Here is a 72,089-nt window from a genome sequence, read left to right on the forward strand (position 1 = left end):
TTGAAAACTCAAACATCACAAAGTTTGACCATGTACGTGGAGAAAAAGAATTACATCTAGTACGGCAAACATATGCCATTAGATTCACCATGAGATGTAGTTTTGTATGATGTATCTTTGGTATTGTAGATATAGATAACATTTGCGTAAACCTGATCAAAGTTTCCAAAGTTTGACTTCTAAAAATTTTACATGCACTGCATTATCGAGAGGATGGAATATCTCTTTCCCCCTCTCAGCTATCTGACGCACCACTCAGCCTTATCGGGGCTCCTCAATCTCTCTCAAACTTTATTGGTTAGTTTGGTTCGTGACCTGACCCTCATGCCTTGATGGCCGGTACTGCCTGGTGTGGACGCGAGATGTAAAATATTTCTGCCTGGCCAGGCTTGTGTGGTGCTGAAGCGTTTGGTTCATGCTTGGGCCAGGCAAAGCATCAACGTCCCATCAATCAATCCATGCATCAATTATTTAATGCTAATATCCATCCATGTTGCTGTTAGCCTCATGGCCACACGACCAGGCATGATCAGGCATTCGAAATCGGTCGCCTGGGCCAGGCTACTTGCAGTGTCTGGAGTTCAGCCAGGCTAATTAAAGTGCAAGGGAACCCAGGCCAGGCGGGCTTTTTTTCACAGGGTAGCAACCAAACAAGCGTGCATGAAATCCAGCCACAACCCCAGGCCAGGCAAAAGATGCTTAGGACGCAAGCCAAGCTTGCCTTATATCTCCCTGGTTCACACATACACATGTCTCGCTCGCGCTATACATATAGACCCATCCAACACTCTCCGCCCTTGTTCTCTCTCCATGTGACACGCACCCCCCTAAGTACCATAATCCCTCAATCCATCATAGGCGCAAGCACCCCCCCTCCTAAGTATGATTATCTCTTACTAGCCAACAGGAACACACGTATTGTCTCCTTCCATCCATACGTCTATCTCGATATCTCTCAGGGCATCTTCTATCGCGCACACACCTTGTCACTCAATCTCCCACCCATGTAGTCCCATCACGATCTCCAGGGGATCTCTCTATGACAAACATACACTCTCTCCTCCCCATGTCTACATTTTCTCCGTACGTCTCTCTCGACCTCTCTCCCTTGTTTGTCAGACCCCTCTTGGCCACGTGCTAGCTTAGGGGTCTTGCTCTCTCGGTTCCAAACAACCACACACTATCTCCTCACCTTGCCTCCGTTGTCGAAGATGCATGTGTGATATGTTTGCATAAGACACACACGATTTTTCTCTACTTTTATCGTGTCTTGTCCATGTCTATTTCACACACGCACACACACTTTTTTCACTCACTCACTCTCTCTCTCTCTCTTGTTAGGGACTCTGTCACGTCCATAAGCATATGGATGTTTTGAAAAGTCAAACCTCAGAAACGTTTGACTAGGTATATGTGGAGAAAAATATTTACATCTGGAATGATCATTAGATTCATCACAACATGTACTTACTTCATACTATCATTTATCTTTGACATTGTAGATATAAGTAATTTCTTTATAAACTTGGTCATAGTTTCAAAAGTTTGAATTAAAAAAATGTTGGAACTACATTATCAAACGGAGGGAGTAGCTCTTTATCTCTGTCTCTCTGCTATCTCTCACGGGCCTCCCCTCTCACTCAAACTCTCTATACCGACGGATTATACGCTCACTGTGTCAGCGTATAGCTCCGTATATTGTTTAGTTGAACGGTCAACCAATCCACATGCTGCCTTCGTGTGCTGGCCCAGGTGGCAGTGGGTGAAAATAAGTAAACTAGAGGCCCATCTGACACGCGGTGAAGTAAACAAAGTTGAAACCACTCGGGGTAGCACCCTACTCACTCACTCTCTCTCTCTCTCTCTCTTGTTAGGGACTCTGTCACGTCCATAAGCATATGGATGTTTTGAAAAGTCAAACCTCAGAAACGTTTGACCAGGTATATGTGGAGAAAAACATTTACATTTGGAACGATCATTAGATTCATCACAACATGTACTTACTTCATACTATCATTTATCTTTGATATCTATATATAAGTAATTTCTTTATAAACTTGGTCAAAGTTTCAAAAGTTTGACTTAAAAAAATGTTGGAACTACATTATCGAACGGAGGGAGTAGCTCTTTCTCTCTCTCTACTATCTCTCACGGGCCTCCCCTCTCACTCGAACTCTCTATATCGACGGATTATACGCTCACTGTGTCAGCGTATAGCTTCGTATATTGTTTAGTTGACTGGTCAACCAATCCACATGCTGCCTTGTCAGCTCATGTTCTGTATCTTCGTGTGCTGGCCCATGTGGCAGTGGGTGAAAAAAAGTAAACTAGAGGCCCATCTGACACGCGGTGAAGTAAACAAAGTTGAAACCACTCGGGGTAGCACCCCGCACGCTAGTAAATTGAGGGCGCATTGAGGACAAACTTCTTGTGCGCGAAGGACGCACTCGCGCACAATTCACCACTGCGCGCCGGCATGCATAGAAGGACGCACTCACGCACACCCAGCACACAACACACACCAGCACATGTGTATACATCTAGGAGTAGAAGGCCGCTGCCGGAGCCGTCCACCCCCAATTTTGGTGTTCCGTGCAATGCACGGGCATCTACGCACGGGAAATTATGTCGAACAGGGCTAGTTGTAAGCAGGCTAGCTCTACAGCCATGATGATAGTGACTGTAGAGGTGAGGCTGACTATGGTATGCCAAACACGGCACCTATACTCAAGTGTCATCTCCGGCGCAGGGTCTTGTCACTTCACTGTGAGGAGCAGCACGTAATAATTTGACCAACGGGTAGTACAGTGCTAGTACTCCTACTACTACATTGGTAGTACTACTACTAGTACTAGTAGCACCACCATCTAGATTTAGGAGTACTACCACGTCCACCGGCACCAAGGAACGTGTCCAGGTAGTATTGCTTGAGGCCGCCAGGGCGAGGGGCCGCTTGGACGACAGCTTCGTCTCCTTGTTCGACGAGGTCCTCGTCGGTTTCCTCGACAAGTTCACCATTGTCAAGAAGCTTGTAGACGAGTTTGACGTAAGCCTCCAGCTGACGCGCCCAAGCTTTGCGATGCCCGCCACCCTCAACGGCCACTATGGTAACAACTTCTTCGACGCACTGGTGGCCCTGCAACTGCCCGCCGTCGTGCCGGAGAATGTCCACCTCGAGGTCGCGCTCGCTGTGCAGCGCCTGGCGCAGCAAGAAACCATCGACATAATCACCCACATATACGCGCAAATCATCCACAAGGACTACTACATGCAAGAGGAGGACGATAGGACGCTGGCCTTCTTGGAGCGCAGGGAAACCTTGGACGACACTGTTCAGAAGCATGTTGAGCTCGCCGCCAACGCCGCTGCTCCTCACACGTCAGTTGGTGACCTGGAGCACTAGGGCGTGAGGATGTCGTTGAACGTTGATGGATCCGTATGTATTTTTATCTTTCTGTCAAATCCATGTAGTAGTATATGATACTACAGTAATTATCTTACCTTTCGCATCAACTTCATAATTTTCGTACGTACTCCATGCATGAACGGCGCCAGAACCAAACTTCTCATTACTCTAGGAAAAATTGTTATTTTCTATCTATCGGTCGCGCCATGGAGGAAATTTTACAAGTTACGAGTTCAAAAGGAAAAGTCTGCCGTGTTCGCGTCGCACCCCCACACGGTTGGTCCGGCACGCCGCTCAAGCGGGAATGCGTGCGGTGTTGCATTTTCACTTACAAGTGGGACTGCAGTTGAGCAAACCGACTATCGGTAAACCCCCACCCCGCCCACCGCGCGATGGCTAAGAAAATAGGAGGGAGAAGAGATGGCTGTAGCACGGACTCCAAGAAAATTGGTGTCGGATGGGACTCGTGTGGGTGGCGTGTGCCGTACTGGTAGACGTGAATGCTACTGAGTCATGGCCCATGCCACCCCACTATATCGAGCCTATATTGAGGTACGTAGAACAAATTTCCTGCAGTCCGTGCTCAGCCCTCCTCTATCTCTCTTCTCAGCCAGCCAGCGGACGCGCGGAGCCCATCGTCTGTTTGCTCACATGCGGCCCCACATGTTAGTGAAAACGCAAGAGGACCCACTGAACCTGCACATCTTTCACCTCGACGTGCTGGTGATGAAAAACAAATCTAATAAAGATCTTCGGTGGCCGCTTTTGGAGTTACACAAGAGTAGTAAGAATCTATTTAAATTTTAACCCAAGATGCACATCTCGTGGCTTCAACTCCACTCTATTTTCTTTCATGACACGACCTGGATGCTGGATGTCCCACATGTCGGCAAAAGGAGGAAGAACCCGACCAAATCTTTGGTTCTGCTCTCGGATTAGACTAGTTGTGCTAACTTAAAATTTTTATTGTGTACTCCCTCCGTTCCAAAATACTTGACTTCCATTTGTCCAAAAATGGATGTACCTATATACTAAGACGTGTCTAGATACATATATTTTGACAAATAGAAGGCATGTATTGTGCAACGGAGGGAGTAGAATGGATGCAAGTTTTTGTATTGGGAAGAAGAGTACATCCATATATTGATAGAGTGCAATTTAGTAGATGTTCTATCACTTTTAGCTAGCACAGACGCAAGATCGAGCCTCCGCAGATCAATAATGAATGCATCGAGAAGGCACTAATCCAACTTATAGGAGTAGTAAAATGTATTCTTGTGGTTCTTGTTTTCTTTGGCCTTGCTTTTCTAGTCAAAATTATCGTTGGAGTCCGTGCAAAACGGAGGTGTGTTTGGGGTCATGCGTTGGAGTTGGCATTACAAGTGGGACCGCAGTTAAGGAAACCGACTATCGGCAAACCCCCACCTCGCCTGCCGCGCGATGGCTGAAGTTAGAGAAACGACGAGGTTGAAGAGATTGCTCTAGCACGGACTCCAAGAAATAATATGGTGTCAGATGGATGTCATGGTGGTGGCGTGTGCCGTACTCCTGGACGTGAATGCTTGTTCTGGCCCATGCCACCCTACTACTCCCTACTACTTACTCCTACTATATAGTACTAGTATCGAGGATTCAAGGTGCTTGTTACATACAGCGAACACATTAACATATGGCTACAGTAAAAACACCGCCCGATGCGCGAAGCATCTGAAGCTAGTACAAATAGTGTACTACTATTGTTGATTGGCCTCATCCGATAACCTGTTGCAATGCACGTACAATTATGTATTCAGAAAATATTTTTTTGCCTCGTCGCACCACTCACTCAGAGAAGCGACTCGAAAGCCATTCATAAATTTTGTAAGTTTATCACACGCGTATCATTTTATTACATACAATAGGTCATCAACCCACATCGACAATGAGGATACATTATAAATACTAAAGTTTTCACCACACAGCAAATAACAAGCAATGAAATGAACTTCAACACAACCATTCCTCGGCGTTGGAAACGCTTGCTTTGAACCACAAGTGATTCTCTGGGACGGGCCATCGATTGTCGATCTGGAAACCAACGCAGGACTGATCATCCAGGCTGAAGCGGCCTACTATATCCCTACCAGGGTAGGGAACCACACAAATGTCCGAGGTATATACACAGTTGCTTCTCATAAATGTGTCAACAACAGTTGGATCGCCTTTCACCATCATCGGATAGTTTTGTCCAAGGAAGAGCGAGTTTTCTCCAAGACTATCAATTCTGTACCAGGTAGAAGGAGTTGGCGCTAGCACACTAGTATCCATCCCGAATACCATGCGACAGGTGTTGGAATAGGTCTGGAGAGTGCGACCATGGGAGACACGTGCTTCCTTACCAGTAACATCATCAGTGGGCTGTATACACACAAGAAGAGGTGATCCATCGGAATTAGTTGCCAGGCGCCACAGAGTATATGGGCGCTGCTCGTCCTCATGCTCGTGATCATCACCATCGTCATCTCCCCCTTGGTTATAAAATTTTTCAAGTATAGGTGGTGGGATGTTTACAGGACCTTGGAAACACAAGAAGAATGTTAATTAGTAAAGGGAAACTTGCTAACCCGCATGCATGTGGATGAAACAATTATAATTATGGTGGAAGACAAACGTACCGAAACTGTGAGGATGCCATGCAAAAACAGTGCCACGAGTGGTGGCGGCAAACACAAGGCGCTCGTATTGAATTGCATCACAGTGCTCATCCGTGTACATAAACTGATTTTTGAGCAATGTCCATTGAGTGAAACCATCAAGGAAGGCAACAAGCTTGTTGAAGATAGCAACAACATCATAGTCGCTGTAATTCCAAGAGCGGTTGGGAACTCGACAAATTGCTATCTTCCGTAGAATACAGTCAACATGATCGTATATGAACATGCGCACATTACCGATGTGCTCAACCTCTGGGCAGTGTGCTAAGATTTTTGGAAGTGGAACCTGGTGACGAGTGTACACATTCACAAGTTCCCACTCGCAGTTGGACCCAATGTAAACAAACCAATCTCCATTTGTGCCCGCCCAAGCCTTGCCCTCAAGCGATGGCATCTTAACATCATAGTATCATTATCAAGCGGCATCAATTTGCACAGGGCGAGGCCTCTGTCGTGCCGGCTCTAGTCATCATCAGGGTCACGGCGAAGAAGATAGGGGATATCAAACCGCTCCTTGACTCTTGGGTTCTTTGTAATGATGTTATTAGTTGAGTCGAGAATGGGCTTGAACGAACCTGCCATGCTAGCCAAGGTGATGACGTCGCACTGATCAATTAGTTCCTCCACCACGTCATCTTTCAAATCGGGGCAAGAATAACGGGGTCGTTTCCGGCCTGTTCCCTCCATGGAGAAGACGATCGAACAATGGCAGAAGAAAGGGTGAAGGGCTGAAGGAAAATGGAGGAGGGAGAGGAAGAGCGTGCGACAACAGTTCCAAATCAAGAGGGAAAGGCGAAGAGTCGGTGGACGGTTGCGAGTTTGCCACGGTTCACGAAGAGGCGCCCCGTCCTACACGTCCGTTCGGAAATACTCCTACTACTCGCCATCGTCTCACTGATATGTTGGAACGGGACCACATCTCAACGAAACATGGTGTGTAATTTCTCGTGCAAAATGAGATCTGGCCGCGTTGGCCTGAGGTGCCGCATTAGTTATCGACCTTTATTTTTTTAATGGCGTGCCGATCAGTTTTGAAGCACGACTAACTAGTACTGTACGCAGAGAAAATATAAACTACTCTACCACTACCCCACCTCCAGTACTAGTAGTATAAAAAGATATATAGGCTGGAGCTTGAGTGCTTTCTTGCTAAGGGCTGCCCACTTGCTTCTCACACTACCACCCTCTCTCCAGATCTAAAAAAGACGGCCCCTCTCTCCCTCCTCATCGGTGGTCACAGATCCTCCGGGGAAGAAAAGGACGTGCACCGTTGACGCACTCGTCGTCGGCGAGCGAGGTCACACACTGACGACAAGGCCGTCCTCTCAGACCTAGCGCCCGCGCGGGATGGCCTCCGTCCCCAAGCTCGCTACCATAGTGTGTGCGGAGGACGACGACCACGAGCGAAGCCACTTCCCACCGACCCTTAGGTATGGTACCTCTTTTCGAACCATAACCTTGTTCTATTGCCCCATCTGCCACGTCGTTGCATGTGGATCTTTTTCCACTCCACCATCTTCCCAATTTCCTATCCTCTGCTCTGCTGGCCACGCAGACGAAAACCATAATTTGCACCATTAAAGGAAACCCTACTTCATGCAGACTAATCCATGTCTGGGTTGAATAAGGAAAGGAAGGGAGACTGTACTGTCCAAGAGAGTAGGCATCGAACCCGCATCTAGGTTGAAAAGGGGAAAATCAGTAGCTAAGGAACGAGTCTCGTGTCTCTTGGTTGAAGAAGGGTAGAAAGGCATGACAACGCAATAGAGAATGACCAGGTCGATCGTTTTGTTGTCCTCGCATAGGAAAAAGGTGGCTAAAGAGAGCAAAAATGGGACGTAATCCACATATGCTGCCTGGATATTCATTGCTCTGGGCAACCATACCTCCCTCACCACTCTGCGTCCGTGGAGGTACATCGTACTGGTGCGCCCACTGTCCGAATGGGCCTCCCATGCTCTTACTGCCACTTTTTTTGCTGTTAGTATAACGCCAGTAGTCAAGTCAAGCAATGCTACTGCTAAAGTGATGCCACATTTAACTAATGCCGCTCTCAGTCTAATGCCACCGATAAACTTAAGCAATGCCAGCAGTCTAAGGCATTCTAATGCTGTTGCGCAGCCAGTATACCAACGATGAAACTTGTTACTACCTTCAGATTTTTGCACTGTTAATGCTTATAGATTACATACCTCACTTTCATGAGATAAGTTAATTTTTTTGTACAGTGTCACCAAAATGCCAAGGCACCGATGTCATTTTATTTTGGTTAAACTGCACAGACAATTATGAAGACAAGAGGAAAGGTCAAGAGTGGGCACCTCCTCCTCCGGCTGTTTTCTTGATTCGTTCGATCAAGTTTTTATGTTTGATCGATTATCAAGATTGGGATAGCAATTTTTAAGGCCCCCCCCCCTCGAGTTCGAAATGATATTTACCTTGGAGGTACATGGTTTGCAATTTTTGTATACTGTCATTAGTTAATAATGCTAGTTACCTTTAGACTTTTGTATTTGGTTTAATGCTCATGCAGAGCTAGTATACCAATGCTGAAACTTGTTACCTTTACATTTTGTATTGTTAATTCTTATAGAAACCTTCCAGTGCTAGAGTTTATTGAAATTTGTTCAGTAAAACCATTGTACTGTACCATGTAATAAACTAACTACTCTACTGTTGCACTAGCCACTAGATTAGTGTATATTTGTAGTATTCGAATGATGTTGCATTAGCGTATGGACATAAATAAAGTGTGGCAAGCTTTCCCAGATATGTGCTCAAGAAAACTACTACCTGTTTTTCTAAATACTATATGTTTGGGTACTTTAAATTGAACCACGAAAACATCTTATATTAAGGAACAAAGGGTGTAGAGTTCACTCAAATTATCCCGGTAAAGCTAGTCACACCTTTGTTAAAATTAATGTCCATTATGTTATCGGAGGAGATATGTATGTTTGTCTCTAATGCCTGTCGACTACATACCTGACATCATGATGTAACGTTAAGTCATTTCCTTTTGTACAGTGTCACTGAATTGTCAAGGCGGTGATGGCATTTTATTTTAGTAGAACTGCACAAAATTTTCTTAAAAGAAGAGGAAAGGTCAGGAATGGCTTAGTTTTTCAGAAAAAACTATGTATGCCTTCTTGACATCAGCCGTTGTTGCTTTATTTATTCCTTCAAACAGGTGGTTAGAAACAGTCTTGCTACCTTTTCCCATTATGAAATTGGAATGCTTATATTTGTGAGTCTATGCTTCAACTAGTGCCACTTTTAGAGTAATCACACTTTCAATACCTATGCAAATAGGGATGCTCGATTTTAGTGGAACTGCACAAAAAGTCCAACTGGTTCAACATTAGGAGCATGTTTTTTCCAAACCTTCATATCCAATTGGTGGCACTATGAGCTGTTCATTACGAAGGTACATGGTTTTCTACTATCTTGCTACTCTTTTTGTACTGTCATTAGATAGTAATACTAGTGGGGTTTGCATGTGAATTTATTGGCAGGGTGGACCTACATTGGAGGTGCAGGACAGGATTCAATGATTGGATGCTCAATTTCGATTGTATTGATTTCACCTCTTCCATCACTGTGAACATGGATATCCTTGGTCTTATGAAGAATAGGCGCTATGTTTCTGCTCTGAACCAGCAAATCAATTCAGTATGAAATTGTCCAGGGCAAAACATAACTGTATCAGATTGTCCAGTGCAGAACATGACAGATGCTAAGCGGAAGAGACATGTTTAAACCGAAAATACAAGGTGTGGTATATGTTTACTAGCTGCTTGATATTTGTGCAGACAGAGTTGTCTGCCCGTTGCTATTTGGCAAACAAACAAAGTGTTCGCAATTTTGGTTGAATTGCACAAGAGAATAGTATAGTCACTACATGTAGTGCCATTTGAAAATAGACACAGAAAGATTGGATAGTCACTTCATGGACTGTAGAAAAGTAGTACTGTACTATTTATTGGACAACACTAGGTGCTTCATTGCTTTGGTCTGATTATACAATGGGCATCATTTTTCCTAAGTTAAAGTTTGTATTTCAAAAATAGTCTTGCGGTGTGATCGAGAGAAGACCAAATCATATTGCAGTGGATGTTCCTCCATCATGTGTGGTTCATTCTCATGGTTCCAGCTGTTGGTGAAACCACTTACATTTGCAAGAGGAATTGTAGACTTCACAAACAAATTTGTCTTTCAGTCTGTACTAAATGTTGGCCAAGAGAAGCATCCATGTTAGTAGGAAGAACGGATGTTTTTTCTAGATCTTTGCTTTTGGAGCTACATATTTGTATATGATCTGTTATCGTATATATTAATATTTTTGTTGTTGATTTGTTATTGTATATCTTAATATTTTTGTATATAAACTTGGTCAAAGTTTGTAAAGCTTGACTTTGACCAAAGCTAATATGCAAACTAAATAAAAACGGAGGGAGTACCTCCTTTCCGGTTTGCAGGCTTAATTCAAACCTCTCACCAACCAAGGTACTCCCTCCGTCCGGGATTTATTAGTCCCGTGAGCAAAGCAACAAGACCAAGGCATGGCAATAATTAACGGCATGCAGAAGTTTAAGCCTAATTAATACCAGCGATTTAAGTGGCTGCATGCGTGCCCTCGGCTGCGACTCATTGCATGCTGCTTCGCGTACTGCCTGCGAGCGATTCTGAGTGCCTGCATGCAGCCGACCGTAATTAAGGCAGCTAACTGATGCGAATAAAGATACGCTTTAAATCTGTGGAATCATTATTGACAAGGAGGGAGATGATTCGAGTGCACTCGTTTGACCGCCATGCCGACGTGCGATCCGGCGGGACGGGACGACACAGTCATAATTTTAGTTTCTCTAGTTTTCCACGGCAAGGTGGCGCGCTAAGCCATTATGCATTTAATTTCGATGACCGTCGCGCTACCTTCCGCCTATAAGTATTGTTTCCCGACCTTCTCAGGTGCCACCGTGACCCAACTCGCCATATCCTCATAAGCCCCGACCGGCCCGACGTCGCTCGCCACGTCCGCCATGCCCCCGCCCGTCCGCGGTAGGCGATGCCGGAGGCGGTCACCGCCGGAACTAGTGTTCGGGTTTTCACCGCAAGGCAGACGGAGGGAGGAGGCATTCTATTTGTCTTTAGATGGCAATGCAGAGATCGAGGAGTTGTTGGAGCGCGACCGCATGGCGGAGGAGCAGGAGTTGTTGGAGCGCGACCGCCTGGCGGAGGAGCAGCGTATCGCCGATTTGCGCCGCCAGCGGGACATGGAGCAGCAGCGCACCGACGCTCTGAGTCGCGAGCAGAGCGCCCGCAACTGGGCCGACTACGTGGAGGCTGGCGCCCGGCAAATAGCCCTAGAGGCTGTCAGGCACACACACGTTCACGACGCCGATTTTTACTACCAGCTCGTCAAGTGGGTTTCCCGCTTGGAAGCCGAAGCTTCGGTGGACCACGCTGGCATGGAAAGGGCCAACACGCGCGAGCAACGCGCCCTATCGCACCTCTGGCAAGTCCGAGGCGAGGCAGAGGACGCCGGTGCCGGCGTTTAGCATGGACAGCAGATGGCGGCCGGCATCGTCTAGTTAGCTAAGAGTAAGTTAGTACTTGTACGTTACTAGAGTGTTAGTGGGAGTAGATAGTTAACTTGGCTATGATGGTTGTCAACGTGGAAGTTCAATACTCTATATGTGGATCAGACCTGTTACTTTGGTCTGAATGTTGAACTTTCCGTTTGAATGTATGGAATGGACTGTTTTATTTTTAATGGGTTGTATTTGTCCTCCACGGTTTAGAGGCTGACTTGTGGGCCTAGCAAGTTGACGCGTACAGAATCAGGAGATGATTGTACATGGAGAGGACGACAGCAGTGACCCACCAAGGTCATGGCAGTACGCAAGCAAGTGCCTCCTTATTTCAAGCCAATAAAAAAATGGCTCCTCCTAGTGGATTTCTGACATCTGGGTCCCATGCCATTGTCAACGTAGTCAATAAACGAGAGAATTGCACAACGAGCGGCTGACACCAGGGACCCAGCAGCTCGCCCAGTTATTTTTGTTTTGGATTAATTTGATAAATGCCACTCCAAATCTGGTGTATCCGAGAAATGCCACTGCAATTTCCAAACTTTGAAAAATGCCATTTCTAGTGGCATTTTTCGAAGTCTGGAGTGGCGTTTTTCAAAGTTTACAAACTGCAGCGGCGTTTTTCAAAGTTTGCAAAAATTGCAGTGGCATTTTTCAAAGTTTGGAAATTGCAGTGACATTTTTATGAATTGCCATAATTGGAGTTGCATTTATCAAATTTGTTTTTGAGATGGAAGCAGGGTGTCAACTGGGCTGTGCGGGACACTCTGGCCTGTCTAGACAGCCTTTTCTTTTATGTTTTCCACAGACCAGCCTAGTAGTTTTTTTTATTTCTGAAAATGGCTAGCTCAGTTCTTTTGTGATTTGTCAAGTAAGTCGCTTTATCAGGCCTGTTGGGCTGCAAATCTTTCAAGATGAGGAGAGCTTCATTCGGCTGGCCGAGAAAATGGCCTATCAGTAATGAGAAATGGGCTGTACATTTTTAAAACACATCAAACCAGCAATTATTTTCAAATATCTTTTTTCATTTCGAGATTTTAAATTGCATTGATTTTTATGCATGGACAATTTATTGGATTTTATATTGATATACATTTATTTTTAAAATCAGTCTGAATGTGACTCGAAATTTCGGGATTAAAAACAGTTCAGACCGCACCGACATATGCAAAATTTCGTATAATTTTTTAACCGTGGCCACAATATGGGCTGTAATGCTAACATAAAGAATATGGGCTCCATAAAACCCGTAAGAATTAGAAAATGGGTTGTAAATTATTTGAAATAATGGCAGATGGGCTGTATGTTGTTTTCCACAGATTTGAGGCTTTCGACAGATGGCCTGTATACTCTTGGATGTCCATCCAACGGCCGTCGTGCTTCTTCAATCTCTGCTCTTCCTGCTCCAGCCGCTCAAACAAGCGCCGGTGGGACTGCCTGCTCCCTCCTCCCCGCGGCCGGCTATGCTGCCGCGCAGGCCTCACCGCCCACCATACTCCCAGCGCTGGCCTAGCCATCCCTCTACTCACCCACAGCTGCTGTTACTCTCCGGCGACGGCAGACGAACCAGTAAACCCTCGTACAGTCGTACTCCCCTCCGCGTGGGAAACAAAAACAATGACCGAGTTTTCCCTGCCTCCATGTCGTTCCCTTCCTAGGCCTCACCGTCGTCCACCGCCATGGTGCTCTCGGCATGGCGTGGTCAGCATGGTCAACGACTGACATGCATCTGAAGTGGACTGTACGTGGAGAGGCTGACAGCTGGGTCCACGGCCGCACACAAGGAAATGCCTCCTTATTACGCGCAAAATAATGATTTCCTCCACCTAACATCTGGGACCCACCGAAACGGCCTCTGTATTTCGCGAAAAAAACGTTACCGCCGCTGACAGCTTGGACCCACCAGCTATATCTTTGCACGCAAGGAAGTGCCTCCTTATTATGCACAAAAAATGAATACTCCCCTGCTAGCTGGGACCCAGTATAGTGGGCCTACTAAGTTGACGGGGACGAAGGGCTTTGTCAACTTAGTCAATATGCACGATTCTAGCTCGACTGACCATACGATGTCCATCCAACGGCCGTAGTGCTTCTTCAACCTCTGGTCTTCTTGCTCCAGCCGCCTAAAGCAGCGCCGGTCGTGCCGCCTGCTCCCGCATCCCGTGGCCGGCTGTGCTGCCACAGAGGCCTCACCGCCCCCATACTACTCCCACCGCTGGCCAGGCCATCCCTCCACTTCACTCACCCACACCACATGTTATTCTGCGGCGACGGCAGCGTAGCCGAACCAGTGAACCCTCGTACTCCTCTCCGCCTGGGCATCCACTGCCGCGTCTTCCCCGGCTCTGCGTCGTCCCCTTCCTAGGCCTCGCCGTCATCCACCGTCGTGGTGCTCTCGGCGCGGCGTGGTCAATGTGGTCAACGACCGAATTCCATCGGAAGAATACTGTACGTGGAGAGGCTGACAGCTGGGTCCACGACAGCCGCAAGGAAGTGCCTCCTTATTACGCGGAAAATAATTATTCCTCCACCTGACAGCAGGGACCCACCGGACGCCCACCAGTATATCGTGAAAAAAACGTTTGCCCCTGACTGCTGGGACCCACCCGACGGGCCACCGTATTTCGCAAAAAAACGTTCTCCCTGCTGTCAGCTCAGACCCACCGGAAGTGCATCCTTATTACGCACAAAAAAATGAATACCCCCTGCTAGCTGGGACCCACCTTGGTGAGAGGCTGACTTGCGGGCCTACTAAGTTGACGAGGACGGAGGGCTTTGTCAACTTAGTCAATATGCACGATTCTAGCTCCAGTGACCGTACGATGTCCATCCAACAGCCGTAGTGCTTCTTCAACCTCTGGTCTTCTTGCTCCAGCCGCCCAAACCAGCGCCGGTCGTGCCTCATGCTCCTGCCTCCCATGGCCGGCTGCGATGCGGCGGAGGCCTCACCGCCCCCTACTACTCCCACCGCTGGCTAGGCCATCCCTCTACTCACCCACACCCCCTGTTATTCTGCGGCGACGGCAGCCTCACACCACAGCGAACCAGTGAACCCTCGTTCTCCTGTATGCGTGGGCATCCACTGCCGCTTCTTCCCCGGCTCCGCGTTGTCCCCTTCCTAGGCCTCACCTTCGTCCACTGCCGTGGTGCTCTCGGTGCGGCGTGGTCAATGTGGTCAACGACCGACTTCCATCGGAAGAGTACTATGCGTGGAGACGCTGGCAGCTGGGTCCACGGCCGCAGCAAGGAAGTGCTCCTTATTACGCGCAAAATAATTATTCCTCCACCTAACAGCGGGGACCCACCGGACGGGCCACCGTATTTCGCGAAAAAAACATTTGCCCCTGACTGCTGGCACCCACCTGCTACATCTTCGCACGCAAGGAAGTGCCTGACAGTCGGGACCCACCTGGTCGAAGCGTATGTAGCGTTGTCATTTTGGTCGCGAACATGTACGTACATATATACTGGTCGATGTAGAGGCGCGCACGTGTCGTAGTAGAGGCGCGCACGTAGCATGTACACGTACGTACAGCGGCCAAGGTGCAAGAAAGAAAATACGGCCACGCATGTGTACATACGGGCGGGGTCTCGAACGCCTACTCGCACATACGTACGGCCAGGGCTCGTGTACATGGCTGGGTTGGAACGGAGAAACAATGTCGTCGTGTTCATGGGGAGGCAACGAAATGCGTCGTGTTCATGGGGAGGCAACGGAATGCGTCATGTTCATGGGGAGGCAACGGAATGCGTCGTGTTCATCGGGAGGGCTTGGACGGAATAGGCGACGGAAACGAGGCCTGGCATACCGCAGAACGGAGGAAACGGCCTTGTGTTTGACCGACCACGTTCGAAACGGGATCCTATTGATCGGGAGGGGTCTAGCGTACCGCAAAACAGAGGAAACGGACCTCCTACGGTCGAAACGGGGTCCTATTGATCGGGAGGGGTGTGGCATACCGCAAAACGGAGGAAACGGACTTGTGTTGGAGTGCTACGGTCGAAATGGGGGTCCTGTTCATCGGGAGGAGTGTGGCGTACCGCAAAACGGGACTCCATGGGATACTGTTCATCTCCACCGTCGACCCCCCTCCAGCCTCCACGAGCTACTGTTCATCCACCGTCGACCTCCTCCAGCCTCCACCTGCGACTGTTCATCCACGGGCTCCTATTCATCCAGCCTCCACCGCGCGCTACTCCACCGGCTACTGTTCGACTAGCCCTCTCCACGGGCACCTGTTCAACCACCCCTCCATGGGCTACTGTTCATCCTGCCCTCCACCGTCTACTGTTCATCCTGCCCTCCACCGTCTACTGTTCATCCAGCCCTCCACGGGGTCCTGTTCATCCAGCCCCAACCGGCTCGATCGATCGGGGTCCTGTTCATCCAGAGGCAATACCACGGGGTCCTGTTCATCCACCCCCACCGGGAACTGTTCATCCAAGCCCCCCCACAACGCTCACTGTTCATCCAGAGGCAGCATCGATCGACTTCAGTTAGCAGCAGTAGCGAAGGAATCGCTCGATCGGGTTCAGTTAACAGCCATCGATCGATCGCTCGGGTTCAGTAACGTGTAGCCTGCAGTGCAATCTCTCGGGTTCAGTTAGAGCCCAACGCCTCGCTCGGGTTCAGTTAGAGCCAACGCCTCGCACACACGCGCGTACGTGTACGAGAGAAACGCGCATCGCTCGGCCCCCGACCTCCCACCGTAACCGGGAATTCCCCGAAATTTTCCTCCCCTCACTTCTACCACGGTTTTTTCCGTCATGGACGGCCCAAAGAATGTCATGCAGCTGCGTCTCCGGCCCGCCCAGGACGAAAAGCCCATTTTCCGTCATAGAAGTAGGAGCCCACCACATCTATGATGATACCGGGTTTTGTCACAATTATTGTCATAGAAGTATCGTCATAGAAGTGTCATATGTATGACAGGAAAAAAATTCGTTCGGCCCAAAATGTCACGGATGTGTCTTTTTTTTGTAGTGTACTCATAACGGCATCTGCATTTGTTATTCTCAATGGAGTGCCTGGTAAGATTAAAAAATGCAAAATAGGAGTCATACATGGAGACCCATTGTCCCCTCTACTATATGTCATTCATGCTGAGCTTCTACAAGTTTATTTAATAAATCATGGCAAGAAGGTCACCTGTCTACTCCTATTAAGAACCATGGTTGTATGAACTACCCCATCATATAGTATGCATATGACACATTGATCATCATGCCAGCTGATCATCAACAACTCAGTCACTTGGTACACATATATAAAATCTCCCGTAAATTCACCGGGCTTAAGGTAAACTATAGTAATTCCTCCCTTGTACCAATCAACATAAAAGATGAAAGAGCTCTGCAACTTGCCAACATACTTGGATGTAAAAAATAAAGCATGCATTTCACATATCTTGGTTTACCAATGGGCTCCACAAGACCAAAAATTGATGATTTGATGCCCATGGTGTCAAGATTAGATGTCAGGCTACCTGGTATAGCACCTATAATGTCATATGCAGGAAGATTAGTCCATCTTAAAGCCATGGTCAATGCATTGCCCATTTTTGCAATGTGCAACATCAGAGTTTCCTTTACCATCCTAGATCATTTTGAAAAATCTGGCAGGTGCTTCTTATGGTATTGGAAGAATATCAACAAACATGGCAAATGTCTGGCCAAATGGGAGAAGGTATGTTTAATCAAAAAGCTGGTGGCCTAGAGTACTAGACCTCAGAACTCAGAATAGAGCATGTCTGACAAAGTTCATACACAAGTTCTTTAATAAGCATGGCATAACATGGGTGCAAATATTATGGAACTCATACTACAACAATGGTGAGCTACGAACTTATCCAACAAAAATTGGATCATGGGTGGAGAGAGTGCTGCTCTGTTCTAAATGATTTCAAAAGCATGTAACTTTGCAAAGTTGGTGATGGATCTACTTTCAGGTTATGGTATGATAAATGGGAGGATGATAATATTGAGAATAAATTCCCCCAACTATTTTCATATGCTAAAAACAAGGATATAACATTTGCTGCTACACATGATATAGCTACGGAAGGTCCATATGAAATGTTTCATCTACCCATGTCAACTATTGCCGTACAACAAAGCATATCTTTGAGGAACATGATCAGTATTGCAAGCAACAACAACAGAGACAATTGGCACTTCTACTGGTCATCTACAAGGTATTCCACCAAAAGGATTTATCTAGAATTTATTGGAAACCCACCAGATACCCCTTAACCATTCCAATGGATTTGGAAATCTAGAAGCTTAGCGAAAAAACTCTTCTGGTTACTGCTACTTGATAGGCTAAATACCAGAGACTTGCTAGCGAGGAAACACTTCTATATTGAATCAAGCAAATGTGTCCTCTGTGATGATGAGCCAAAATAACACCTAAAGCATCTATTTTTCCCATGTGACTTTAGCCACAATTTCTGGATGTTTATTCGGATTGAATGGAACAATGACCATAGCATCAACGAAATGCTAGATAAAGCAAAAAACTGGAACAAACATACAACCATTCAGAGCATGCTTGATTGCTGGATGCTGGTCCATCTGGAAGCACAGAAACATCATTATTTTTACCATAAGACAGAGAGCTTAGAATATTACAATGCATGTTTCAAGGAACACTTTAGCACAGTCATGAGGAAAGCAAAACCAAGCCTGAAGGAAGGGATGCAAACTTAGCTAGATTATTTGTAAATCTATCATAGGCATACACATAGCCATATTCACATTGTACATCGACTTGTAACACCACTCTTATATTAATAAAAAAAGTGTTACAGTAGGGGTTTAATAGCAGATATATTGGTGAAGAGGAAAATGGTACAAGAGAAGTCGACAAGTAGTGAAAGTAGAGATGCAAGTATTGTTGGTGAAGAAGAAAATGGTACAAGAGAAGTCGACAATGGAATATGCATGTGGATCTATCATATTGCACCATATCATTCGCTTCTCGTCGTTAGGAGCTTAAATTTGACCTTCCCATTTGATCTTAAAAATTGAAGTCTGAATCACAGTGGTTGATAAATAGGTGGGATGTGGGAAGTGAAACTTTAGTGCTTGCTATAACGTGCTTGAGGCATTTTTTGAGATCTACGGTAGCAGCGCGTGGGCATTGTCCTAGTATAACAAAACTATATACATGTGTACATGTTCCTTCAAAAAATTACATATATGTGTTTGGAATTTTGAAATTGCATATGTGTCCTAGTTTTTGATATTTAAATAATACACTATCGCCTGTTGCAATGCACGGGCAATTTCCAGTGAAGGACAATTGGCCGGTGATCTGTGTGTACATGGTACTTGTGAATAATGGCCCACAACGCCCTGTCCAGCCGCTCTTGAGCAAAACTGGAGTGAAAGCTTGCTCCGAGATACTATCGTCATTTTCCAAGAGGTGGTTTTCAAGTAATTCAGGTTGCCTCAGTCACCAAGGGATAGGTCTCCGTCTAACTCTGCATTGGTGTCAAGCCCTGTTTCAGGTTGGGACAGACTGTGCCAAGATCATCACCTTTGTAAAAGTTGGGCCGGGTGATCGATCCAAAAATATGCACCAAGTTGCAGAGATAGTGCATCTGCTCAACGAATGCAACACTGAAATCCATAATATTATTAGTCATGGGTAGAATAAAGCTGGGCATGTAATGGCGGCAATTGGTCGCGGATAGCAGCACACAGCTTCTTGGCTTACACATGCTCGCTCCCAAGGAGATTAGCATTATGATTACCGATGACTGTAAAACTTTTATAGCTTGAGTAATGAAATGCGCCACCGCCCCCCCCCCCCCCCCGCCAGCGGGAAAAAAAGCGTGCCACCGCCCCAACTGAAACCTGCATAGTTGACTAGAAAAATCAAAATAACAAATTCAGTCAAATATCAGGTGACTATGCACTAGCCAGACCGTACGTGCAACGCACTGTGTGTTGTTCAGAAATCATAGGTGCCAAATACATAAACTAATACCAAACTATCAAGATGACACATTTTCGTATACACTATGTATCTTGTTACGAAATACTACTAATTAATTTCTCTTGTAATTTTGGAGCGAATAAATGCCATAATCTTGGTATGGAGTATTACTAATTAATTCCGTCTGTAAATAATATTGGGAGCCAATAAAATGTCACAATGTTATTATGAAAAACTAATTAATTTCATATGGTTATTTTTAGGAGGCAATAAATGCCCTAATTGTGTATATGGAATACTAATAAACTCCTTATGGATATATTTGTAGTCTGTCAATCGATACCTACAGGATATTCCATGATGTGCGTATCATCTGAGGATCCTTATTAATTACGGTGAATTGTAAAAAGGAAACAAGCCAAAGCAGGAATGAATAAAACGGCAAGCATTGATACTCCAAGAATCAGCCATGCCTCTATATAAATAGCAGAAGGAACCAGCAAAGTAGTACAAGTCCACAACCAAAAGGACATAGGAGAAGAGAACACTAAACAATTTCGTTATGGCTCTAATCCGGATCAACACTGGTGTTCTGTGCTTGATGGCACTTTTGACGGTTTCAACCACTTTATTGTCGAGTGAAGCGTCAGGAAGGAAGATAGGTACATTTCTATTTACCAGAGCTTATCAATTGTAGTATATATGAATTTGTGGTTTCCTGGAGCTAGATAAAAAAATTGATCCTATTGCATCATTCTCTGTTGCCAATGATATGAATGTTTCTTATGAAGTTTGATCATTCAAGTTAATATATGGAAGTATTTTTGCAAGAGAAAAGTTTTTCAACCATGCCTAATAGAGTGAGGTGTTTAGTTATGATAGGCAAGTATCTTTTCCCTCATACTCGCAAAAATAGATATATAACTATTTTTCCTCGTAGTGCAAACTTGTGCGTCGTGCTCGTCGCCTTATTTGAAAGTTATCACGCCTCATAGTACTTTAAATCTAGTGTTATTTAACAATGGCATGGAATGAAAGAGGTGTTTTCCTTGTGATTTTATGATCACCATTACAGTTATGTCGTGGTACGTATGGTTTCCATAGTACAAAATAATTATATACAAGCCAGTAGATGTTCTTCCTGTGTTTGTATTAGCACTCCACAACTGTCCTACTATTTGCATAGTACATTGATTTCACAGAATCCTAGTTTAAATACAAACAACAAAAGTTTCTGATGGCACCTTTTATTTTTTATTGTTTTAGGAAAGGAAGCTAACATTGGTGTCGAGGGGCACCGTGAACCCTACACTCCATGTACGGATCCTTCATTTTGTAATGATATCTGCAACAAAGATGGTTATGGAGGTGGGACTTGCCGTGGTGGTCACTGCGAATGCATCAGATAATTGTAGCAAGAAAATGACCAAGAATAATGTTTGGAAATAAAGATCCACTTGGGAGCATTATGAATTTTTTTTCCTAGCTGGAATAATTTAAATCCCACTTTTTTATTTTCCTACTCTTTGTACTTGAACCCGTATCATGGCCTTTTTTAACATAGATGCTCACATACACATGCATTACACTCATCGTATTGGGACGATTTTTGGGCAAAATTAAAATTAAATCTACCACTGAAGTATAATTAATACTATGATTTCAACCAGAACGTTTTTTCCTCTAAATCTGGAACTACACACCAGATAGTGTCGAATCTTTTAAACTTAACCATACCTTCTACAGACCTTGATGTATGGACTTGATTAATTCTGTAGAAAAGAATCATCTTTGATACCAAGAGTTAGGACAGCTGGAAAACATATTATGGCTTATAGGCAATTGGGACCAAATAGATTCATTGTTCTTGCACACAAAATAAGCGCATACCAATGGTCCATCAAACATATTCAGCTGGAAACTAACAAGCTGCATCGTATTTTTGTTCCTGGCTATCTACCACAACAATGTTTGCACTTCTCCGACGAAGTATGGGTGATGACGACGACGCGCCTTTTGGCTAGCTCCAGTGCTTGTAGTCGTCGCTAAGTGGTCTATGGACTTGGATGTAAATTTTACTTCTGGTGTTCTTTGAACTACCTAACAGTTGGTGAATACTGCCTCGGTTGCATTTCTTATAATTCCTCATAATTTCATTTTTAGCCCTCTAGAGAAAAGGAAAGTATCTCTCTCATGATTTTATGTATCTCTCTGTAACGCCCCGAGTCCGATGCGCCAGGTGTCTTCCAGTTATTCATTGTTGTTGCCATGACATTTGCTTGCGTGTTGCATTTTGCCATGTCATCATGTGCATTGCATCATCATATTTTTCAAAACTTGCATCCGGTCACTTTCTCCATTGTCCGTTTCGACATCCGACACTCTCACATGCACCCTTTGCACCTTCCAGTTCTCGATTCGTGAGCGGGAGAAAAGCATTCTCGGCATGGGCCGAGACTTGTCGAGTGGCCTTGGTATATCACCGGTAGACCGCCTGTCAAATTTCGTTCCATTTGGAGGTCGTGTGATGCCCCAACGGTTAATCGCGTTAACCGAAACCCCTCCTTCTCTTTGCAGCCCAGCACCCCTTCATAACAGCCCACTAGCCAATCTAAACCCCGTCCATGCTCCGCGTCGTTGGATCACGATCGTGTGGGCGAAAACCGCACCTCATTTGGCCTCTTCTAGCTCCCTCTACCTATATATAGGTCCTCCCCGTCCGAATTCGTAGTCCAAACCCTAGCCTCCATCTTCCCTCCACGCCGCCGGACACGCCCGTCCGCATCAGACGCGTCCAGTGCCGCCGCCCTCGACGAATCGGAAGGCACCATGTCACCCCGCCGCCGTCTCCACCACGTGGGCCCGCGGGGCCCATCGCCGGCCCGCCCCTGGGCCGAACTGGGCCGCGCCTTGTGCCGGTGCCCGAGCCGCCCGCGCCTCCGCCTTGCGCGGCCGCCAGCTCACGCCGCCGCCCCGCAGCTCGCCGCCCACACCGACAGCCCGAGCCATCACCGCGCCTCGCCACCGGAGCCTCGCCACGCCACCGCCGCCCTTCCCGGAGCTCGCCCACGCTCCCCTCGCTGGAGAGCCTCGCCGGCGTCCTCCTCCGTCGCCAGATCTGGAGGTGGACCAGATCCACCGATTCGCCGAACCAAACGTCGCCTCCATGCCCGGATCCCTCCGTCCCGCTTCTCCTCGTCCCGCGTAGACTTTTTCGGAGGGTATAATTTCTGCCAAGTCCCCAGATTCCAACATCATGTGTGCATGTTCATCATGTCGTAACTTCACGCATATTGCTCCGTTTTGCGTGCATGTTATGTCAAATTGTTCGTCTATGAATGCTCTACATGCTAGTGTCATTTGCATGCATGTTAATGTTAATCTTGATGCCTTAATCATTGTTGAAAGAGTGCCATGTGCTGTTAACTGCTGAAAATTGTTATAACTTGCTGATTTGTCTTTTTTATAGTATTTTGTGTGTTCATCTTTTGAGCATCATGTCAACATGGTTCAGGAGCATCTTCATGCCATCTTTACAGAGGGGCAATCTATGTATTTTTATGTGCCTTGTTGTGACTAGCACAAGCTTGTGAAGTGTGCTACTTGATGTTGCTGCTGATAATTGGTGATTTTTTCTAAGTCTGTAATTGTTACATTGTGATGCCATGTTAGTTTGATGCTACCATCTATTCCATGCATAATTTGGAGATGCCTAGTTGACATGTTTTGATGTTCATGTTAGCTCTATCATGCCATGCCATTTGATGCCTCATATATGTCCTGTAGCATATGTTTTCATTGCCATGAATATGCCTAATGATGTTACCGTTTTCTATTAACTTCATGATGCCATGTTGTGAGCTTGTTATTAATTAAACTATGTCTCTTTTGGAGGTGCTCCAATTACATGATTTGAAGTAGGCTAAGAGTACTTTGTCCACATGCCAAGTTTGATAATTTTAGGCTTCATATGACCTCTGTTCCAAGCTTGCAAATATGCTATGCTGAAGTTGCTGTTTTACACTTGCTGAAACTGTTGTAACATTCAAACTTGTCTTGATGGTTCCTACTAGCTCATGCGTCATATTGTTGGGAATATAGATACCAGGTAAGACCCGCCCAGGAGGGGCCGGGTCAGCCCCAATGGCGGGTTACAAAAGAAGCCCAGTAACATTCAAGGCGGTAGTTTATTAAGACTTATAGAAGGCCTAAGCCCAGAGGCGTCTTAAGGCCCAATATTGTAAACTGCCATTGTAAGGAAAAACTTGTAAAGAAAGGCATGTAAAAGAATTCACCGAGCCGGACACGTTTTATAAGCCGGTCGGGACTCTATAGGCCGCCAAGCGTCAACCCGTGTATATAAGGGGATGACCCGACGGCGGCTTAGGTGAGGAGACAACAACTCGAAGCCAGGACAAGCATATTCGTTCCCTGGTCTTCGAAACCACAACAATTCCAAACACAACTAGACGTAGGCTTTTACCTTCATCGTAAGGGGCCGAACTAGTATAAAACCTCTCGTGTCCTTTGTCCTGATTAACCCCTTTAAGCTTCCTAGTTGCGATGGCCCTACGACTAAGTCCTTTCGCTAGGACATCTGCCGTGACAATTCCACGACAGTTGGCGCCCACCGTGGGGCCAGCGCACGGTGGATTCGAGTTCTTGAAGGGCAACTTCGAAGGGCTCAAGGGATACGCCGTGGGCTGGATGACCAAGAGTCGTCACGGCAAACTCTACATCGACGACAAAGGTTGGGGCCCCGTGGCCGGCTCAATTGAGTACGGGTACCGGGTCCCTTCAGTGGAATTCATGTCTTCATCGGCCAGATCGGCGAATTGGGCCCTGAGTCGGATGTCCACACCAACCTCGTCGAGATGGCTCAGCGCACGAGATCCGACCGGGTTCAACCCGCCGTGAGGCATGCCTTCGTGGGTTGCGTCCATGGAGGTGGATACTCTGAAGGATCAACGGATGGCGATGAGACGGCCGTCTGTTCTGACGCTACGTCATAAACAGGCGAGGTAGATTCTTTGTACCAACTGCAAGATGGCATGCTCGGGGGCTGTTCCAATGGCAGCAGTATTTCGGACCCCTTTGAGCCGCTGAATCGAGCCGGAGTCTTCATGGCTGGCACTCAACCTAGGCAGTACTCCATGGCTGCAGCAGCAACAACCACCAGGTCAGCAGCGGCCGGGTCAGGAGATCCCGCGTGCCCCGGCTCAGATGCTAATGGACCACATGAATAAGTTGACGGCTCTATTGACTGCTGTGGTGGAACCGGCGGATAAGGCCCGGCATGACGCGGAGGTGGCACAGATACATGAAGAGATGGCACGGGCCAAGGAAAATTTAGCGGTAGAAGAGGTCGGGATGGCCGCAGAGCGGGCGGCTTTGGACGCCCGTGCTCAGCAACTTCAAGCGGAGACTTTCCGGCTCTCGGTGGATCTAAACACGTCAAACGAGGTCATGAGGAGAAGGCACCAGAAAACTCAGTCACATCTAGCTCTGACATTCGATCCCAGGAACCTTTCCCACACACCTGGGGCTGGCCCAAGTAACCCGCCAGAGGCAAATCAGATCACGACACCCGGAGCACCGGTTCAGCCACGGGCCATGGAGCCGCCTCGTACGAATACCGCTCCGCCAAATTATACACCAATACCACCGGGACACTTTTCCAATCCTTTGGAGAATCTCATTGCTGCGTCGGCTCGTTTGGCAGCTCTCCCGATGGAAGGCGATTCTCTGACAGCAATCGAAACACGAAGGGTGCGAGAACTTCTTCAGACGGCTCTAGCACAGCAAGATGCGTACTCTTACAGTCAAGACAGAATCCACTCGACCCCTCGCCCAAGCCGGAGCCCGAGCTATAGCAGGCATATGGACTCAGCCGAAATGTCAAGCAACGCTCAACGCCGTAACCAACCGCGCAGGCATGAGCCGGCATAGGGCGGAGCCCTTAACTTGTCGGATCAGGAGAGGATCCGTCAAGAGGCTGAATGGGCGATTCAACTAGCAGCTGAACATGCGGCTCATCAGGCTTTTCCAGCTTATCCAGCAAACTCTGTTGACGAAGGAGTAGCCACAAGAATAGGAGGTGTCCCTTGCCTGGTGCCAGCTATACGTAATGAGCGCTTTCCCAAAGACTTCAAGGGGCCTCGTAAGGTGCCTAATTACATGGCTGACTTGTAGCCTGGGGCCTGGATTGAGAGTTATGAGATGGCGATGGGGCTATTGGAAGTCAGCGATGCAACAATGGCTAGGTACTTCCATCGGCTCCTGGGCGGAATTAAAAGCCCAGTTCATTCAGAACTTCAAGGACACATGCAAACAACCGATGTCAATCGTGGACCTGACCAATTGTAAGCAAGAGGAAGGTGAGTCCACAACCCATTGGGTGCGCCGGGTCAAGGAGATAATACATTCATATGATAAGATGAATGCCGGCTCGGCAGTCTTAATGTTGGAGAAAAATTGCCGTTTTGAACCTCTGAAGCCGAAGCTGGGGCGGATCAAGCGTGACTGCAATGACATGGGCCAGTTGATGGCGGCTCTGGTCAAGTATGCTGATTCTGACAGTACCAAGGATCCTGTGTCTGATGAAGAAAAAACAGGGAAGGGAAAGAAGAACGGCAACGACAAGGGTCACCAGCATAACCCGATAAACCAAGGAGGTAATAAACGTAAGGCTGACGAATTTGTGGCTAACACCAATGCACAGGGCAACAACCAACGACGCAAGGGTAGGGAACCCCTAGGATAGGCGGGTCAGGTCCCACCCTCGAGCAACTATTGAGTGAACCTTGTCCAAGACAAGACACCCGGAAGAAGCCAGCCACCCATCTGTGGAAGGACTGTACAATCATGAAGGCATTTAAAAATTCCAACACATTTGATGGAAGTCACGGGCCTGGCGGCGGTTCAGGCGGAGGCGGCTTTCATGGCCCGGGCGCCGGTTCAGGTGGAGGCAGTTTTCACGATCAGGGCCATCCGGGTAACCAGGGAGGTTATAATCCACAACCCGGCCAAGGTAATGAGCAGCAACAGTCCGGATATCAGAGCAACCCAAAATAGTTGAATAGTGGCAGTACCATGTATTTACCACTAGTTTTGCAAGAGGGACCATAAGCTTCATAAGAGGGCTGTCAATGCCGTTGAGCCGACGATTCCACGTTATTTGAGGTGGTCAGAACAACCTATTGTGTGTAGCAAAGAAGATTGTCCTCCCTGGGTTGATAATCCGGGTCACTTAGCCTTGGTAGTAGCACCTCAGGTTGGTGGATATAAATTCACTAAAGTGCGCATGGATGGAGGCAGTAGCATCAACATCCTCTACTATGAGACATTCCGTCGGATGGGATTGACTGATAAGAGTCTTAAGCAATCCAACACTGTTTTTCATGGTGTTGTGCCTAGCAAGTCGGCGTACCAGTTGGTAAGATTGAACTGGAAGTAGCCTTTGGGGATGAATATGATTCCAGGGCTGAGAAGTTAACTCTTGAGGTGGTTAAGATCAAAAGCCCATATCATGCTCTGTTTGGACGGCCGGCTTACGCCAAGTTCATGGCTCGGCCATGTTATGTATATCTGCAGCTCAAGATGCCGGGTTATAAAGGCACCATTACAGTACATGGAAGCTGGAAAATAGCCCTGGAGTGTAAAGAAGGAGATGCCGCTTATGCTGGGTCTGTTTGTGCAACAGAGGAGTTAAAGTTTTATAAAGATAATGTTGACCCGACAGACATGACGTCTTTAAAGAAGCCAACTACGGAGCATGAACCGGTGTTAAAATTCAAGTCAGCTGATGACACCAAAACGGTCGATTTTGTGCCTAGCGACTCATCCAAGCAGTTCATCATCAGTGCCAACTTGGATCCAAAATAGGAAAGCACGCTCATCGAGTTCATCCGAGAGAACCGGGACATCTTTGCATGGAAACCTTCTGACATGCCGGGTGTCCCAAGATAACTCGCTGAGCACACTCTTAATATTGATCCCAAGTTTAAGCCGGTCAGGCAGTTTCTCTGACGATTTAACAAGGAAAGGCGCAAGGCCATTGGAGAAGAGGTTGCCCGGCTCTTGGCGGCCGGGTTCATCATTGAAGTTTTTCACCCGGAGTGGTTGGCTAACCCAGTGCTTGTACTCAAGAAGAACGACACCTGGCGTATGTGTGTGGATTACACCGATTTGAATAAAGCTTGTCCGGCTGACCCTTTTGCTCTCCCTCGTATTGATCAGATCATTGATGCTACGGCGGGTTGCGAGCGTTTGAGTTTTTTGGATGCATACTTAGGTTATCATCAGATCAAGATGGCAGTTAAGGACCAGGAGAAAACAACTTTCATCACTTCGATTGGAGCCTTCTGCTATGTGTCTATGCCTTTTGGGCTTAAAAGTGCCCAGGCGACTTATCAATAGTGTGTACAGAATTGCCTTCGCAATCAGATTGGGCGTAATGTTCATGCTTATGTGGATGATATAGTGGTGAAATCCAGAGAAGAGGAAACCTTGGTAACAGATCTGAAGAGACCTTTGATAACCTTCAGGTCTACAAAATCACGCTTAACCCGGCCAGGTGTGTTTTTGGAGTCCCAGCTGGCAAGCTCTTGGGTTTTTTGGTGTCTAACAGAGGTATTGAAGCTAACCCGGAGAAAATTAAGGCAATAACCTCCCTGGCCAAATCGGTGTGCATCAATGACGTTCAACAGCTGGCGGGTCGCGTTGCTGCTTTAAGCCGGTTCATAAGCCGGTTAGGGGAGAAGGCGATGCCTTTGTATCAGATGATGAAAAAGACGGATGACTTTGTTTGGAGTGATGCTGCAAACTCGGCTTTTGAGGATATGAAGAAACAGCTTGCTGAGCCGCCGGTTCTTGTTGCTCCAGTTGAGAAAGAGACGCTATTATTATATGTAGCTGCTAACTCACGAGGTGTTAGTGTGGCCATTTTGGTGGAGTGCAAGGAGGCTGGCAAGGAACATCCGGTTCAACGGCCGGTTTACTACGTCAGTGAGGTGCTGATTGAATCTAAACAAAGATATCCACATTGGCAGAAGCTCGTGTATGGGGTGTTCATGGCAAGCCGGAAGCTCAAACATTACTTTCAGGGTCACCCAATCACTGTGGTTAGCTCCGCTCCCTTGGGAGACATAATTCAAAATAGAGAAGCTACTGGACGAGACGCCAAGTGGGCCATTGAACTTGGGTCTCATGGGTTGAAGTATGTGCCACATACTGCGATCAAATCTCAAGCGATGGTTGACTTTATTAATGATTGGACAGATATGCAGATGCCAGAGGAGAAACCAGACAACACATATTGGACGATTCACTTTGATGGGTCCAGACAGTTGGAAGGCTCGGGGGCTGGAGTTGTTTTACCTTCCCCTCGAGGTGACAAGTTTTGTGATGTGCTGCGATTGATGTTTCCTTGTACTAACAATGCAGCAGAATATGAAGCCTTGCTCCATGGTCTTCGAATGGCTAAAGAAATGAGTCTGAGCTGGGTCCGGTGCCTTGGCGATACAGATTTGGTGGCTCAACAGGTGTCAGGCAAGTGGGATTCCAAGGATCCTCTCATGGCGGCTTATCATCGTGAAGTCGACGCTGTTGTAGGACATTTTAAGGGTTATCAAGTGGAACACATTAACCATAGAAAGAATGAAGCGACCGATGCCTTAAGCCGGTTGGGATCTCAGCGTAAGTCGGTGCTACCTAACACCTTTTTGGATGTTTTGCATAACCCATCTGTTAAGTTACGTACAGAGGAAGATTTGGCCGTTCCTGACCCGAAGGCACAATTGGTGGTGGCTCTTCACGTCATCCCAGATTGGACAGTACCGTTCTTGGCTTACATGACCCAGGGCGAGTTGCCAGAGGATGAGACCCTGGCCCGATAGATAACCTAGCGGTCCAAGTCAAATGAAAATTTCCGACCGAGAGTTATACCATCGCAATGTCACTGGAGCGTTTCAGGGGTGTGTTTCTCCTGAAGAAGGCCAAGAAATACTTCATGAGATCCATGAAGGGGATTGTGGTCAGCATGCCGGGTCAAAATCTCTTGTGGCCAAAGCTATTCGTCATGGTTTTTACTGGTTGATGGCTCACGCTGATGCAGAGGATCTGGTCAGTAGATGTGATGGATGTCAAAAATTGACACGACGAGCGCATGTGCCGGCTCAGGAATTGCGGATGATTCCAATCACTTGGCCGTTTGCAGTCTGGGGGCTTGACATGGTTGGACCTTTCAAAAGGTCTAAGTATAAAAAGACACATCTTTTAGTGGCAGTTGACAAATTCACAAAATGGGTTGAGGCAGAGCCGGTGAGTAAGTGTGATGCTGTCACGACGGTTCAGTTCATGAAAAAGGTGATATTTCGCTTTAGTTTTACGCACAACGTTATCACTGACAATGGCACTAATTTATCCCAATGGGCTATGGAGGATTTTTGTCAACGGGAGCATATTCGGCTTGATGTTTCTTCTGTAGCTCACCCTCAATCCAATGGTCAGGCTGAGAGAGCAAATCAGGAAATCTTAAAAGGTCTCAAGCCCTGGCTTATGGTTCCCTTACAATGGACGCCGGGTTGTTGGGTAGAGGAGTTACCCTCGGTGCTGTGGAGTATCAACACCACTCCTAACAGGTCTACAGGTTATACACCTTTCTTCATGGTTTATGGAGCGAAAGCGATGCTGCCTAGTGACATCCGTCATGACTCGCCTCGTGTGGCGGCTTACGTTGAAGCTAATAACGAGCAAGCCTGACAGGATGCACTTGACTTGTTAGATGAGGAGAGAGACTTAGCAGTGGCTCGATCAGCAATTTATCAACAGGACCTGCGCCGTTATCACAGCCACCAGGTTAAATCCAGGACCTTTCAAGAAGGTGACCTGGTGCTCTGGCTCATCCAGGACCTGTCAGATGCACACAAGCTATCCCCTCCTTGGGAAGGACCCTTTGTGGTCAGCAAGAATTTAAGCAACGGGTCGTATTACCTCATCGATGTTCGAGAGCACAAAGACTCACGTAAGTCGGAGGAGGAGTCCCGCCGGCCGTGGAACATTGCGCAACTTCGGCCATACTACACCTGAGCCACCGACTCTCGTCATGTACATACTTTGACGTTGTATATACTATGATAAGTAATAAAGCAGGACCTCTATCCTTTTCCTTTTTCAAAGATTATATACCTCTACTCTTTTTCACTATATAAATGACTATTAAGGAGCTGATCATATCTGAATCAAGTTTAGCCTTTTTGGTCCGACTTGGATCGTATTTGAATCAGGGTCGTTAAAAACCTCTCAAGGTCATTTGGGGGCTTCCTGTTCAAACATAGGTCGTATTCGAACCAAAGAGAACATAGTTGTCGTAACCCTCTTGATCAGCTCAAAGCTAGACTCACTAGGGGCTTCTTGATTATATCCGAATCATAGCTTAACCCCTTTTGGGTCCGACTTGGATCGTATTCGAATCAGGGTCGTTAAAAACCTCTCAAGGTCATTTGGGGGCTTCCTGTTCAAACATAGGTCGTATTCGAACCAAAGAGAACATAGCTGTCGATACCCTCTTGATCAGCACAACGCCAAAAGCCACTAGGGGCTATATGATCGTATTCAAATCTTAGCTTAACCCCTTTGGTCCGGTTTACTGATCGTATTCGAATCAGAAACCCCCAAATTTCAGTTACAAGGTTAATTTATATTGTTTGCAAACTGTTATTTGCCTTATTGGTCTTTTATTGTCTCAATTTTAAACGATCAGCATAGTCTTTTCACCGGCTTGACTATTTGACAATAAGCCGCCAAGGCATGATGATCATCAGGCATGAAGAAGCATTGACTTCTCAAAAAAAGGACTGGGTCATGTAAACCGGTGGTCCAGATACAAAAGATACAGGTATGGCATTTATTTATGAACAGTTTCTTTCTGTGTTAATCAAAGGTTGTTTCAACCTTGTTTATTTTCACATTTGGTTCTGTTTTTCTACTATAAAAAAACCATTGGTCATGTACCGGGTATTCTGACCTGTTCGGTGCTAAACCGCCAAGCCAGATGTTTCCTTTTCTACAGGAACATAGCCGAAATATTATAGAGATAACCATAAATGTGACGCATATATTGACATCGGGAAGCAAAGAGTCACACACGGCATCTTATGCACGATGGCATAGGCAAAATATGAAGTTGTTTCAAGCTAAATCTATTACAAGGCTTTAAAGAGCCCACAAAGATGGTTCTCACTCTTCCCTCACCGGTTCACCTCCTTCTGTTAATTGGAAGCTGGGATTGGACTAGTCAAAGCCGTTCACGGCAATGAACTCTGCTTCATCATCAATCAGGCCAGCCGGATCAACTTCTGGAGCAAACGTATGTTGACGTACCGGCGGGATAAGGTCTGTCACCTTGTAAGAGGGAGTCGCCATCTTCTTATTCTCCAAATCAAAACCCGGCTGATATTTGTCAATGTTGGTCTCATCTCCAAGAATGGTAGCCTGAGGTCGAACTCCCCTCACGCAAGCAACAAAGTCATCCTGCTTATAGAGACCCGTCTTCCTTCACGGAAGGGTACCCCCTGGCTACATCCGCCGGGTCTAGATCTGGCACCCAGGTTTTGGAGCGGCTCGAGGCAGTCAAGGCTCCGGCTCTGGCACAGGATCATTTGACTTCTTGAAACCTGGCGGGTAAGATTGACAATTTTTTCAAGACATCACTCAGCCGGTTGGGTCCTTGGTTGGCAGGAGAGATAGCAGCAAGTGCCCGTTGAGTGCCAGTGTACAACTGTTCCACTAAGGTATAGACCGCCTTCAGTTTAGTCACATTATCTTGGCTCAGATTTTTGCTTCGCGGGCCTGCACATATTTTTTAAACAAGGGGTCAGCAGGCGGTTCATATTCCGGGTCGAAAGAAGGTACAAAAAGATCAGTACAGATGGGTTACCAAAGATGGCGGAAACCATTTGAGACACCCGGTTCTTTAAGCCGGTAAGCTCCGTGGTAACCTCCTCAAGAGCCGCTTCAGCTTTTTTAGCGCGTTGTGTCAGTAGCGTCTTTTCTTCGGCCCAGGATTTCTTTTTGGCCATCAAGATGGTTTTCAATTTTTCCGTCTCAGCAAGACTCAATTGAAGTTTAGAATCAACAGACTTGATTTCTACCTCTTGATCCGCCAGCCGGGTCTTTGCCTCAGTTAATTGGGAGCCCAAATTCAGATAGGGTGTTCTACAAGACATACACATGTGTGTCATGGCTTAAACTAAAAGTTATAAAGATTCAAGTCTCAAGTACTTTGCACTGCAATACCACTTGACACTTGCGGGCTAATGTCTGTTAAAACAATTTCTTATGAATTTTATATATTTCAAGTCCCAAGTACCTTACAAAGTAACAACACTTGGCACTTGGGGGCTAATGTATGACATTTAGGAAGTCTCTCAAGATTAAACCGGATTACAATATTTATTGGGACTGGCACAAGACAGTTATGAAATTAAGTACCGGCTCATTTATGATCAAATGAACCGGCCCTTGGGGACTACAGGTGAAGTTTGCACTATTCTGTTGGACTTTTGAAAGACTTAGAGAGAAAGTATCCATCTATATCATAAAGTCTCCAGATCATTCAGAATCATCATCTGAAGACTTGGGGGTTGGCAGAGTATAAGTAAACTAGAGAACATACCTCATATTTCAGCTGAAGTTGCTTGACCATCTCAATCTCTAACTCATAGCTGGAATGAACATGGCTGAGATAGCTGGACAATATGTCATTAGCATTCAGATGACTTCAGTGAGAGATATCAAAATGCACTTTCTGTCTCTCCAGGGCTTCTTGTTTAGCGGTGTGTCGAGCTAACAAGGTGGGAGTCCCCGGCTCAACAAAACGGCTTCCAGTGATCAGAACATCATGATCAAAAGATGATGGCGGGTTAGCCGAGCTGGATGGTCCGGCAGTAGAGGGGTTAACAACGGTGTCATTAGCTGACGGCTCAGGAAGGTCTAATTGAGTGTCAGCAGCCGGGTCTTCTGGTGCTTCAGTTCGAGGGGGAGAAGTTGGCATGGCCGGTTCAGGATCAAGGACTGATAGGTCTTCCGCCGGTTTAGTTACTCTGGCCTTCTTGGACTTGGCTTGGCCACTACGAAAGATGTTATGAGACAGTTAGTACAAAAATGCAGTTTGAAAGACACGGAGGAAAGATGATTTTTTTCCTTACCCATGGGCAGTCTTGAAAGCCGGAAATTGAGTTTGAGATGAGTCGCCAGAAGAGCGAGACACCTCCGGCAAAAGATAAAATAAAGTTAGTAATGCAAGGGAGAAGATCCATTAATCAAAAGTAAAAGATGAAGATAAAAGGGACCACAATGTGGCGTTTTTGAGGAATTTGTTGAAGAACAGAAGGCGGTTCATCCTCGTTCCGGGCCTGACGGCGGCTCTCATGTTGCTGCTTTTTCAAAAGAAAATGAGGGTCCAAATAAGCCAAAGGGTGTGAAAACCTTACTTTCCGGGTTACCAGTCGAAGTTTCTGTCTTGGCAAATGGGCTGAGTCGTTAGAAATAGTTACCTCTTCTTCCACGGCCTGACTGGCCCCCATGTAGTCCTGGCAATAGTCGGTGTCAATAAGGTTATTAAAAAACTGGCCAAGGGGATCAAGGGCTACCTCCGACTCAGAAATATCATCAAGCTTTAACAGGTCCTCAGCGGTGCTCTTTTGCTTCTTGGACCTCCGGGTCGTTTTCTTGGCGTTTATGGCGGCAGCTCTAGCCTTCTTGGCGGCTTCATGGTCATACTTGGCTTTCCAGAAGTCAGATTTAGCCTGTGAACAAGTAAACAAGGTCATGCAGGTATTTAAAACTACTGAGGAAAATACAAAGAGAATGAGGTCAGGGGTTTCTTACCTCTGGCGCTGGGTTAAGTTTGCAGAAGGGGTTTAACCCGACTTTACTGCAGTCTTCATATTTTCCGTTCACCAGAAGGGTCGACATTGAAACAATATCTTCTTCAGTTTGTTCAACGGAGCTGTGACGAAGAGAGTCACCTGGGCCTCCACCATATTCATACATCAATTTGGATCAGTGGCTTAAAGGGATGACCCGCCACTAGACACCGCAACGAGTCAAATCAACTTCGGTTAAGCCGTTTCCCAGTAAGGCGTTAATCCTTTTAATTGATGGAATAAGCTTTTTGCGTTCGGCGGCAGTAAGCTTGTCAGGGATCGCAAACTTGGAATCTAGATGATCCGCGCGATAACCCGACAGTGGTTTCTCATTGGCTGGTGAAGTGTCTTGACAGTAGAACCAGGTGTGATTCCAGTCTTTGGGATGACTCGGCAAGACTATTAGGGGGAAAATGGCGCCCTATCGACGCTGAATTGAGATACCTCCAAGTTCCAAGCTGGGGCCATTGGTACACTTGTTCTGGCGATTCAGATAAAAATACTCTCTAAAGAGTTCCACAGTTGGTTCTTCTTGAAGGTACACCTCACAGAGAACTAGGAAATTGTAGATATTGGATATGGAATTGGGCCCGAGATCTTGAGGGTGGAGTTTGAAAAAATGGAGAACATCTCTGAAGAACTTTGAGCCGGGTGGTGAAAAGCCCCGATTCATGTGGTCGGAGAAGACAATAACTTCACCATCTTTGGGGTTAGGCCGTTTCTCGTCTGGGTTAGGTGCACGGTAAGACATAACATTCTTCCCTGGCAAAAAACCTATGGTGAAGAATTCCTTCAAGTTGTCCTCGTTTACTATGGAAGGGACCCAGTTGCAGACGGTCGGTGCTTTTGATGGCATGATGATCAAAAGACGAACTGAAAAGAAAGTAATGTGCCGGTTCAATTCAATGGTGAAATTAACAGTTAAATGATGATGGTGCAAATAGGTAATGGCGGCTTAAGTAAGGGCTAATGTCATATAAGGGAAAAGTAAGCCGGCGTCATAAGCCGCCATGACTACAGACATTTGAAGGAAAACAGAAACAGAATTGGCTAAGTGTTGAGGCAAACAGGTTTCCTAAATTCTTGATATTATTCTGGATCGAGTGATCGTTCAAAATGAAAAATATTCTAGACCTAAAAGTCTGGCAGAGAAGAGTTTGTGAGCTCTAATGAAACCCTTTTTACCATAAGAAGGAATCTACTAGTATCGAGGATGGGCACAAAACAACTACCGGACGATTATATGTTTCTTTTTGGATCAATAAGAAGCTGCAGTGGAAGAACTACAACGAACCCATGACAAACTATGAAGAACACACAGGAAACTTAGAAACCCTAATGCGGATCTGAGGAGCAGGAAGGTGAAAACTTACAACCACGGATCTTCTGCGGAGGTTGCCGCTGTTCTCTGGACCGATTTAGGTTGATGCAGCGGTCAAGGTCAATGGAGACGAGGAGCTCTGCGACGGCGGCGGAGCTCGAGCGGCGGTAGGGTTGCGAGAGGAAGAAGACAGAGAAAGAGAAGAATGCGAAAGACTGGGGCGTGCCTATTTATAAGGAGATAAGTGAACAGGCGGGTGCGAAAATCGAGGAAGACCCAAATAATGACTATCCAACTAAACGGACGCCTCGATTCCCGTAAGACATTAAAAGATAAAGATCTGTTGAGGATGACGTCATAACAGTTTTTTGTGTTTTCAGAAGATGAGGTCACGACGAGTTTCAGATTTTTTACAGAGAGAGGAAGATGGATTTCATCTAAGTATTGAAGATTGGCAAGGAACAAAGTTCAAAGTCAACCTGGGGCCTAATGTTGGGAATATAGATACCAGGTAAGACCCGCCCAGGAGGGGCTGGTTCAGCCCCAATGGTGGGTTACAAAATAAGCCTAGTAACATTCAAGGCGATAGTTTATTAAGACTTATAGAAGGCCTAAGCCCAGAGGCGGCTTAAGGCCCAATATTGTAAACCGCCATTGTAAGGAAATACTTGTAAAGAAAGGCATGTAAAACAAGTCACCGAGCTAGACACGTTTTATAAGCCGGCCAGGACTCTGTAGGCCGCCAGGCGTCAACCCGTGTATATAAGGGGACGACCCGGTGGCGGCTTAGGTGAGGAGACAACAACTCGAAGCCAGGACAAGCATATTCGTTCCCTGGTCTTCGAAACCCCAGCAATTCCAAACACAATTAGACGTAGGCTTTTACCTTCATCGTAAGGGGCCGAACTAGTATAAAACCTCTCGTGTAGTTTATCCCGATTAACCCCTTTAAGCTTCCTAGTTGCGATGGCCCTATGACTATGTCCTTTCGCTAGGACATCTGCCGTGACAATTCCATGACACATATGGTTATGATGCCTTGATGTTTTTTGCTCTTTGTTATGTGTAATTTGTTGACATGCCCTTGGTTACCATATAACTTGTTGTAGCTTTGTCTCTTTCTTCCTCTCAAGTTGCCATCATGCTAAATCTGTTATCCTGTTAGCAACATGTTCCTTTTTGCATGAATCATAGTAATTACTCCATTCTTCATAGGAACTTGTGCCCATGGACTAAGTTAAAGTATATCATGTCTACTACATGCCCATGTCTTTTGCATGATTACTTAAGTTTCTATGCTTGCTGTTATGTGCCTCCAAAGTCAGCATCATAATGTTATTGTTTTGCATTCCCAGATTTCCTCTAGTCTAAGAATCATCTCATATCCTGTTGCATCTTGTCTTGTTGGTTGCCATTGATCTAGGGCTCTTATGGAGATGCTTAGTAACCATGTTTTGCCATGTTCAACCTGCACTAGCATGCCATGCTTTTGCTTGTTATGTTCTTGCACTGTAGCATCATTGTTTCATGCATCCAACATGTCAACATGTTATTTCTCATGCATATGCTCTGTTTTTCACTAAGTCATAATCTGTGTTATCAAGTTGCTTTTCACATTGATCATCTTGGATTAATCCTGATGCCTATGAACTTGAACCTTAATGTTATTTGGAGCATGTAATCTGTACTTTGAGTGCATGTCAAGTTTGTGTCCATATGTTTCCTGTAGCATGTTGTTTCCTTGATTGCAAAGTGCTTAGTTGATGTTTTGGGCAAATTGTGTTTGAAACTTGAATTGAGTGTATGTGTTAAACCGTGGCTCCGTTTGGAGCATGCTCTATATGAAAATTGCTTAGTTTTGCATGTAGTTTCATGTTGCCTTGTTGCATCCTTATTTTGGAGTGTTTGTGATGTTGTTTTGCTTGCATTTTGCAATCAATGCCACGCTTAACTTGTTTTGCTCATATCTTCTCGGCCGTAGCTCCAAATTAAACGAACTTTATATGTAACTTGACTAGAAAACCGTGTAGATCATCTTGGTGCACTTTAACTTGATGTTTAACAACTTCAACATAAGATTTTGTTCAGATCAGTACCAATTTCGAAATTTACATATGAGGACTTACCGGAATTGTTATATGTTGTTTCCGGCCTCATTTAAACTTGCTTTGATGTGTTGTTCTTGTAGGCATCATATCTTACCATGAGTAGCATCATATAGCCTTGCCATGCATCATACTTGGTTGAGCATCATGTCATGTTTATGTGTTGTGTGTTTACCATGTTGCTTGGTTCTTTCCAGTTGTGCTCCTTCTCAATAGTTCCTATCTCATTGTGATTGTGAGGATTCGTTCGACTACGTGGGATCGTCTTCTTCATGGACTCGTTCTTCTTCCTAGCGGGATTTCAGGAAAGATGACCATCACCTTGGATCTCACTACTATCTTTGCTATGCTAGTTATCTCGATGCTATCGATGTGTCGCGCTACCTACCACTTGTTTATCAAGCCTCTCAAATTGCCATGATTAGCCTCTAACCTTTTCACCCTTCCTAGCAAACCGTTGTTTGGCTATGTTACGCTTTGCTCAGCCCCTCTTATAGCTTTGCTAGTTGCAGGTGCAGTTGTAGGTTGTTCCATGTTGGGGCATGGATATTTTGGGATATCACAATATCTCTTATTTTAATTAATGCACATATATACTTGGTAAAGGGTGGAAGGCTCGGCCTTATGCCTGGTGTTTTGTTCCACTCTTGCCGCCCTAGTTTCCGTCATACCAGTGTTATGTTCCTTGATTTTGCGTCCCTAACATGGTGAGGGTTTATGGGCCCCTCTTGACAGTTCGCTTTGAATAAAGCTCTTCCAGCAAGGCCCAACATTGGTTTTAACATTTGCCATAATAATACTTGAACTAAATAATTAATTGGCATAGTGCGTCATGAACCCGCGGATTCTTTTTACGTAGCAGGGGGGCATGTTGGTCCCAAACTAGAGCACCGTGCGGGACCACCCCTAGGCAACTTGGGGTATTTGGATCCTGTACGCTTCGCTTATCTAGTCGTGGCCTGAAACAAGATAAGCGTGGCTACTATCAGGGTGTCGACACGCTGGGAGGTCTTGCTGGATTAGTTTTACCATTGTCGAAATGTCTTGTGCACCGGGATTCCGAGTCTGATCGGAGGATCCCGCGATGGAGGATTGTCTCCGCGGATCATTGCTACGTCCATTTTGCATCATGCTTTTATATCGATATTTATTGCATTATGGGCTTTTATTACACATTATGTCACAATAATTAAGCCTATTCTCTCTTATTTTACAAGGTTTACATGAAGAGGGGGAATGCCGGCAGCTGGAATTCTGGGCTGGAAAAGGAGCAAATATTAGAGATCTATTCTGCACAGCTCCAAAAGTCCTGAAACTTCACGGGAGCACGTTTTAGAATATATAAAAAATATTGGGTGAAAGAAGTACCTGAGGGGGGCCACCCACTGTCCACGAGGGTGGGGGGCGCCCTACCCCCTGGGCGCGTGCCCCTGCCTCGTGGGCCCCCTGGTGGCCCTCCGATGCCCATCTTATGCTATATGAGGTCTTTCGTCTGAGAAAAAATCATAAGCATGCTTTGGGGAAGAAACTCCGCTGCCACGAGGCGGAACCTTGGCGAAACCAATCTAGGGCTTCGGCCGAGCTGTTCTGCCGGGGAAACTTCCCTCCGGGAAGGGGGAAATCATCACCATCGTCATCACCAACGATCCTCTCATTGGGAGGGGGTCAATCTCCATCAACATCTTCACCAGCACCATCTCATCTCAAACCCTAGTTCATCTCTTGTATCCAATCTTTGTATCCAAACCTCAGATTGGTACTTGTGGGTTGCTAGTAGTGTTGATTACTCCTTGTAGTTGATGCTAGTTGGTTTACTTGGTGGAAGATCATATGTTCAGATCCATTATGGATATTAACACCCCTCTGATTATGAACATGAATATGCTTTGTGAGTAGTTACGTTTGTTCCTGAGGACATGGGAGAAGTCTTGCTATTAGTAGTCATGTGAATTCAGTATTCGTTCGATATTTTGAAAAGATGTATGTTGTCATCCCTCTAGTGGTGTCATGTTAACGTCGACTACATGACACTCCACCATTGTTTGGGCCTAGAGGGAGGCATTGGGAAGTAATAAGTAGATGATGGGTTGCTAGAGTGACATAATCTTAAACCCTAGTTTATGTGTTGCTTCGTAAGGGGCTGATTTGGATCCATATGTTTCATGCTATGGTTAGGTTTACCTTAATACTTCTGTTGTAGTTGCGGATGCTTGCAATAGGGGTTAATCATAAGTGGGATGCTTGTCCAAGTAAGGACAGTACCCAAGCACCGGTCCACCCACATATCAAATTATCAAAGTACCGAACGTGAATCATATGAGCGTGATGAAAACTAACTTGACGATAATTCCCATGTGTCCTCGGGAGCGCTTTCCTTTATATAAGAGTTTGTCCAGGCTTGTCCTTTGGTACAAAAAGGATTGGGACATCTTGCTGCACCTTATTTACTTTTATTACTTGCTACTCGTTACAAATTACCTTATCACAAAACTATCTGTTACCGATAATTTCAATGCTTGCAGAGAATACCTTACTGAAAACTGATTATCATTTCCTTCTGCTCCTCGTTGGGTTCGACACTCTTACTTATCGAAAGGACTACGATAGACCCCCTATACTTGTGGGTCATCAAGACTCTTTTCTGGCGCCGTTGCCGGGGAGTGAAGCGCCTCTGGTAGGTGGAATTTGGTAAGGAAAAATTTGTGTAGTGTGCTGAAATTTACTGTCACTTGTTACTATGGAACATAATCCTTTGAGGGGCATGTTCGGGGTATCTTCACCCGACCAGTAGAGCAAAGAGTTGCTCCTCAACCTACTGAAAATGTTTACTTTGAAATTCTCTCGGGTATGATAGAGAAACTGCTAGCTAATCCTTTTGCAGGTGATGGAACATCACATCCCGATTTGCACTTAATCTATGTGGATGAAGTTTGTGGATTATTTAAGCTTGCAGGTATGCCCGATGATGTTATCAAGAAGAAGGTCTTCCCTTTATCTTTGAAGGGAGAGGCATTCACATGGTATAGGCTATGTGATGATATGGGATCATGGGTCTACAAGCGATTGAAATTGGAATTTCATCAGAAGTTTTATCCTATGCATCTTGTTCATCGTGATCGTAATTATATATATATATATAAATTTTGGCCTCGCGAAGGAGAAAGCATCGCTCATGCTTGGGGGAGGCTTAAGTCAATGTTATATTCACGCCCCAATCATGAGCTCTCAAGAGAAATGATTATTCAAACTTTTTATGCTCGGCTTTCTCTCAGTAATCGCTCCATGCTCGATATTTCTTGTACTGGATCTTTTATGATGAAGACTATTGAATTCAAATGAGATTTATTGGAAAGAATTAAACGCAACTTTGAAGATTGGGACCTCGATGAAGGTAAGGAGTCAGGTATAACACCTAAGTTTGATCGTGTTAAATCTTTTATGGATACTGATGCTTTCCATGAATTTAGCACTAAATATGGACTTGACTCTGAGATAGTAGCTTCTTTCTGTGAATGCTTTGCTACTCATGTTGATCTCCCTAAGGAGAAGTGGTTCAAATATAATCCTCCCATTGAAGTAAAATTAGTTGCACCTATTAAAGTTGAAGAAAATACTGTCACTTATGATGATCCTGCTGCTTATATTGAGAAACCACCTTTCCCTATTAGAATAAAGAATCATGCTAAAGCTTCAACTGTGGTCAACAAAAGTAATACTAAGACACCTAAACCCCCTGAGCAAATTAAAGTTGAACCTAGTATTGCTATGGATAAAGATCACTTGGCCGATAATATTGATGGGCATGTTATTTACTTCTGCAATGAAGCTGCTAGAATTGCTAGACCTGATGCTAAAAATAAACATAGACCTGTTGTAGGTATGCCTGTTATTTCTGTTAAAATAGGAGATCATTGTTATCATGGCTTATGTGATATGCGTGCTAGTGCAAGTGCAATACCTCATTCCTTATACAAAGAAATTATGCATGATATTGCACCTGCTGAGATAGAAGAGATTGATGTTACAATTAAGCTTGCCAGTAGATATACCATTTCACCAGTTGGGATTGTTAGAGATGTAGAAGTTTTGTGTGGGAAAGTTAAATACCCTGCTGATTTTCTTGTTCTTGGTTCCCCACAAGATGACTTTTGGCCCATTATATTTGGTAGACCCTTCTTGAATACTGTTAATGCTAAGATAGACTGCAATAAGCATATTGTTTCTGTTGGTTTGGGGGATATGTCTCATGATTTTAATTTTGCTAAATTTAGTAGACAACCCCGTGATGAGGACTTGCCTAGTAAAGATGAAATTATTGGTCTTTCTTCTATTGTCGTGCCTCCTACTGATCCTTTAGAACAATATTTGCTAGACCATGAAAACGATATGTTTATGAATGAAAGAAGGGAAATAGATGAAGTATTCTTTAAACAGGGACCTATTCTAAAACACAACTTGCCTGTTGAAATCCTAGGGGATCCTCCTCCACCCAAGGGTGATCCTGTGTTTGAGCTTAAACCATTGTCTGATACTCTTAAATATGCTTATCTTGATGAAAATAAGATATATCCTGTTATTATTAGTGCTAACCTTTTAGAGCATGAAGAAGAGAGATTATGGAAAACTTAGAAGAAGCACCATATTGGATATACTCTTGATGATCTTAAGGGCATTAGTCACACTCTATGTCAACACAAAATAAATTTTGAGAAAGATGCCAAACGAGTTATTGATCACCAACGACGGCTAAATCCTAAGATGAAAGAAGTGGTAAGAAAGGAAATATTAAAGCTCCTTGAGGCAGGTATAATTTATCCCGTTGCTGATAGTCAGTGGGTAAGTCCTGTCCATTGTGTCCCCAAGAAGGGAGGTATTACTGTCGTTCCTAATGATAAAGATGAATTGATTCCAGAAAGAATTATTACAGGTTATAGGATGTTAATTGATTTCCGCAAACTAAATAAAGCTACTAAAAATATCATTACCCTTTGCCTTTTATTGATCAAATGCTAGAAAGATTATCCAAACATACACATTTTTTCTTTCTAGATGGTTACTCTGGTTTCTATCAAATACTTGTGTCAGCTGGTGATCAAGAAAAGACTACTTTTACTTGCCCTTTAGGTACCTTTGCTTATAGACGTATGCCTTTTGGTTTATGTAATGCACCTGCAACCTTTCAAAGATGCATGATGGCTATATTATCTGACTTTTGTTAAAATATTTGTGAAGTTTTCATGGATGATTTCTCTGTTTATGGATCCTCTTTTGATGATTGCTTGAGCAACCTTGATCGAGTTTTGCAGAGATGTGAAGAAACTAACCTTGTCTTGAATTGGGAGAAGTGCCACTTTATGGTTAATGAAGGTATTGTCTTGGGGCATAAAATTTCCGAAAGAGGTATTGAAGTTGACAAAGCTAAGGTTGATGCTATTGAAAAGATGCCGTGTCCCAAGGACATCAAAGGTATAAGAAGTTTCGGTAATGTTGGTTTTTATAGGAGGTTCATTAAGGACTTCTCTAAAATTTCTCGGCCTCTGACTAACCTATTACAAAAAGATATTCCTTTTGTCTTTGATGATGATTGTGTAGAAGCATTTGAAATACTTAAGAAAGCCTTGATTTCTGCACCTATTGTTCAACCACCTGATTGGAATTTACCCTTTGAAATCATGTGTGATGCTAGTGATTATGCTGTAGGGGCTGTTCTAGGACAAAGAGTTGATAAAAAATTAAATGTTATTCAATATGCTAGTAAAACTCTAGACAATGCCCAGAGAAATTATGCTACCACTGAAAAAGAATTCTTAGCAGTTGTATTTGCTTGTGATAAGTTCAGATCTTATATTGTTGATTCTAAAGTAACTCTTCACACTGATCATGCTGTTATTAAATATCTTATGGAAAAGAAAGATGCTAAACCTAGACTTAATATAATGGGTTCTCCTACTACAAGAATTTGATTTGCATATTATTGATAGAAAGGGAGCCGAGAATCCCGTTGCAGACAACTTGTCTAGGTTAGAAAATATTCTTGATGACCCAATACCTATTGATGATAGCTTTCCTGATGAACAATTAAATGTCATAAATGCTTCTCGTACTGCTCCATGGTATGCTGATTATGCTAATTACATTATTGCTAAATTTATACCACCTAGTTTCACATACCGGCAAAAGAAAAAGTTCTTCTATGATTTAAGACATTACTTCTGGGATGACCCACATCTTTATAAAGAAGGAGTAGATGGTGTTATTAGACGTTGTGTACCTGAGCATGAACAGGAACAGATCCCATGCAAGTGTCACTCCGAAGCTTATGGAGGACACCATGTTGGAGATAGAACTGCACATAAGGTATTGCAATCTGGTTTTTATTGGCCTACTCTCTTCAAGGATGCCCGTAAGTTTGTCTTATCTTGTGATGAATGTCAAAGAATTGGTAATATTAGTAGACGTCAAGAAATGGCTATGAATTATTCACTTGTTATTGAACCATTTGATGTTTGGGGCTTTGATTATATGGGACCTTTTCATTCCTCTAATGGGTATACACATATTTTAGTTGCTGTTGATTACGTTACTAAGTGGGTAGAAGCTATTCCAACTTGTAGTGCTGATCATAACACCTCTATTAAGATGCTTAAAGAAGTTAATTTTTCTGAGGTTTGGAGTCCCTAGATACTTAATGACTGATGGTGGTTCACATTTTATTCATGGTGCCTTTTGTAAAATGCTTGCTAAGTATGATGTTAATCATAGAATTGCATCCCCATATCACCCACAGTCTAGTGGTCAAGTAGAACTTAGCAATAGAGAGCTTAAATTAATTTTGCAAAATATTGTTAATAGATCTAGAAAGAATTGGTTCAAGAAACATGATGATGCATTATGGGCTTATAGAACTGCATACAAAAATCATATGGGTATGTCTCCGTATAAAATTGTTTATGGTAAAGCATGTCACTTACCTCTTGAATTAGAACATAAGGCATATTGGGCTATTAAAGAGCTCAACTATGACTTCAAACTTGCCGGTGGGAAGAGGTTATTTGACATTAGCTCACTTGATGAATGGAGAACCTAGGCTTATGAAAATGCCAAGCTGTTTAAAGAAAAAGTTAAAGGATGGCATGATAAAAGGAAACAAAAACATGAGTTTAATGTAGGTGATTATGTATTGCTATACAATTCTCGTTTAAGATACTTTTTTGCAGGCAAACTTGTCTCTTAATGGGAAGGTCCTTACGTTATCGAGGAGGTCTATCGTTTCGGTGCCATAAAAATCAACAACTTCAAAGGCACGAATCCGAAGGTGGTGAACGGTCAAAGAATCAAGCATCATATCTCGGGTAATCCTATACATGTTGAAACTAATGTTATTGAGACCGTGACCCCGGAGGAATACATAAGGGACAATTTCCAGAATGTTTCAGACTCTTAAAAGGAATAGGTACGTGGTACGGTAAGTAAACTGACTCCAAAACAGTTCTAATGGCAATTTTTCTCCGTTTTCAAATATTTGAGAAAATAGGAAAAGAAGAAGCCGACCAGAAAGGACACGGGGCTTCCACGAGGGTGGAGGGCGCTGATATGTCCATTTTGCATCATGCTTTTATATCGATATTTATTGCATTATGGACTGTTATTTCACTTTATGTCACAATACTTATGGCTATTCTCTCTTATTTTACAAGGTTTACATAAAGAGGGAGAATGCCGGCAGCTGGAATTCTGGGCTGGAAAAGGAGCAAATATTAGAGACCTATTCTGCGCAACTCCAAAAGTCCTGAAACTTCACGGGACATCTTAAAAGAAATAAAGAAAAATCCTCGCCAAAGATGAAGGCCAGGGGGGCCACACCCTTCCCACGAGGGTGGGGGGCGCGCCCCCCTAGGGCGCGCCCCCTACCAGGGGGGGCACACCCATCTTCTCCTATATGAGGTCTTTCGATGAGAAAAAAATAAGAGGGAACTTTTCGGGACAAGACTCCGCCGCCACGAGTCGGAACTTTGGCGGATCCAATCTAGAGCTCCGGCAAAGCTGTTCTGCCGGGGATACTTCCCTCCCGGAGGGGGAAATCATCACCATCGTCATCACCAACGCTCCTCTCATCGGGAGAGGACAATCTCCATGAACATCTTCACCAGCACCATCTCATCTCCAAACCCTAGTTCATCTCTTGTATCCAATTCTTGTCTCAAAGTCCGGGATTGGTGCTAGTAGGTTGCTAGTAGTGTAGATTACTCCTTATAGTTGATGCTAGTTGGTTTAATTGGTGGAAGATCATATGTTCAGATCCTATATGCATATTATTACCCCTCTGATTTTGAACATTAATATGCTTTGTGAGTAATTACGTTCGTTCCTGAGGACAAGGGAGAAGTCTTGCTATGAGTAGTCATGTGAATTTGGTTTTCGTTTGATATTTTGATAAGATGTATGTTGTCTAGCCTCTAGTGGTGTTATGTGAACGTCGACTACATAACACTTCACCATTATTTGGGCCTAGAGGAAGGCATTGGGAAGTAATAAGTAGATGATGGGTTGCTAGAGTGACAGAAGCTTAAACCCTAGTTTATGCGTTGCTTCATAAGGGGCTGCTTTGGATCCATATGTTTCATGCTATGGTTAGGTTTACCTTAATACTTTTGTTGTAGTTGTGGATGATTGCAATAGAGGTTAATCATAAGTGGGATGCTTGTTCAAGTAAGAACAGCACCCAAGCACCGGTCCACCCACATATCAAATTATCGAAGTATTGAACGCGAATCATATGAACGTGATGAAAACTAGCTTGACAATATTCCCATCTGTCCTCGGGAGCGCTTTTCCTATTATAAGAGTTTGTTCCGGCTTGTCCTTTGCTACAAAAGGATTGGGCCACCTTGCTGCACTTTATTTACTTTTATTACTTGTTTCTCGTTAAAATTTATCCTATTACAAAACTATCTGTTACCACTTTTTTCAGTACTTGCAGAGAATACCTTGTTGAAAACCGCTTATCATTTCCTTCTGCTCCTCGTTGGGTTCGACACTCTTACTTATCGAAAAGACTACGATAGATCCCCTGTACTTGTGGGTCATCAAGACTCTTTTCTGGCGCCGTTGCCGGGGAGTGTAGCGCCTTTGGTAGGTGGAATTTGGTAAGGAAAAATTTATATAGTGTGTTGAAATTTACTGTCACTTGTTACTATGTAAAGTAATACTCTGAGGGGCTTGTTCGGGGTATCTTCACCCTCTCCAGTAGAGCAAAGAGTTGCTCCTCAACCTACTGAACCTATTGAAAATGAAACTCCTTTTGAATTTCCTGCGGCTATGATGGAAAAACTGCTAGCTAATCCTTTTACAGGAGATGGAACAAAGCATCCTGATGAGCACTTAATATATGTGGATGAAGTTTGTGGATTATTTAAGCTTGCAGGTATACCCGATGATGTTGCTAAGAAGAAGGTCTTCCCTTTATCTTTGAAGGGAGACGCATTGGTATGGTATAGGCAATGTGATGATATGAGATCATGGGACTATAAAAGATTGAAGTTGGAATTTCACCAAAAGTATTACCCTATGCATCTTGTTCATCGTGATCGCAATTATATATATAATTTCTGGCCTCGCGAAGGAGAAAGCATCGCTCAAGCTTGGGGGAGGCTTAAATCAATGTTATATTCATGCCCCAATCATGAGCTCCAGAGAGAAATAATTATGCAAAGTTTTTATGCTCGGCTTTCTGAAAACAATCGCAACATGCTCGATACTTCTTGTGCTGGCTCTTTTATGATGAAGACTATTGAATTCAGATGGAATTTATTGGATAGAATTAAATGCAACCTTGAAGATTGGGACCGCGACGAAGGTAAGGAGTCAGGTATGACACCTAAGTTTGATTGTGTTAAATCTTTTATGGATACCGATATTTTCCGTTAGTTTAGCACTAAATATGGTCTTGACTCTGAGATAGTAGCTTCTTTCTGTGAATCTTTTGCTACTTATGTTGATCTCCCTAAGGATAAGTGGTTTAAATATCATCCTCCCATAGAAGTAAAAGTAGTTGCACCTATTAAAGTTGAAGAAAAGACTGTCACTTATAATGATCCTATTGTTCCTACCTCTTATGTTGGGAAACCACCTTTTCCTTTTAGAATAAAGGATCATGCTAAAGCTTCAACTGTTGTTCGTAAAAGCAATATTAAAACTTGTACACCTCCTGAGCAAGTTAAAGTACAACCTAATATTGTTATTGTTAAAGATCTCTTGTCTGATAATATTGATGGGCATGTTATTCAGTTCAAAGGTGAAACTGCTAGAATTGCTAAACCTTGTGCTAAAGATAAACATAGACCTGTGGTAGGCGTGCCCGTTATTTCTGTTAAAATAGGAGATCATTGTTATCATGGCTTATGTGATATGGGTGCTAGTGCTAGTGTTATACCGCATACCTTATACGAAGAAATTAAGAATGAAATTGCACCTGTTGAGTTAGAAGATATTGTTGTCACAATTAAACTTGCCAATAGAGATACTATTTCAGCAACGGGAATTGTTAGAGATGTTGAAGTCTTGTGTGGGAAAACTAAATATCCTGCTGATTTTCTTGTTCTTGGTTCCCCACAAGATAGCTTTTGTCCCATTATATTTGGTAGACCCTTCTTGAATACTGTCAATGCTACCATAGATTGCACAAAGAATGTTGTTACTGTTGGCTTGGATGATATGGTTCATGAGTTTAATTTCTCTAAATTTAGTAAACAACATCGTGAGGAAGAATTACCTAGTAAGGATGAAATTATTGGTCTTGCTTCTATTTCCGTACCTCCTAGTGATCCTTTAGAACACTATTTGCTAGACCATGAAAATGATATGTTCATGAATGAAAGAAGGGAAATAGATGAAGTATTCTTTAAACAGGAACCTATTCTGAAACACAATTTGCCTGTTGAAATCCTAGGGGATCCTCCTCCACCCAAGGGTGATCCCGTGTTTGAACTTAAACCTTTGCTTGATAATCTTAAATATGCTTATCTTGATGAAAAGAAGATATATCCTGTTATTATTAGTGCTAACCTTTCAGAGCATGAAGAAGAAAGATTATTGAAAAATCTGAAGAAGCATCGTGCTGCTATTGGATATACTCTTGATGATCTTGAGGGCATTAGTCCCACTTTATGTCAACATAAAATAAATTTGGAAGCAGATGCCAAACCAGTTCGTGATCCTCAACGACGTCTGAATCCTAAAATGAAAGAAGTGGTAAGAAAAGAAAAACTCAAGCTTCTGGAAGCAGGTATAATTTATCCCGTTGCTGATAGTGAGTGGGTAAGTCCTGTCCATTGTGTCCCTAAGAAGGGAGGTATTACTGTTGTTCCTAATGATAAATATGAATTGATTCCACAAAGAATTATCATATGTTATAGGATGGTAATTGATTTCCGCAAATTAAATAAAGATACTAACAAAGATCATTACCCCTTACCTTTTATTGATCAAATGCTAGAAAGATTATGCAAACATACAAACTATTGCTTTCTAGATGGTTATTCTGGTTTCTCTCAAATACGTGTGTCGGCTAAAGATCAATCAAAGACTACTTTTATATGCCCTTTTGGTACTTTTTCTTATAGACGTATGCCTTTTGGTTTATGTAATGCACCTGCTACCTTTCAAAGATGCATGATGGCTATATTCTCTGACTTTTGTGAAAAGATTTGCGAGGTTTTCATGGACGAATTTTCCGTCTATGGTTCCTCTTTTGACGATTGCTTGAGCAATCTTGATCGAGTTTTGCAGAGATGTGAAGAAACTAATCTTGTCTTGAATTGGGAAAAGTGCCACTTTATGGTTAATGAAGGTATTGTCTTGGGGCACAAAGTTTCTGAAAGAGGTATTGAAGTTGATAAAGCCAAGGTTGATGCTATTGAAAAGATGCCATGTCCCAAGGACATCAAAGGTATAAGAAGTTTCCTTGGTCACGCCGGATTTTACAGGAGGTTCATTAAGGACTTCTCAAAAATCTCTCGGCCTCTGACTAATTTATTGCAAAAAGATATACCATTTGTCTTTGATGATGATTGTGTAGAAGCATTTGAAATACTTAAGAAAGAATTAGTCTCTGCACCTATTGTTCAGCCACCTGATTGGAATTTACCCTTTGAAATTATGTGTGATGCTAGTGATTATGCTGTAGGTGCTGTTCTAGGGCAAAGAGTTGATAAGAAATTAAATGTTATTCATTATGCTAGTAAGACTCTAAACAATGCTCAAAGAAATTATGCTACTACTGAAAAAGAAATTTTAGCAGTTGTATTTGCTTGTGATAAGTTTAGATCTTATATTGTTGATTCTAAAGTAACTATTGACACTGATCATGCTGCTATTAAATATCTTATGGAAAAGAAAGATGCTAAACCTAGACTCATTAGATGGGTTCTCTTGCTACAAGAATTTGATTTGAATATTGTTGATAGAAAGGGAGTTGAGAACCCCGTTGCAGGCAACTTATCTAGGTTAGAAAATATTCTTGATGACCCACTACCTATTAATGATGACTTTCCTGATGAATAATTAAATGTTATAAGTACTTCTCGTAGTACTCCATGGTATGCTGATTATGCTAATTATATTGTTGCTAAGTTTATACCACCTAGCTTCACATACCAACAAAAGAAAAAGTTTTTCTATGATTTAAGACATTACTTTTGGGAAGATCCACATCTTTATAAAGGAGTAGATGGTGTTATTAGACGTTGTGTACCTGAGCATGAACAGGAACAAATCCGACGCAAGTGTCATTCCGAGTCTTATGGAGGACACCACGCTGGAGATAGAACTGCACATAAGGTATTGCAATCTGGTTTATATTGGCCCACTCTCTTCAAGGATGCCCGTAAGTTTGTCTTGTCTTGTGATGAATGTTAAAGAATTGGTAATATTAGTAGACGTCAAGAAATGCCTATGAATTATTCACTTGTTATTGAACCATTTGATGTTTGGGGCTTTGATTATATGGGACCTTTTCCTGCCTCTAATGGATACACACATATTCTAGTTGCTGTTGATTACGTTACTAAGTGGGTAGAAGCTATTCCAACTAGTAGTTCTGATCATAACACCTCTATTAAAATGCTTAAGGAAGTTATTTTCCCGAGGTTTGGAGTCCCTAGATATTTAATGACTGATGGTGGTTCACACTTTATTCATGGTGCCTTCCGTAAAATGCTTTCTACATATGATGTTAATCATAGAATTGCATCCCCTTATCACCCACAGTCTAGTGGTCAAGTAGAATTGAGCAATAGAGAGCTCAAATTAATTTTGCAAAAGACTGTTAATAGGTCCAGAAAGAATTGGTCTAAGAAACTTGATGATGCATTATGGGCTTATAGAACTGCATATAAAGATCCTATGGGTATGTCTCCGTATAAAATGGTCTATGGAAAAGCATGTCACTTACCTCTCGAACTAGAACATAAGGCATATTGGGCTATAAAGAGCTTAACTATGATTTTAAACTTGCTGGTGAGAAGAGGTTATTTGATATTAGCTCACTTGATGAATGGAGAACCCAAGCTTATGAAAATGCCAAGTTGTTTAAAGAAAAATTTAAAAGATGGCATGACAAAATGATACAAAAGCGTGAGTTTAATGTAGGTGACTATGTATTGCTATACAACTCTCGTTTAAGATTTTTTGCAGGAAAACTTCTCTCTAAATGGGAAGGCCCCTACGTCATCGAGGAGGTCTATCGTTCCGGTGCCATAAAAATCAACAACTTCGAGGGCACAAATCCGAAGGTGGTAAATGGTCAAAGAATTAAACATTATATCTCAGGTAATCCCATAAATGTTGAAACCATAACCCCGGAGGAATACATAAGGGACACTTTCCGGAACGTTTCATACTCCGAAAAGGAATAGGTATGTGGTACGGTAAGTAAACCGACTCCAAAACAATTTTTAAGGAAATATTTCTCCGTTTTGGAATATTTAGAAAAATAGAAAAATAAGTAGCAGCCCGGGAAGGACACGAGGGCCCCACGAGGGTGGTGGGCGCACCCCCCTACCTCGTGAGTACCTCGTGTGCCTTCCGGACTACGTTTTCTTGCACGTTACGTATTTTGGTCGGTAAAAATTCATTATATATCCTCCCGAAGGTTTTGACTCCCGTATCACGCAAATTTCTTCTGTTTTTGTTTTCGAGCTGTTGCTGCTACAGATTAGAGCAAGATGTCTTCTCAAGAGTCAATCGGGGAGAGCCGGGTATCTAACCCTGCACCGGAACCAAGGGCAAACAGCGATGCTGACCACTTTGGGCCAGCAACAGAGGAAGAGATGGAGGCTAACTTGATGAGAGTAGATGCCATGGAGGATCAAGAAGTCACCTCTCGCCTCCGAGCTGGGTTCACGACGGGGGAACTACAGAGCTCAGCTATTCCAAACTCGGTTATCCCTTCTAATGTTAGATTTCTTTCTTACGAAAATATGAAGAGGAGTGTCACTTGTTCTCCCACAGCTATGCAACACCCTTGGGTGCAAGGAGCTTTAGCTGTCACAGGAAAGCTTCGTAAGGAAATAATGGACCCCAAATAGCAAGTCAATAAGCTCGAGGAGGAGAACCGCATCCTAAGGGGAATCATCGCCAAGAATATTACACCGACAACAAAGAAGGAGACATAATCACATGGGTATGGGCACTCCCCTTGGCAACTGCCAAGCTTGGGGGAGGTGCCCCGGTATCGTATCACAATCACAACTCCTATCTTTACCGTTTTTCTTAGTTCGATCCTATTAGTAGTATATTGATCTAGTAGAATAAAGTTTATGGCATGATCTAGTTTTGAGTTTTGCTTTATGATCTCTCTATGTAATCGAGTCCGTGAGTTATATATAATAAAGATTAGTGTTGGGTCAAGGGCTTAACTATTTTGCCATGATCTTGGGTGAATAAAAGAAAAGAGAAAAAGAATAAAAAGAAACAAAAGTTCATATTGATCTTATTGAGAGTAATGACTTCACATAGAAAGAGTATGATGATTAAAAGTTGTTGGGAGTTGGGAGACATAGCTTTGGTCATTGTTTCAATTAATAGGAAGTAACAAGGAAAGAGAGGTTTTCACATATAGATATATTGTCATCGACATCTTTTATGATTGGGAGCACTCATTAAAATACGACATGCTAAAGAGTTGATGTTGGACAAGGAAGACAACGTAATGAGTTATGTCTTTTGTATATCTGAGATAAAGTATGTTGTCATGGTTCCTCTAACTTGTTGAGCTTGCCTTTCCCCCTCATGCTAGCCAAATTCTCAGCACCAAGTAGAAATACTACTTGTGCTTCCAAATAACCCTAAACCAGTTTTGCCATGGGAGTCCACCATATCTACCTATGGATTGAGTAAGATCCTTCAAGTAAGTTGTCATCGGTGCAAAGCAATAAAAATTGCTCTAAATATGTATGATTGATTGGTGTGGGAGAAATAAGCTTTATAGGATCTTGTGATGTGGAAGTAATAAAAGCGACGGACTGCATAATAAAGGTTCATATCACAAGGGGCAATATAAAGTAACGTTCTTTCGCATTGAGATTTTATATATCCAACCATAAAAGCACATGGCAACCTCTGCTTCCCTCCGCGAAGGGCCTATCCTTTATTATTATCTTCTACCTTATGCAAGAGTTACGGTGATCTTCACCTTTACTTTTTCATTTTATCCTTTGGCAAGCTCAGCATGTTGGAAAGAACATGATATATATATATATATATCTAATTGGATGTAGGGGAGCATGAACCATTATTGTTGACAATACCCTTGAGGTAAAAGGTTGTGGGGCAAAACTATAAGCCCCTATCTTTCTCTATGTCTGATTAAAACTCTGTAACCACAAGTATTGCGTGAGTGTTAGCAATTATGGAGGTCTAAATGATAGTTGAGTATGTGGACTTGCTTTTTAGCTCTGACATAGACTCTTTCCGATGTTATAATAAATTGCAATTGCTTCAATGAATGAGATTATAGTTTGTTGGAGCCCAATAAGGTTTATGATTTATACTTTTGCATTGTGAATAGATCATCACCTGAACATAAGTAATCATATGATAGAATCTATATATGTTGCTGTTATGAGAATAATCATGATGCCTTCATGTCCGTATTTTATTTTTATCGACGCCTCTACCTCTAAACATGAGGACATATTTATTGTTATCAGCTTTTCGCTTGAGGACAAGTGAGGTCTAAGCTTGGGGGAGTTGATACGTCCATTTTGCATCATGATTTTATATCGATATTTATTGCATTATGGACTGTTATTTCACTTTATGTCATAATACTTATGGCTATTCTCTCTTATTTTACAAGGTTTACACAAAGAGGGAGAATGCCGACAGCTAGAATTCTGGGCTGGAAAAGGAGCAAATATTAGAGACCTATTCTGCACAACTCCAAAAGTCCTGAAACTTCACGGGACATCTTAAAAGAAATAAAGAAAAATCCTCGCCAAAGATGAAGGCCAGGGGGCCCACACCCTTCTCACGAGGGTGCCCCCCCCTAGGGCGTGCCCCCTACCTCGTGGGCCCCCTGGTGGCTCTCCGATGTCCATCTTCTCCTATATGAGGTCTTTCGTTGAGAAAAAAATAAGAGGGAACTTTTCGGGATGAGACTCCGCCGCCACGAGGCGGAACCTTGGCGGATCCAATCTAGAGCTTCGCCAGAGCTGTTCTGCCAGGGATACTTACCTTCCGGAGGGGGAAATCATCACCATCGCCATCACCAACGCTCCTCTAATCGGGAGAGGGCAATCTCCATCAACATCTTCACCAGCACCATCTCATCTCCAAACCCTAGTTCATCTCTTGTATCCAATTCTTGTCTCAACGTCCGGGATTGGTGCTAGTAGTGTTGATTACTCGTTGTAGTTGATGCTAGTTGGTTTAATTGGTGGAAGATCATATGTTCAGATCCTATATGCATATTTTTACCCCTTTGATTTTGAACATGAATATGCTTTGTGAGTAATTACGTTCATTCCTGAGGACAAGGGAGAAGTCTTTCTATGAGCAGTCATGTGAATTTGGTATTCGTTTGATATTTTGATAAGATGTATGTTGTCTAGCCTCTAGTGGTGGTATGTGAACGTCGACTACATAACACTTCACCATTATTTGGGACAAGAGGAAGGCATTGGGAGGTAATAAGTAGATGATGGGTTGCTAGAGTGACAGAAGCTTAAATCCTAGTTTATGCGTTGCTTCGTAAGGGGCTGATTTAGATCCATATGTTTCATGCTATGGTTAGGTTTACCTTAATACTTTTGTTGTAGTTTCGGATGCTTGCAATAGAGGTTAATCATAAGTGGGATGCTTGTTCAAGTAAGAATAGCACACAAGCACCGGTCCACCCACATATCAAATTATCAAAGTATCGAACGTGAATCATATGAACGTGATGAAAACTAGCTTGAAAATATTCCCATGTGTCCTCGGGAGCGCTTTTCCTATTATAAGAGTTTGTTCCGGCTTGTCCTTTGCTACAAAAGGATTGGACCACCTTGCTGCACTTTATTTAATTTTGTTACTTGTTTCTCGTTACAATTTATCCAATTACAAAACTATCTGTTACCACTTTTTTCAGTACTTGCAGAGAATACCTTGCTGAAAACCGCTTATCATTTCCTTCTGCTCCTCGTTGGGTTCGACACTCTTACTTATCGAAAGGACTATGATAGATCCCCTATACTTGTGGGTCATCAGGCGCGCCCTACCCCCCCTGGGCACGCCCCCTGCCTTGTGGGCACCTCGTGTGCTCTCCGGACTCCGTTTTCTTGCACGATACTTCTTTTGGTCGGTAAAAATTCATTATATAATCTCCCGAAGGTTTTGACCACCGTATCATGCAAATATCTCTTGTCTTTGTTTCGAGTTGTTTCTGGCACAGATTAGAGCAAGATGTCTTCTCAAGAGTCAGTCGGGGAGAGTCGGGTGTCTCATCCGACACCAGGTCCAGGGGCAAACAGCGATGCCTATCACCTTGGGCCCTCAAGGGAGATAGAGATGGAAGCTGAATTGAAAAGGATAGATGCCATGGAGGAGGATCAAGAAGTTACTTCTCGTTTCCGGGCAAGATTCACAATGGGGGAACTACAGAGCTCAGCTATTCCAAACTCGGTCATCCCTTCCAATGTTAGATTTCTTTCTTATGAAAATATGAAAAAGAGTGTTACTTGTTCTCCTGCAGCTATGCAACATCCTTGGGTGAAAGGAGCTTTAGCTGTCATTGGCAAGCTCCATAAGGAAATAATGAACCTCAAGCAGCAAGTCAATAATCTTGAGGAAGAGAATCATATCCTGAGGGGCATCATCGCCAAGAATATCACATAACCACCCCTGAAGAAGGAAACATAATCACATGGGTATGGGCACTCCCCTTGGCAACTGCCAAGCTTGGGGGAGTGCCCCGGTATCGTATCACTATCACTTTTATCTTTCTCATTTTTCCTAGTTCGATCCTTTTGATAATATCTTGATCTAGTAGAATAAAGTTTTAGTATGATCTAGTTGTGAGTTTTGCTTTATGACCTTTCTATGTAATCGAGTCCGTGAGCTATATATAATAAAGATTAGTGTTGAGTCAAGGGCTTGATTATTTTGCTATGATCTCGAGGGAATAAAATAAAACATAAGAAATAAAAAGAAATAAATAGATCATATGGATCTTATGGAGAGTAATGAGCTCACATATAAAGAGTATGATGAATAAAAGTTGTTGAGAGTTGACAAACATAGTTTTGGTCATCGTTGCAATTAATAGGAAGTAATAAACAAAGAGAGGTTCGCCTATAAATGTACTATCTTGGATATCTTTTATAATTGTGAGCACTCATTAAAGTATGATATGCTAAAGAGTTGACGTTGGACAAGGAAGACAACGTAATGGGTTATGTTTTCTTTCGTGTGAGATAAATTATATTATCATGGATCATCCAACATGTTGAGCTTGGATTTCCCTCTCATTCTAGCCAATTTCTTTGCACCAAGTAGAAATACTACTTGTGCTTCCAAATATCCCTAAACCCAGTTTTGCCATGAGAGTCCACCATATCTACCTATGGATTGAGTAAGATCCTTAAAGTAAGTTGTCATCAGTGCAAGCAATAAAAATTTCTCTCTAGATATGTATGACTTATTAATGTGGAGAAAATAAGCTTTATACGATCTTGTGATGTGGAAGAAATAAAAGCGACGGATTGCATAATAAAGGTCCATATCACAAGTGGCAATATAAAGCGACATTCTTTTGCATTAAGATTTCGTGCATCCAACCATAAAAGCGCATGGCAACCTCTGCTTCCCTCTGTGAAGGGCCTATCTTTTATTGTTGTCTTATACTTCATGCAAAGAGTCATGGCGATATTCACCTTTCCTTTTTATATTTTATCCTTCGGCAAGCACAATGTGTTGGAAAGATCCTGATATATATATAGATAATTGGATGTGAGTTTTCATGAACTATTATTGTTGACATTACCCTTGAGGCAAAACGTTGGGAGGCAAAACTATAAGCCCCTATCTTTCTATGTGTCCGATTAAAACTTCATAACCATAAATATCATGTGAGTGTTAGCAATTATGAAAGACTAAATGATAGTTGAGTATGTGGACTTGCTGAAAAGCTCTTATATTGACTCTTTCCTATGTTATGATAAATTGCAATTGCCTCAATGACTGAGATTAGAGTTTGTTGGTTCTCAATGAAGTTTATGATTCATACTTGAAATTGTGATTGAATTGTTACTCTAGCATGATGCCCTCATGTCCGTATTTTATTTTATCGACACCTCTATCTCTAAACATGTGGACATATTTTTCAATTTCGGCTTTCTCTTGAGGACAAGCGAGGTCTATGCTTGGGGGAGTTGATACATCCATTTTGAATCATGATTTTATATTGATATTTGTTGCATTATGGGCTGTTATTACACATTATGCATATTCTCTATTATTTTACAAGGTTTACATGAAGAGGGGGAATGCCGGCAGCTGGAATTCTGGGCTGGAAAAGGAGCAAATATTACAGACCTATTCTGCATAGCTCCAAAAGTCCTAAAACTTCACGGGAGCACATTTCAGAATATATAAAAAATATTGGGCGAAAGAAGTACCTGAGGGGGGCCACCCACCGTCCACGAGGGTGGGGGGCGCCCTACCCCCTGGACGCATGCCCCTGCCTCGTGGGCCCCCTGGTGGCCCTCCGATGCCCATATTATGATATATGAGGTCTTTCGTCCGAGAAAAAATCATAAGCAAGCTTTGGGGAAGAAACCCTGCCGCCACGAGGCTGAACCAATCTAGGGCTTTGGCAGAGCTGTTTTGCCGGGGAAACTTCCCTCCGGGAGGGGAAATTATCACCGTCGTCATCACCAACGATCCTCTCACCGGGAGGGGGTCAATCTCCATCAACATATTCACCAGCACCATCTCATCTCAAACCCTAGTTCATCTCTTGTATCCAATCCTTGTATCCAAACCTCAGACTGGTACCTGTGGGTTGCTAGTAGTGTTGATTACTCCTTCTAGTTGATGCTAGTTGGTTTTCTTGGTGGAAGATCATATGTTCAGATCCATTATGCATATTAATACCCCTCTGATTATGAACATGAATATGCTCTGTGAGTAGTTACGTTTGTTCCTGAGGACATGGGAGAAGTCTTGCTATTAGTAGTCATGTGAATTTGGTATTCGTTCGATATTTTGATAAGATGTTTGTTGTCATCCCTCTAGTGGTGTCATGTGAATGTCGACTACATGAAACTTCACCATTGTTTGGGCCTAGAGGGAGGCATTGGGAAGTAATAAGTAGATGATGGGTTGCTAGAGTGACAGAAGCTTAAACCCTAGTTTATGCGTTGCTTCATAAGGGGCTGATTTGGATCCATACTTTTCATGCTATGGTTAGGTTTACCTTAATACTTCTGTTGTAGTTGCGATGCTTGCAATAGGGGTTAATCATAAGTGGGATGCTTGTCCAAGTAAGGACAGTACCCAAGCACCGGTCCACCCACATATCAAATTATCAAAGTACCGAACGCGAATCATATGAGCGTGATGAAAACTAGCTTGATGATAATTCCCATGTGTCCTCGGGAGCGCTTTCCTTTATATAAGAGTTTGTCCAGGCTTGTCCTTTGCTACAAAAAGGATTGGGCCGTCTTGCTGCACCTTATTTACTTTTATTACTTGCTACTCATTACAAATTACCTTATCACAAAACTATCTGTTACCGATAATTTCAGTGCTTGCAGAGAATACCTTACTTAAAAATGCTTATCATTTCCTTCTGCTCCTCGTTGGGTTCGACACTCTTACTTATTGAAACGACTATGATAGATCCCCAATACTTGTGGGTCATCAATCGTGAGCTTGTCATGGGCTAAGTTGGGACACCCTCCAGGGTTTAAACTTTCGAGAGCCATGCCCACGATTATGTGGCAGATGGGAATTTGTTAATATCCGGTTGTAGAGGACTTGAAGTAAAGTCATTTAAAATACACCAACCACGTGCGTAACCGTGACTGTCTCTTTTCGAGGAAGTTCGATAGGAGAACACGGTTAGGTTACGTTTGACCGTGAGTAGTTCAGGATCACTTCTTGATCATTACTAGTTTGCGACCGTTTGCGTAGTTTCTCATCTTCCTCTTGTACTCGTGAGTTAGCCACCATATATTTCTTAGTCGCTGCTGCAACCTCACCACTTATCCTTTTCCTACCCATTAAGCTTTGATAGTCTTGATAGCCATGGTAATGGGATTGCTGAGTCCTCGTGGCTCACAGTTTACTACAACAACAGTTGCAGGTACATGTAATGCGATGATCATGACGTGAGAGTGATGTTTAGTTGTTTTGGAGGTCTTCTTCGTCGATCTTGGGTTAGGTTCCTGGTCGGCAGCCTGGGCTAGCAGGGTGGATGTCGTTTGAGCTTTTGTTTGTGCTACATCCGTAGTCATATGTTGTTCTCATGTATGATGTTGATGTATTCTTATGGCATTTGTATGTCTTGTGTGTATCCCCAACTATTATGTAGTGGTACGATGTAATGATATCCACCTTGCAAAAGCGTGTCAATATGCGGTTATGTCCTTGGTGGGACCTTCGAGTTCCTTTAGGATAGAGTCGCATATTGGGCGTGACACTCTCCTTGTAGGAAATGAAGTAAAGTATCTTTCTTGATTGTGTGTATCTCTTTCTTTCTTGTGCTAGGCTAATACATCTTACATAAAAAGAATGGACTAGTAGATCGGAAGTTTTCTCGCAAAAAAAAGATCAGTTGTTGCAAAATGGATTTTAGTGCTAGGCTAGTTGAGCTATTATAAACTATGCAGAACGCCTCCACTTATTAACCAAATCTTTACTATCAAAAAACTGTTTTGCCAAAAAAATACGTATGGTCTAAAAATATCTAAAAAAGTTAAGGTTTCCTTCGTCTATTTTTGTTCCTTACTTATGCATCTGAGGAGTGGCCGCCTTCCTAAATGGTCTACTTATCGATGGATTGATAAATGTTTAGAATTTTGTGATAACTTTTGATGAACCTTTTCATCTGTCCTCGGATGTACGTTATCCCTTATACTTATATCATTTTTCTATTTACTAATCTCCAAGATTTTCTCTTTAAAACGGTTTTCATCTAGACGAACAAATTAGGTCTTTCTTTGGTAACCTATCGCTATCCCCCATACACTGCATTTTTCCGTAGCCCGCTCCTCCCCCCACCACACCGACGCACTTGCGAGGTTCTTCTCCTTGAAGGTCCCCTTCCTGGAGTCATCGGTGTCAGTGGAGTTCTAGGCATGGCTGTTGGTGGCCTGTAGGCTTCTTCGATGAATATTGTGTACCATAAAATCTTGGAGATAATTACACGTATAATCCTCATCCTCATCCTCAAGCAATGTCTATGCTGGCTATCGCAGGGAATCGTTTTCTCTACACATTCAAACGAGATAGGTGCCTTATCCACGCCTCCTTAGTGAGAATCCCAGATATATTCGCTCCACATAGGAGTCGAACTCTGGTTGACGGGAGCACCACTGTGATCGCAGCCATTGGTCTACTACCCTGAAAACATAGGAGCCTCCTATTAGGCGATTAGAGTTTTGAGGGGACGCATGATTGATCTTGATCGGTGGGGCGCATACGGGGGTGGTGTCGGGATGGATCCATTCGGCGCTAGCAAAGGGAAGGAAGGCGCTCTCTTTCCACGCGCGGTGAGGGCATGGCTGGAGGAGGCGATGCGCAAGTTAGGTCTGAAGGAAGAGGAAGCTAGACCACTTGTGATAGATGACGTTGACGAGGGTGAACCGATGAAGTGGTCATTGGCAGGGAAAATTCTCCATCGACATACGTTCCATATCGACACAATCTCAAAGGCTCTCCATCCTACTTGGGGGGAACCCTAGAGGTCTGATCTTCAGCTCTGTAAGAGAAATCATCTTTGTGGCAGAATTTCCTCCAATAATGACATATATTTAGCTTTATTACCTCCGATATGCTTACCATAATGACCTAAGTTAGCTCTAATTTGCTAAGTTATCTTTAATATACTTAGTTACCTAGGGGTCGAACTCATACCCTAGTTCGGCAATGAGATCGCTACGGCGGCAACGTTGGTGTTGAAATTCGTTGACGGCGATGGAAACCAACGGCGGGAGGTCGCTGGCAACGAGGAGACGATCCGGAGACCCGAGGCGGCAGAGCAGGACACGCGCGGGATGAAGGGCTTTGGAGAAATCTCCAAAATTGAACCCGTCGGTATATATATGTTGACACTATCGGTGTGACCGAGTGGAACAACTCGGTGGCACCGAGATGCGGAATCGCAAGCGGTTACTGCAACTCGGTGTGACCGAAAAGTTCTAATCGGTTGCACCGAGATTGAAAACCTAGATCAACTCAGTGAACTCGGTGTGACCAAAGTGGATGGATCGGTCAGACCTAAATGCACAGAGAGGTTTTGGAAGTTTAAGTCTATGGCGAATTGGGGACTCCGAGTGCTCCTCACACAGAGTGGTTCGAATCTTACTTGATCAAACTTTGTGATGTAGCATGAATAGTGTTTGAGACGAGAAAAGCATACATATCTAGAGGAGGTTATTAGGCATTCTTGTCCATCCATTTGGCAAAAGAAGAAGAGCCAAACAATCAAAGCAACAAATGGATGTCCTCGAATGAGTAAAATATGCAACCAACATGCTCACACAATAAAATGGAAAATGAAATATGTGACAAAGCATGCACAAACACTCTAGCATCTATCAAGAAATTTGCACTAGGTCATCTATATATGAGTATATTCACTTAGGAGTCAAATGAGAACATTTGATCATAGGTCATACTCATCGTTTAAGAACAAGTGGGATTACCACTTTTACATAAAGCATTGTTGTGTTCACACCATTACAGTTGCTTTAGCTCAATTCTTCGAGTAAAGCTCCCCCTAGATGTGATATCCCCCCAAGGAGGGATGAACTAACCTTGGGTTTTGTCGATGACGACTTCATCTAGATGCTGAAGATGTGAATGCTCAATGTTGATGTAGATCATTCGGAGCAATCCATTGGAGTGAGTTGCACTTTCACTACCTACACGGGTTAGTCCCACAAGGAACAAACAAGGATATCCATAGACATAGAGTGATGTTCACACAAGATGATGTCCATGAAAGCTTTAGGTTACCTTGTCCCTTGTCTTACCAAGAAGAGGGTTTGTAACTCCTTGAACTAGTGCAAGATGTGGAAGTTGTTTGCACTTGTCCTCACCAAAATGATATGAGTGAAGTGTGTTGGCGGAGTCACCCTCAAGAACTCTCTATTTCTTCTTCTTCGGGATTGACATCATCTTGATGGGAATCCTTGGAGTTGTAGTCGTACTTGATGAAGTAGAACTTGATGTAGTCTTGGGAACCCACTTGACCAAGGCCTTGGGAGCTTCTTCAAATGCATCAATCTCCTCTTGAAGCTTGTCCTTGCCCTTTTGCTTGTGGTCTTATGGTGGAAGATCATCTTGAGCTTGTGTCCCTTGGAAAGAAGTATAGTCATACTTCTCTTGTTGAGGAACAAACTTCGTCTTGGGGTATTGATCTTCTTCCCACTCAACTCGATTGGCATTGAACTTTGGTTCAAAACCAAAACCTCGATTCTTCTGGTGCCTTCCTTTCTTGTGTACAATATCCTCAAATTGCTTACTCCTAGCAAGGCTCTTGTAAACACCTTTCTCTATAATTCCCTTCAATAAGATATTTTCTTGCTCAAGTGTAACTTGGCTAAGAGAATCAGTAGTGGAATCAAGAGAACTACTAGAAGCAACAATACTGGTTTAACATGATTATTGTTACTACTAGACGAAGAATCTTTCTTACTCTTGTTGCTAGTTTTTACTTGTGGCATGCAAGTAGACAAGAGTAAACGCTTGGCAATGTAAGAAGAACTTTTCTTGCGAAGATCATCATTGATTGCTTTTAAGAACCCATGCTCTTGCTCAAGGTTGAGCTTTTCAAAGCGTAGCTTCTCATGAGTCTTTAAAAGTTCTCGATGATCTTCCAAGGTAGTTTCATGAGCTAACTTAAGAGTGTTTAGTTCTATAGTTAGATGCTCAATCTCCTTCTTATCATCATCATTTGTTTTATCTTGATTAGCATGATTAATAGCAATTTCATCATAATTTTCATCACTAGAGTTGTCAACAAGTAAATCATCATCACCTAGCAAATCATCTTCATCACTATTGAAATCAACATACTCGAGGTGTGATACCTTTGGGCCTTTATCCATGAAGAATCTTACAATTCCTTCATTTGGTGAGTCAAATATGTCGTAGGAGTTGGTTGACACAAGTGCTAGACCGGTAACACCTTCATCTTGAGTATATTAAGAGTCAGGGTGATAACTTCTCTTGAAGTGATTGTCGGACTCGGAATCGGATACCCATTCACCAACATGAGCTTGATGTCTTCATTTTGTGTAGCTCCTTGATGACTTTCCTTCCTTTCCGAATCCTTGCTTCTGCGAGAGGTTCTTCATTCATAATGATCATCTCTATTCCTTCTCTCTCTTGGAGGTGAATCTTCTCTTCTACTTCTCCTTTTGGGTGAATCTTCTCTTCTTTTGTAGGGAGTCGTACACTCATTGGAGTAGTGTCCGGGTCTTCCATGATTATAGAAATTACGCTCATGACTCAGAGATCTTTTGTCATTGTAGGACCTTGACTTGGAACTTCTTTCTTTGCTTCTACTCTTGTAGAACTTGTTGAAGTTCTTCACCATTAAGCTCAATTCTTCATTGAAGGCTTGTTTCTCATTTGATGATGTAGGAGCATCACATGAGGCTTTGTAAGCACCACTAGACTTGTTGTGAAGCTCTTCTTTATCATTGAGTGACATCTCATGAGCAACAATTCTTCCAATTACTTCCATTGGCTTGAGATCTTTGTAATTGGGCATCATTTGGATCAATGTGCACATGGTATCATACTTTCCATCCAAGGCTCTTAGGATCTTCCTGATGATGAATCTATCGATCATCTCTTCACTTCCTAAGCTGACAATCTCATTTGTGATGAGAGCAAGCCTAGAGTACATTTTAGAGACACCTTCACCATCCTTCATTTTGAACTTGTCAAGTTGACTTTGAAGCACATCCAATTTAGATTCCTTGACGGAGTCGGTACCGTCGTGCATATCAATCAAAGTAACCCAGATTTCCTTTGCATTCTCAAGATGACTGGTTTTGTTGAATTCTTCGGGGCATAATCCGTTGAAGAGGATATCACAAGCTTGCCCATTTTATTGCAGCATCTCCAATTCTTCTGCATTGGCTTCACGGTTCGGTTCTCTCTCATCAAAGAATTCACCTTGCAAGCCAATACACACAATAGCCCAAACGGAGGGGTTATGTCCAAGAATATGTGTTTTCATCTTATGCTTCCAACTAGCAAAATTAGTACCATCAAAGTAAGGACCTCCACGGTGGTAATTTCCCTCGCTAGACACCATACTCTCCTAGGTTGTGAAACCAAGGCTATGATCACCAACGCAATGGAAATCAATGCAAATGGATACCAAAGCTCTGATACCACTTGTAGGATCGAAAGTGTGTCTAGAGAGAGGGTGATTAGACTACTTGACCAAATAAAAATCTATCATTTTCCCAATTTTAAGTCTTGGCGGATTTTAGCAACTTAGCACAAGTCAAGCAATCAACCTACACATGCAAGTCTAAGAGTATAGCAGCGGAATGTAAAACATTTGCATATGAAGGTAAAGGGAGGAGTTTGGAGGGAGCAAAACGCAATGTAGACACGGATTTTTTGGTGTGGTTCCGTTAGGTGGTGCTATCGTACATCCACGTTAATGGAGACTTCAACCCACGAAGGGTAACGGCTGCGCGAGTCCACGGAGGGCTCCATCCACGAAGGGACCACGAAGAAGCAACCTTGTCTATCCCACCATGGCCATCGCCCACGAAGGACTTGCCTCACTAGGGTACTTCTTCACGAAGTAGGAAATCTCCTTGCCTGTACAAACTCCTTGGTTCAACTCCACAATCTTGTCGAAGGCTCCCAAGTGACACCTAATGAATCTAGGAGACACCACTCTCCAAAAGGTAACAGATGGTGTGTTGATGATGGACTCCTTGCTCTTGTGCTTCAAATGATAGTCTCCCCAAAACTAAACTCTCTCTCACATATTTGGATTTGGTGGAAAGATGATTTGAGTGGAAAGCAACTTGGGGAAGGCTAGAGATCAAGATTCTTGTGGTAGGTGTCAGTGTCAAAACCGGTGGATCTCGGGTAGGGGGTCCCGAACTGTGCGTCTAAGGCGGATGGTAACAGGAGGCGGGGGACAAGATGTTTACCCAGGTTCGGGCCCTCTTGATGGAGGTAATACCCTACTTCCTGCTTGATTGTTCTTGATGATATGAGTATTACAAGAGTTGATCTACCACGAGATCGTAGAGGCTAACCCTAGAAGCTAGCCTATGGTATGATTGTATGTTGTCCTATGGACTAAACCCTCCGGTTTATATAGACACCGGAGGGGGCTAGGGTTACACAAGGTCGGTTACAAGGGAGGAGATATATATATCCGTATTGCCTAGCTTGCCTTCCACGCCAAGGAGAGTCCCATCCGGACACGGGACGAAGTCTTCAATCTTGTATCTTCATAGTCCAACAGTTCGGCCAAAGGATATAGTCCGGCTATCCGGAGACCCGCTAATCCAGGACTCCCTCAGTAGCCCCTGAACCAGGCTTCAATGACGATGAGTCCGGCGCGCAGTATTGTCTTCGGCATTGCAAGGCGGGTTCTTCTCCAAACACTCCCTGGAAGATTTTTGAACACAAGGATAGTGTCCGGCTCTGCAAAACTAGTTCCACACCCCACCGTAGAGAGAATAATATTTCCACAAATCTAATCTGCTGACACGCTTAGCAACATCACATCATGTTGTGGCTCGGTCACTATTCGAACCGTTTTCCTCAACCAGCACCGCACATATCGCGAGGCGGTTTTCTTGACACATCTAGTCGAAGCAGAGATCGTGTCCCCTTATCACGGGATTCTCATCAATATGGGTATGGGTAACCCAACTGCGCCATCAATTACGGCGCTCGGGGAGTAAGCGATTTTAATAGGTAAGTGGGGAGGCACATCGCCTCCTCCGCCCTTATAAAGGGACAAAGATTCACCCTTTTTACCTACGCCTTCTGACACGTCTCCAACGTATCTACTTTTCCAAACACTTTTGCCCTTGTTTTGGACTCTAACTTGCATGATTTGAATGGAACTAACCCGGACTGACGCTGTTTTCAGCAGAATTACCATGGTGTTATTTATGTGCAGGAGCAAACGTTCTCGGAATGACCTAAACTTCACGGAGCCACTTTCAGAAAATAAGAAAAATACCTGCCAAAGATGAAGGCCAGGGGGCCCACCACCTTGCCACGAGGGTGGGGGGTGCGCCTGCCGCCCTAGGGCGCGCCCCCTACCTCGTGGGCCCCCTGTTGCCTCTCCGACTCCAACTCCACCTCCATATATTGAGTTTCGATGAGAAAAAATCAGAGAGAAGAAATCATCGCGTTTTACGACACGGAGCCGCCACCAAGCCCTAAAACCTCTCGGGAGGGCTGATCCGGGTTCCGTTCGGGGCTCCGGAGAGGGGAATCTGTCGCCATCATCATAATCAACCATCTGCCATCACCAATTTCATGATGCTCACCGCCGTGCATGAGTAATTCCATCGTAGGCTTTCTGGACGGTGATGGGTTGGATGGGATCTATCATGTAATCGACTTAGTTTTGTTAGGGTCTGATCCCTAGTGTCCACTATGTTCTGAGATTGATGTTGCTATGACTTTGCTATGCTTAATGCTTGTCACTAGGGCCCGAGTGCCATGATTTCAGATCTGAACCTATTATGTTTTCATCAATATATGAGTGTTCTTGATCCTATCTTGCAAGTCTATAGTCACCTATTATGTGTTATGATCCGTTAACCCTGAAGTGACAATAATTGGGATACTTACCGATGATGACCGTAGTTTGAGGAGTTCATCTATTCACAATGTGTTAATGCTTTGTTCCGGTTCTCTATTAAAAGGAGGCCTTAATATCCCTTAGTTTCCGTAAGGACCCCCCTGCCACGGGAGGGTAGGACAAAATATGTCATGCAAGTTCTCTTCCATAAGCACGTATGACTATGTTCGGAATACATGCCTACATTATATCAACGAACTGGAGCTAGTTCTGTGTCACCCTAGGTTATGACTGTTACATGATGAACCGCATCCGGCATAATTCTCCATCACCGATCCATTGCCTACGAGCTTTCCATATATTGTTCTTTGCTTATTTACTTTCCTGTTGCTATTGCTATCATCACTACAAAATACCAAAAACATTACTTTTACTACTGTTACCTTTTGCTACCATTACCACTACTATCATATTACTTTGCTACTAAATACTTTGCTGCAGATATTAAGTTTCCAGGTGTGGTTGAATTGACAACTCAGCTGCTAATACTTGAGAATATTCTTTGGCTCCCCTTGTGTCGAATCAATAAAATTAGGGTTGAATACTTTACCCTCAAAAACTATTGCGATCCCCTATACTTACGGGTTATCAAGACTATTTTCTGGCACCGTTGCCAGGGAGCATAGCTCTATTCTTTGAGTCACTTGGGATATATATCTGCTTATCATTATGAAGAACTTGAGAGATCCAAAAACCAAGATCTATCCCTCAACTATGAGGGGAGGTAAGGAACGGTCATCTAGCTCTGCACTTGATTCACCTTATGTTATGAGTAAGCTTGCGACAACTACACCTGCTTCTGCTATTCGTTCTGATATGTCGCATGTTATTGATGATGCCACTTCTGCTATGCATGATACTTATGATGAAACTACCTCTATGCTTGATACTACTATGCCACTTAGTGATTCTCTTGATGAACAACTTGATAGGGCTAGGGAGATTGAAAATATTGAATCTGATGATACTGATGAAAGTGATGATGAAGAATCACTTGTTATTCCTAAGGGTTATGTCTTTGAGCAAGAAGCTTCCTTAGCTATTTTAGCGTGCCAAAATAGAACTGAACTCAAAAGATTATTAGCTAAATGGAGTAAGCAATCTCTAAATGCTAGAATGAAACCTGACCCTGCTTTTGCTACTTCACCTATCTTTGTTACTGATAAGGATTATGAATTCTCTGCTGATCCTGATATAATTACTTTGGGTGAATCTGATCCTTTTCATGGTTATGAATCTGAAACTGTTCTGGCACATCTTACTAAATTAAATGATATAGCCACCCTGTTCACTAAAGATGAGAGAACTTGTTACTTTTACATCCTCAAAATATTTCCGTTCTCATTAAAGGGTGATGCTAAGATATGGTTTAATTCTCTTAATCCTGGTTGTGTGCGTAGTCCCCAGGATATGATTTATTACTTCTCTGCTAAATATTTCCCTGCTCATAAGAAACAAGCTGCTTTAAGGGATATATATAATTTTGTGCAAAGTGAAGAAGAGAGTCTCCCACAAGCTTGGGGGAGGCTTCTCCAATTACTTAATGTTTTGACTGATCATCCTCTTAAGAAAAATGAAATACTTGATATCTTTTATAATGGACTAACCGATGCCTCCAGAGATTACCTGGATAGTTGTGCTGGTTCTGTTTTCAGGGAAAGAACACCGGATGAAGCTGAAATTCTATTGAATAATATGTTGACAAATGAAAATAATTGGACACCTCTGGAGCCAATTCCTGAGCCAATTCCTAAACCAACTCCGAAGAAGAGGGGTATTCTATTTATCAGTCCTGAAGATATGCAAGAGGCAAAGAAATCTATGAAAGAAAAAGGTATTAAAGCTGAAGATGTTAAGAATTTACCTCCTATTGAAGAAATACATGGTCTTAATTTACCGCCTGTTGAAGAAACATATGATCTTAATCCATTACCTATTGAAGAAACTCATGGTCTTGATAACCCGACACAAGTAGTAAAGGTAAATTCTCTCTATAGATATGATAAAGCTGAAATCCCATTTACTAAGTTGTCTAGCCCATGTTTAGATGAGTTTTATAAATTTATGGCTAAGCAAGAAGATTTTAATGCTTATTTTGGTAGACAATTGAAATACAATTCAAATATGCTTGAACGCTTGGGTGATTATATGGCTAATGTTAAAGGTGAACTTAAACTTATTAGTAAACATGCTTCTATGGTTACCACTCAAGTAGAACAAGTACTTAAAGCTCAAAATGACTTGCTCAATGAATTGAATAGTAAGAATAATGATTATGCTGTTAGAGTGGCTACTAGAACTGGTAGAATGACTCAGGAACCTTTGTATCCTGAAGGCCACCCTAAGAGAATTGAGCAAGATTCTCAGAGAAATAATATAGATGCACTTAGTTCTTCTAAAAAGAAGAAAAAGAAAAATGATAGGACTTTGCATGCTTCTAGTGATCCTATTGTTGAACCACCTGAGAATCCAAATGATATTTCTATTTTTGATGCTGAAACTCAATCTGGTAATGAACTTGAAACTAGTGGTAATGTTAATGATAATGTTCAAGATGATGCTCAACCTAGTAATGATAATGATATAGAAATTGAACCTGCTGTTGATCTTGATAACCCACAATCAAAGAACCAACGTTATGATAAGAAAGACTTTGTTGCTAGGAAACATGGTAAAGAAAGAGAGACTTGGGTTCAGAAACCCATGCCTTTTCCTCCCAAACCATCCAAGAAAAAGGATGATGAGGATTTTGAGCACTTTGCTGAAATGATTAGACCTATATTTTTGCGTATGCGATTAACTGATATGCTTAAAACCGATCCTTATGCTAAGTACATGAAAGATATTATTACAAATAAAAGAAAGATACCAGAAGCTGAAATTTCAACCATGCTTGCTAATTATACTTTTAAGGTTGGAATACCAAAGAAACTTGGAGATCCCGGTGTACCAACTATACCATGCTCCATTAAAAGAAACTATGTTAAAACTGCTTTATGTGATCTTGGAGCCGGTGTTAGTGTTATGCCTCTCTCTTTATATCGTAGACTTGATTTGAATAAGTTGACACCTACTGAAATATCTTTGCAAATGGCTGATAAATCAACTGCTATACCTGTCGATATTTGTGAGGATGTGCCTGTTGTAGTTGCAAACGTTACTATTTTAACGGACTTTGTTATTCTTAATATTCCCGAGGACGAGAGTATGTCTATTATTCTTGGAAGACCCTTTTTGAATACTGTAGGGGCTATTATTGATTGCACTAAAGGCAATGTCACTTTTCATGTTAATGGTAATGAGCACACTGTACACTTTCTGAGGAAACAACCTCAAGTTCATATGCACATCCCCAAAAATAAGAATACTGTAGGGGCTATTATTGATTGCACTAAAGGCAATGTCACTTTTCATGTTAATGGTAATGAGCACACTGTACACTTTCTCAGGAAACAACCTCAAGTTCATAGTATCAACTCTATTGGAAAAATTCCATCAATTATATTTGGAGGTTTTGAATTTCCTCTTCCTGCTGTCAAGAAGAAATATGATATTCTTATTTTTGGGGATGTGCATATCCCCGTTGAGGTAACATAGTGTTATTCGAAATTTCTCCGGTTCCACGTTATTCTGAATGAGTTCGTTAACAAGACTTGATCAACCTTGTTTGTGGATTCCTTTTGATGATCGTGAGATGGATGAAACTAGAAGGCACAACCTTCTGTACCCCACTTTTACTTTCTATTATTTATATTAAATAAAATAAAATAAATATTTTTCTGTCTGTTATCTGATTATCCATGCAATATAAAAATACCTCGGAAATAAAAGTTCTCCAAATGCCTTGAAATTTAAATATGGTTTTTTCTAGAATATTTGAGGATTTATGGAACTGAGAACACACCAGGGGGTCAACCACCTGCCCACGAGGGTGGAGGGCGCGCCCACCCCTCTAGGGCGCGCCCCCCCTGCCTCGTGGGCCCACAGTGGCCCTCCTCCACTTATTCCTGCACCCACACATTTCATCTTCCTCCCACAAACACGAATAACCAGCTCAAGCACGAGTTCTAGCTCACTTTGCTGCCATTTTCGATCTCCTTGCTCAAAGCACCTCTCACAAAACGGCTTGGGGAGATTGTTCCTTGGTATGTGACTCCTCCATTGTTCCAATTAGTTTTTGTTCTAGTGCTTTATTCATTGCAAATTTTTGCTGCTTAGGTGACCCTGTTCTTGAGCTTGCATGCCAAATTTATATGGTCAAAAGTAGTTTTGATGCATGATATAGGCCCTAGGCACTTGTAGGAGTAGTTGCTATCAATATTATTGAGTTTGGTTTACGTTTATTTTGAAGTTACTAAAAATTTCAGAATTTTTCAGAAAATGATGAGGAGACTATTGAGGGGCTCATCGAGCCAAAGCTCGAAGGAAAAGGCACCAAAGCCTAAGTATAATTTGCCGCGCACCACGGAGATTCGGGCATGTGAATGGCCTTCCGATGAATTCTTGAGAGCAGCCGGTATTTATGA

General features: G+C 43.4%; 1 long non-coding RNA gene across 1 annotated transcript; it reads left to right on the forward strand.

Annotated features, from left to right (window-relative positions):
* The first annotated feature begins 20,119 nt into the window (after positions 1–20,119).
* LOC147991530 (uncharacterized) lies at positions 20,120–21,098 on the forward strand. The gene is made up of 2 exons (XR_015613936.1): positions 20,120–20,294; positions 20,899–21,098. It is a non-coding gene; the product is annotated as an uncharacterized LOC147991530 (long non-coding RNA).
* The last annotated feature ends 50,991 nt before the right edge of the window (positions 21,099–72,089 follow it).

This window comes from Triticum urartu, chromosome 1A, assembly GCF_056163025.1.
Source record: "Triticum urartu cultivar PI428250 chromosome 1A, HENAU_Tu73, whole genome shotgun sequence".
Taxonomy (NCBI): Eukaryota; Viridiplantae; Streptophyta; class Magnoliopsida; order Poales; family Poaceae; genus Triticum; species Triticum urartu.